This window comes from Nicotiana sylvestris, chromosome 8, assembly GCF_000393655.2.
Source record: "Nicotiana sylvestris chromosome 8, ASM39365v2, whole genome shotgun sequence".
In the NCBI taxonomy this organism is placed as follows: domain Eukaryota; kingdom Viridiplantae; phylum Streptophyta; class Magnoliopsida; order Solanales; family Solanaceae; genus Nicotiana; species Nicotiana sylvestris.
In genome coordinates this window covers 212,113,984-212,173,534 of record NC_091064.1, presented here as the reverse complement: position 1 = coordinate 212,173,534, position 59,551 = coordinate 212,113,984, and the positions used below count along the sequence as shown (strand labels likewise).

The 59,551-nt window shown below is 32.5% G+C and overlaps 3 protein-coding genes across 3 annotated transcripts; 2 read left to right on the top strand and 1 right to left on the bottom strand.

Annotated features, from left to right (window-relative positions):
* Positions 1-719: 719 nt before the first annotated feature.
* LOC104231331 (scarecrow-like protein 28) lies at positions 720-4,221 on the top strand. The gene has a single exon (XM_009784300.2). It carries the CDS (start codon positions 1,758-1,760, stop codon positions 3,783-3,785), a length of 2,028 nt encoding a protein of 675 aa, XP_009782602.1. The 5' UTR covers positions 720-1,757; the 3' UTR covers positions 3,786-4,221.
* Positions 4,222-4,359: 138 nt separating this feature from the next.
* LOC104231330 (corytuberine synthase-like) lies at positions 4,360-6,391 on the bottom strand. Its single transcript, XM_070155442.1, has 2 exons — positions 5,519-6,391; positions 4,360-5,112 (listed from the first exon to the last, which is right to left on the bottom strand). The coding sequence occupies exons 1-2, from the start codon at positions 6,308-6,310 to the stop codon at positions 4,708-4,710; spliced, it is 1,197 nt and encodes a 398-aa protein (XP_070011543.1). The 5' UTR covers positions 6,311-6,391; the 3' UTR covers positions 4,360-4,707.
* Positions 6,392-34,044: 27,653 nt separating this feature from the next.
* On the top strand, positions 34,045-37,729 carry LOC104217242 (F-box protein PP2-A12-like). The gene is made up of 3 exons (XM_009767434.2): positions 34,045-34,468; positions 35,067-35,185; positions 36,851-37,729. Exons 1-3 carry the CDS (start codon positions 34,166-34,168, stop codon positions 37,272-37,274), a joined length of 846 nt encoding a protein of 281 aa, XP_009765736.1. The 5' UTR covers positions 34,045-34,165; the 3' UTR covers positions 37,275-37,729.
* Positions 37,730-59,551: the final 21,822 nt, after the last annotated feature.

The following is a 59,551-nucleotide window of genomic DNA, read 5'->3' as shown; positions in this document are numbered from 1 at the left end:
TCTAAGTGTATTTTTCTCAAAAGTGCTTCTCAAAAAAGTGCTTTTGGAGAGAAGCTACTTTTTTCTGCTTCTCCTCAAAAGCACTTTTTTCCTTCCAAAAGCTTGGTCGAACACCTCAATTTTTGGCCAAAAATATTTTTGGCAAAAATAAAGCACTTTTAACCAAAAAGAAGTTTGGCCAAACAAGCTAATAGTCGTTTTCTAAAATCAATTTGTTTTAAAAAAAAAACTTAAATGCACATAATATGAAAGTATAAAACAAACATCACTCCGACACAAAGTACGAATCTTTTTGCAACTAGCCATTCTTTGTCCTCATCGATATGTCCATAATTAAAGCAATCTAATTAATTACCCTAAAATTAAGTACTACCCCACTGCCATGCATACAGTAATTACCTGATTAGTCAGTTAATTATTGTAATCTCCTAGAAACTTCACTTCACTTAATACAGAAAAAAAAAAAAGAGCAACGGTCAAGTGAAAAAACGGGTATTATGAGACATGCACGTGCGTGGGACGTGACTTCAACTGCACCCTCCAAAAGAGCAAAAAGAAAAAAACTAATTTGACAAAGATACACACACACTGTTCCCTATAATACCAACTCCCTCCAACGGTCATATTCCACTGACAAATGTTACAACGGTCATATTCTTCTTCTTTCCCCACCGTTAGATTCTCATCAGACGGTCAAAAACCAATGTTCTCTCTCCTCTTTCCCCAACATCATCTTTACCAAGCCATCATTTGTTTTTCCCTAGAGAAGTAAAAAACTAGAGGAGAGTTAAATTTCATTCTCAATATATAAAAAACACAGTTGTATATGGGGTTTAGCTTTTTTGGGTAGTGGGGCTTTAGGAAGTTAATTTTTTCTTCAGCTTCTCTTTATGATGACGACAGTTGATTTGTCTGTTTTCGTGCATGTTTGAAGGTCTTTGATAGAAATCTTGGGGTGGTCTTTTTGGGGGGTTGTTGGGGTACTGTTAATTTTGTTAAATTTCAACTAGGATTTCATTTTCTTGTGGGGTTGTTTGACAATCTTGTTTTGGTGATATGGGGGTGTTAAAGATTCAATTTTTAAGGTGTTGATTGGTTCAAGATTCAATTTTTAAGGTGTTGATTGGTTCAAGATTGTAGCATGGGATTGTTAGACTAACGGTGCCAAAATTTGATCACGCCCAACTCAAGTCGTAAAAGGACAATAGTATTTTTCTGCTGCATTTCAAGATGTGTCCAGAGCTCTTACATTTATGGTGTGAGTTCAGCTTCTTTCAATCCGTTGAACAATCAAATTTCTAGAGAATGAGTTTTGCTCTAGTTTGAATGTATTGGAATCCGATGATTTTTTTGGCTAGGTGTTAAAATTGTTGATAGTAGGAGAATTCTTTCCAATTCTTTGATTCTTTAAAGAAGTGTGTATTTGTTGCTGATTGATTCCATTCTTTGTTGCATATAGAAATATATTATTATACAGATTTATAAGATCATCATATAGGACACACAGATATCACATTTGTTTTGATTTTTTTTGACATCGGATTCCTATTTTTTGTTTTCTTGGAACTTCACACACTCACATATAGACATTGTTCTGTTTCTCTTTGAATCCTCTATAGAACTTTAGTGTTATCAAAATTTGTATATTTCATAGTGAAAATATATATATAGAAAGATAAAAGAGATATAGAGAAGAAAAAGGGTGGGTGAGTCGGAGTTGAAAAGAAAGAAAAAAAAATATTGGAAGGGTGTGAATTATGTTGGCTGGTTGTTCTTCTACATTGTTGTCACCTAGGCATAGATTAAGGAGTGAAGCATCTGCACAATTTCAAGCTTGTAATTTCCCTTCAATGAGCACACAAAGATTGGATTTGCCATGTAGTTTTGCTAGAAAAGACAACCCAAGGTCCCAATCTATTAGGCCAGTAGGCAGCCTTTCTGTTGATAAGCCTATTGAAACCAAGAACGGTAGTTGCTCTCTTAAGCAGAACATTCGTCTACCGCCATCCCCGACTACTGCTCAGACATCATCATATGTAGAAGGTAGGAGAGAAAGCAAAGATGAATTTTGGGAAAAGGGTAGGAGTTTGAAGAGGTATGCTGATCAGGGATGTTTTGATGATGACAACTGTATGAGTAGAGGAGCTAAGAGGAAAAAGGGTAATAGGAAATCAGTTGACTGCTCAGAAGAAGTAGAAGGCTATGGTCTGAGTTTGGGACAATTGGGTGGTGGCAATTTCTGGTTACAATCAGGTTACAACGTGTCGAGATCAGTTCAAGCTGCAGCACCATTCTCATTTTCTTGTTCAGGAGAGGAAGAAAGTGTATGTTATGTGCCTAGTGAAGTGATATCACCGCCTCCGCCTTTGTCAAACAATCCTTGGATTGATTCTGTAGTGACTGAGATTACTAATTTTGGTGATAAGAATGTTTCAACAAGTCAAGATCCGGCCAAGGAGGCCTCAGTATCAAGTGCTTCTTTGGACAGTCATGGCTTGGTTCTTAGGCTTAACGAGAATCCGGAGGAGCATGAACTAGGCAATGGTTCTAGGGCACCTAATCCAAATGACAGGAGTGAAGTTGTAGCAGCACATAATGAGCATAACAACCATCGCGAGGATGATGCAGCTGAGCTGATCAGCTTACTTGTGAGTTGTGCTGAAGCAATTGGCTCGAGGAATGTCACTGGTGTTAATCAACTGATAGCTAGGCTAGGGGAGCTTGCCTCTCCAAGAGGGTCTCCAATATGCCGGCTAACTGCTTACTTCACCGAGGCTTTAGCTTTGCGTGTTGCAAGGATTTGGCCTCACATCTTTCACATTATACCCCCTCGGGACCTTGATCGTTTAGATGATGATAGCAGTACAGCATTGAGGCTGTTGAATCAGGTTAGTCCAATTCCAAAGTTCATCCATTTCACATCAAATGAGATTCTGCTTAGAGCTTTTGAAGGGAAGGACCGGGTTCACATTATTGATTTTGACATTAAGCAAGGGCTGCAGTGGCCTAGTCTGTTTCAGAGTTTGGCTTCTAGGCCAAACCCTCCCACTCATGTTAGAATTACTGGTATAGGAGAATCAAAGCAGGATCTTGTTGAAACAGGAGATAGACTTGCCGAGTTTGCTGAGGCGTTGAATCTGGCTTTCGAGTTCCATCCAGTTGTTGACAGGTTAGAAGATGTGAGGCTATGGATGTTACATGTGAAAGAAGGAGAAAGTGTTGCAGTGAATTGTGCATTACAGATGCATAGGCTTCTATATGATAGTTCTGGTGGGATCCTGAGGGATTTTCTCGGGTTGATTAGAAGCACAAATCCCACCATTATTCTGATGGCTGAGCAAGAAGCTGAGCACAATGAGCCTAGCTTGGAAGCAAGACTTGTCAACTCACTCAGATACTATGCTGCTGTTTTTGATTCTATTGGTTTCAGCCTTCCACCAGACAGCCCTTCCAGGATTAAGATAGAGGAGTTGTTTGCTCGCGATATTAGAAATATCATTGCTTGTGAAGGACGAGATAGGACTGAAAGGCATGAATGTTTTGGGAAATGGCGGAAGCTGATGGAACAAGGGGGTTTCAGATGCACAGGGATTACAGAAAGGGAACTGCTTCAGAGTCAAATGCTGTTGAAGATGTACTCGTGTGAGGACTTCAGGGTCATAAAGCAGGGGAACGACGACGCTGCACTAACATTGAGTTGGTTAGACCAGCCTCTATGCACAGTCTCCGCGTGGTCGCCCCTTGATGCAGCTGGAAGTTCATCCTCTTATTATCAGCGAAGTTGATTGATTGGTCTTTTGTCGAAGCTCTTCGTTCATTAAACAGACAATCTTTGTTCTTTTCGTACACAGGAAAAAGGTTACCAAATTCTTTGTAGGTAGAGTCATTCTTTCATTCTTTACTGCAGATAGATTTGTCAAAATGAGTAAGAAAAGAAATTCTTTTAGATCAAATTGCATAGGTGGTCAGGTACAGGTAATCTAGTTCCTCAGGAAAAATTCTAGGCTTCATTTTGTTTGTACCTTTCATTTCATATTGGTATTTATTCTTTATTCTTCTTGTAAGCTAGTGAGGGGTATTCTTTCTTAGTTATATTCAGTCAAGTTCATCAATGTATTCTTTGTTGTAATCATTCATTATTGTTATTCATCTCATTGTAGCAAGAAGATATCAGATATTATTTTCAATGAAGTGATTGCTTTAGTAATTTCTTCAGTCTAACTATGAATTCGTTCGCCTTTATTTATGTTTTAGTATGTTTGAATCCTCTGTATCTTTTGAATAGGCCATTGTCACAACAAATCGCTTAGCATCAAAGCAAATATCTGCATATAAAATCTTGAAGATACTTTCCATTGTAAAATACTTCCACTTGAAATATATATGCACTTGGACACATGATCTTATTCTTAATGTAGACTAACTTGCCTCTGTATCACCGCGGGAGCTTATGCACAATGCAGGAGATAGCGCACATAAAAAATATTGATACTATCCCAATGATCATTTTCTAGCTTTGGGAATCAGAAGCAGTGGTTCTTTCTTTTGCAGTGTTACTCCAAACTTTTCGTTCATGTCTAGCTCGATGGAACATTTTCCATTCGGAAGTTCCCAATCAAAGAAATGAACAAGTGAAGCAAGGACTAAAGGAACGCTTTTTGCAGCCATAGGTAGGCCTGGGCATATTCTCCTTCCTGAACCAAATGGTCAGAATTCAAAGTCATTCCCTTTGAAGTCCATAATGGAACTCAGAAACCTCTGTGGTCTAAACATCTCTGGCTCTTTCCATATCGAAGGATCTCTCCCGATAGCCCATATGTTAACCAAGACTTGAGCATCTTTTGGAATTGTGTAACTCATCACTTGGCATGTCTCGATAGCACGATGCGGAAGTAGAAACGGACCTGGAGGATGCAACCTAAGTGTTTCCCTTGCACACGCTTGAATATAGGACATCTGCAGCAGTTTAGATTCTTTTGGGAAATCACTTTCGCTGAGTTCTCTCTCGAGCTCATCTTGAAGTTTCTCCATTGACTCTTCATTTTTAATCAGTTCTGCCATCGCCCACTCGATAGTTGAGGTAGTGGTGTCTGTACCAGCAGTGAATAACTCCTTCACAGGGTTAAAAAGAAACTTGTTATATACTACTTCCCAATAGAGAACTCCAAATTTATTGAATATAAGAACTTCAAAAAGAGAAAGTGCTAAAGACTAACATGATCACTATGATTTTCATATACTACTAAAAGCTACTAACTTGGTTTAGACCAGAAAATGAATCTCACGAAGTAACTTTTGAGAGAAAGTGAGAAAAGGCAGCCCCGTGCGCTAAGCTCCCGCTATGCACTGGTCCAGGGAAGGGCCAGAACACAAGGGTCTGTTGTACGCAGTCTTACCCTACATTTCTGCAAGAGGTTGTTTCCACGGGTCAGGTTGAACCCGTGACCTCTTGGTCACATGGCAGCAACTTTAACAGTTACGCCAAAGCTCTCCTTCGATAGAAAGTGAGAAAACATACCATAAATAGTTGATGTATAGCATCATTGGTAAAACCATTGTCAAGAAGAGTTTCCAAGAAATCTTGTTGGCTAGAAAAGCCACTCTCTTTACTTTTCCTTCTTTCTTCAACAATCCGTTCCCACATCTTAGAACGAATCTTTGACATTAAATCTTTAGATTTTCTGTGCAAACCTTGAAGATCAAGTTTACTCAAAATTGGATAAAAATCAGATATATTTGGAGTAGAGCCTACTTCCATTGCTTCCCTTATTAGACTTTTCATCCCACCATCTTCTGTTTCTTTCTCCAACTTAACAATATCTTGAGATATCATTACATTACTCAACATGTTCAACACAGTTGCAAAAATTAACTCTCCAAGATTGATCACTTGACCTTCTTTTGATCTCAAGAATTCCACCAATTCTATCGCCTTTTTCTCCCTCGAACAAGCTTGAGACTCCAATACTTTGCCTGAGAAAAGCTCAGTTCTACATAAAGTTCTTAAGTATCTCCATCCATTGTTACATTCAGAAGTCCAACCTATTGATGACTTGTCAAGTTCTGATTTTTTGAATGGAAAAGCATTTGGAACATGTCTACCAGATAGGATTCTATCATGTGTTTTAAGGATTTCTATAGCAACAGAAGGTGATGATCCAACAACCAAACATTGTGTTCCAAGTTTGAGAGACATAAGGGGACCATAAGTTTTTGCAAATTTTGCTAGAGTTATGTGAGGCATTTTCCCCATATGAATAATGTTTCCTAGGATTGGCCATGGTTTTGGTCCTGGTGGAAGTTGTGGCATCTTTGATGATTTGCAAAGTTTGAGGAGAAAAAAGATTGAAGGTAAGAGGAAAAGTGGAAGCAGGAAAAGAATTTCATATGACTGAGCCATGATCTCCAAATGAAGTAATGCTTCTTACTATCTACTCTCTGTGATCTTTTAATATGGATTTAAATTGTTTTTTCTTTTACTAAAGCTGGATTCTTCAAGGAGCCTTGGCATAACTGGTAAATTTGTTGTCATGTGAGCAGGAGGTTATGGGTTTGAGCCATAGAAACATCTTCTTGCAGAAATATAGAGTAAGACAGCGTACAATACACCCTTATGATCCGGCCCTTCTCCGGATCACGCGTATAGCAGAAGCTTAGTGTACCGAAAGCTTGAGTCTGTTATCAAGCTTTAGGAGTTTTGCTTTGTATGTGAATTTTATCCTTGGTAATATAATCTTAAATACCAAAAAAAAAATTATGGATTTAAATTATATACAATTACACATAAAGATTTTTACACTATCAACAGAGGCGGACCTATGTATCGAGTAAAGGGGCCACTGGACCTCATTAATATCGTCAAAAATTCTGGATAGTGTAATATAATTTGCTTTGAGCCCTTAAGATCAAAAGCCTAATGGGACATTGGTTGAACAGTCTTGGTCATGTGCTCCCGCCACCTACAAATCCTGAATTTGTCTTTATTAAATTACCGATTAATGCTTATCAATATCTTTTACATCTTTAGTGCATACAACTTCAAAAGACACTTAGAATATGTGATTAATGAGTAATCGAGCATTTAACTATGTTATAAAGAAATATGATTGATAGATTATGATTTATGACATATGAAATGTGTCTTTAATTTATTTTTTTTCTGTGCTGCTTTGATATAGTCAGCTTAATTAGTAATGAATTAGGACCAGCTTAGTGTAAAATTTTCTTGTAATTTTGTTGAAGTAACTTCATAAGCTAGTAGTTACAAGTCTTAATCTACTAGTGAAAATTGATTATTTTGGATAACTAGTATCCTTCTTGTGAGTTGATACTTGATAGTGATTGATTCTAGAAGAGGGTAAAGTAGAGGTAGAGTTAAATACTCAACGGAAGGTTACTTTGGAGCATTTCTTTTTCTATATAGGTGATTTTCAATCTATATGAAATAGTCAATTTTATTATCTACAAGCTTAAATTTATTACACATTTTACCTACTATGCAACTGCAATTTTTTTAAAATTATTTTTTAATATTTTTTTCCGTCACATTTGGAGTTTGGATTTAGGGGATTTTGGAAGATGAAGGGAGAAGGAAGACAGTGAGAATTTTTTATTTTTTATCTACCATCCAACAAATTTATTTGAAGGACTGGCATTTTTTTTTATTTTTTTTTTTTGTGTGTGTGTAACTTACTTGACTAAATAAATAAATATCTTCCAAATTAAGTACTCGTTTTTCCTTGAGCTTTCCTAATCTGGAACTTCCCTTTAAATTTTGGACAAAAGTTTCCTGAGTTATATATATTACCTAAGAGTCCAAACCAAAGTAGTAAAAAAACAAAATAATTTATGATCCCAAAACTAAAAATATGAATTCTTTCTTATGCCCAGCCACATTGACCATTTATTAGGGGATTTTTTTCCTATCTATCTATATTATATTAAAAGGAGAGTAGTATGCATTGTGCTTAAGCCAAGTGACAAACTAAAATGAAGCCACTTGGCAATTTTAAGACAATATTAATAATTAGAAACTATAAATAGAAACATAATTAATGAAAGTAGTAGTTGAATGAGAATTATTTTCTTAATTATGATAGGAAATATGTTTTTCGCCATTTGCTTGCAACGCCTTGAGTGGACATATAATTACGGCCACTAGATCCTTCATACTCTTACTAAAGTACACTTAAGACTCAACCAATCTTGAAAGTTTCGTGGACAACTGACATACCTTGAATCTAGCCTGCAATCCTTTCGCACTTTTCTTATCAAATTTCTAGTTAGAGAGAGAGCTAATCGCCGGTTGACTAATCAAAATTGATATGAATATGCATCTAAAAGTATGTGAATAAAAATAAACTGATTTGTTTAAATTTGCAGTGTGGATATTTTAAGTTTCAATAAAGCTACGCAACAAGACTGCTGAAGTTGTTTTGTTGCATAGCTCAGCTATTTTTCAATATGGAATTATAACCAAATTATAATTTTAAGAATAATAAATTATGTCTACTACTCTGATTTATTAAATACTCCTTTTATTTGAAAAATAAATAACATAAAATAGTATAATTTAGTTAGTATTTTGTGTATAATTCAATTATGGTAGGTCTCTTTTTTACCAGGAATCAATTGAATTTGTATTTTATACATTCTTTTTTATTTGCAACAATAATTATTTATTTAGTACAAGTTTTGTATCTGACCGTATTTGTATATAATATAATTATTGTAGGTATCTTTAGTTAAACTTTTGTGTATAATTCAATTATGTTATGTCTCTTTTTTTGACAAAGAATCAATTAAATTTTTTTTTTTTGTAGCTTACACATTCCTTTTGAGTTTCAATTATAATTCTTTATTTGGAAAATAAATACTGCAATAAATAGTAGTACAAACTTGATGTATCTAACCTGATTTGTTTACAATATAATTACTATAGGTATCTTTTTGACGAGGAATATCTAACTAATAATTGAAAAAAATATATGTTGGGAAATTGTATAGCTGTTCTTGATTTATATTACCACATTTGGAGTAATATTATATGACAAAGCGTATTTAAATTTCAAATGCACAACAATACACTTGTATAACTAATGCTACAAAAAGGAATGAAAGACATGTAATTTTTTTCTTCTCTTTGTTTTAATTTGCTTTGCATTGATAATTTATCTATTATATGACATACTTTAGTTTAATCATGGTGGATTTTTTATTAGACAATTAAGTTCATGTGTTTCCTCTGTGCATCCTTATTTGATGAACTGAACTAAAGAGGAAGAAAGAAGCATTATGATTCTATAAAAAGAAATTTAGCTGGCCTTATAAATTTTTATTCGTGCTTCATTAATATTGTTGAATGTAGAGAGCTGGATCTCTTTTTATTAATTAAGATCTGTAAATATGTAAATATAGTAGTTGTATATTGTGTATCTATATTTGTTAGAAATGTGATATTCTAGAAGATATTTATAGGAATATGATATTTCGAGAATATTTTTAAGAGAGATTTTAGGGGGTATGAGCTTAAATTCGTGTATATATACTCTTCTTTCTGGAAATGAGAAAGCATGTCAGATCCATCTAAAAGTTATGCAAACTCTCATGTATTACCTTTCCCGTTGAAGCAGTGGTGTTGTGTATTCTCTTTTTTTTTCCTCTTATTTATGATACTTTGAAAAAAAAATTGTAACCTTTATATGTTATTATTCTAAATGTTCATTCATTTTTTCCTTTGTTGTACTTAGATTTTTATTGATATTCTTTTTGTTTTCAAATGTTTTGCTATTTAAATGTAGCCATATATTTTTGACTAAGAAAGCTAAGGAAAGAGGTGTTAATCTCTGAGTCATTTTTCATCAGTGTATGCCTCAAAAGAACATGAATAATATGTATACCTAAAAATAATGTCGAATTGACTTGTACTTCGTCTTTATTATGGACTAATTTTCATTGCTTATCTTAAAAACTTTTATCCACTTTTCTGCTTTTGCAAATAACAAAAGTTGTTATTTATTTGGTATGTTTGGAGTATAATTGTAAGAAAAATATATATTCATGATATATAAAATAGAGTAGCGGACAACGACATTAAGCCACATGGCACTTTTAAGACAAAATTTAATAAAATTTTGGGTAAAGTTTAATAATATATATATATATATACACATACATACACACACATATTATGCCAAGTGGAAAGCTAATAAAAATCCATTTGATAATTTTAAAATAATATCTGTTAGACTATGTAATAAAATTAAACTTGAATTAACAGATAAATATTTGAATCTATAGATAAGGATTTTGAATTGAATTAAAATATAAAAATAATTATTTTTAATTAAAAGATAAACAACATTTTAAAAAACAATGAGAATAATGGTGAAAGATATTATTTAAACAAAAGTTTTCGAATTTGGACTGGAATGTAAAAAAAAAAATATTTAGAATTGAAATATAAACAATTTTATGAAAAGCATGAATAATAATGGTAAATGACATATTTTAAACAAAAAAAATCAATTAATAAACATAATGTTCTTCTAAAATCATCAATGTAATATTGCACTTATAAGTACAAAATGTTTAAGAATATCTTATAAAGCAATTAACTAATATTTATTTGATTTCTCCAAAAATAACATAATATCATTTTTTGACAAAAAAATACATGAGTATCATTTTATTTGATGCACGAATAGTGTAACTATACAAGTCATTGTTGCAATAAATGTAACTCTACCAATTTGAAACATGGAATGAAAATTTTAAGATTTTTACCTACTAAAGATAAAATATAAAATTTAATTATATTTATTTGAGTTAGATATGTACAAAAGTAATATATGTAGATATGTACAAAAGTAATAATATAATATCAATATTTATAATCCACATCTCTAATTGAAAGCTATAAGATTTCATAAAATAAGTAAGACTTATAAATCGAGTTACTGAATTAAGACTTTATCAGAAAACATGTTGAACAGAAAGTGATCATCCCAATAATAATTTTGACTCTATACCCAACAAAAAAAATACCTTCTAATATAATCGAAGATAATTTTCACATTATTATTTTTTAAATTATTAAAAGCTATGGAGAATTATTTTTCTCATATGGGACTGTCTCTAAATAAATACATATTTACAAAAGAACCACTTTATGCATGGTCTTCATTACGAGTTACAAGTAGGAAGAAATCAAAATTTTTAATGACGAATAAACAACAAATGAAGTTAGAAAAATAGTAAATAAAGCATTTTCAGATTCATTTAATTATAATGTATTCTTATTCGTTTTGAATCATGTTATATTTTTAGACTCTTTATAGTACAAACTATATAATTACTTTACCCGTCTTAATTTATGTGACACTCTTTCCTTTTTAGTCAGCCTAAAAAAGAATGTCACCTTTCTCACTTAGAAATAATATATCTGTAGAATTTATACTTTACCCTGAATTGACTTAAAGGCACACAAATATTTATGATTTTTTAAAATAAATTTCAAAAGTCTTTTCTTATTTTTAAACTCCATGTTAAGTTAAACACCACCACATAAATTGAAAATAAGGGAGTATGATATTTGAGTATCATCCAAGAACTATTCGATGATTATATGATTCATTTAATTTCACGGCAATTATAATTTTGTTAATATGGACAATCTAATATATTTAAACAAATCAGACCGTGAATGTTTGATATGATTAATATTCTTTATAACCTATTTGGTCAAGCTATCTAAATTTGAGAAGTGCTTTTCTCAAAAGTGTTTTTAAAAAAAATACTTTTTGGTCAGAAGCAATTTGTCTTTGGCTACTTAGTTTAAAAAGTACTTTTGAGTAATAATTAGTGTTTGGCCAAGCTTTTAAAAGTACTTCTAAGTATATTTTTCTCAAATGTACTTTTCAAAAAAGTACTTTTGGAGATAAGCTATTTTTTTCTGTTTCTCCTTGTGCTTCTCCTCAAAAGTATTTTGTTTCTTTCCAAAAGCTTTGGCCAAACACCTTAGTTTTAGAAAAAAGTACTTTTGTCTTAAAAGAAACTTGGCTAAACAGGCTAATAATGCACGCGCATCATGCGGGGTACTAATACTAGTATCTAAGCTTGGCTAGTATGCATTGTGGTTAAGCCAAGTGGCAAGCTAAAATAAAGCCACTTGGCAATTTTAGAACAACACTAATAATTAGAAATTATATATAGAAACATAATTAATGGAAGTAGTTTAATAAATCTTATACATAATCTAAATAGATCTTAGATAAATCTAATATATATATATATATTTATATTTTAATTTATATGTATATTTGTATTTATATCTATATCTATATCTATATCTATATCTATATCTATATCTATATCTATATCTATATCTATATCTATATCTATATATTGATCCACTCATAGATTTTCTTCTATATTAGCTAGAAATATGGAGGTGAAAAATTAATTAAAAACTGTACTAAAAAATAAAAATATATAAAGATGTAAATTGAGATAATCTATGACTATTATATTTTGGAGTAAGTTAAAATATAAATAAAACTAAAATTTACTTAAGATATTTAAAGATTTATTAAGTTTAAAATTTAAATAAATTCAAGCAGCAAAATAAGATCTTACATAAAGTATATAAATTATTTATAAGGTAAGAGAAAAATTAAATCATCAGCAAAAGATATTTTAATAGCAAGAATAATAAATTCATATTAATATTGATAAATCTTGCAAATGAATATTTTATACGTAAATATTACTACAATATTTAGATATAATGTGTTCAAATAATTAAGAAAATATTTTTTATGATTGATATTTGAATTGAGTTCAATTAGTTTAAGTTTGAAAGCATAACATAATTTTTTAAAAATATGGTTCAATTAAGAAAATAGAATAATAAAAATTATCTGAATTTGAGATGAGAAAGTTTTTTAATTTATATCTATATTATATTAGAACGAGTGTGGTAAAAATAGATATTAAATTCAAACATGATAATAAAAATTCACATGACAATGTAATAATATTCGGTATTGAATAATATAAAATGAAAAATAAAGAATAAATAGAAAAACATAAAAATTCAGATTTTTATCATAGGAAAAAGGGTAAAACTTATTTAAAGTTGAGATGAGAAAGCTTTTATATTATGATAAGAAAAGTCATAATATAAGTCCACATAACTCAAGTCTAATAGTAAAATCAACAACTAAAAATATTGAACATTAAAAATAAATTAGAGATAATGTAAGGACATTTATAAACCACAAGTTTATAAAATAAAATAAAGTAAATATACAATACTTAAAAATATTATTAAATTTTAAATAATTTAAAAATTTTAAGCAATATTTTTAAAACAAAATAAATATTTATTTTATAATTAAAAAATTATATATTTATTTTATATTATTAAATAAAAGTAGTTGATAAAGATATTAAATAAAGTTACAAGTTAAATAAAATCCACATAAAACGTAATAAGACTATATATTAGATTAAAAAAATAGCAAAATTACGTTAAATTATTAAAAATCAAAAGAAAAGACTATTTGAATTTGAGATTAGAATGTTCTTAACACTATGATGCAAATTTTCAAATTATGGATAATACCATGAAATTGAAGTCTTATTTATATAATAAAAAATAAATTTTTAAATTACAAAATAAATTTCTAATATAGGTAATTTTACAAAACTTAAATTTGTATCTTACAACTAAAAAAGAAAGAAAAATTATATAATAAAATGAGAGTGAAAATATTACTACAACATTTAGATTTAATATGTTTAAACAATTATGAATTTATTTTAATATGATTAATATCTGAATACAATGCAGTAAGTTTGGGTTTGAACGCATAGCATAATATTTTGAGAATGCGGTCCAATTTAGAAAATTAAATGATAAGAATTATTTGAATTTGAGATGAGATTTTTTATTTTTGAAAATATTACGTAAATAAATAAAATCACATTAAAAATATTATTACAATATTTAGAAATAATGTGTTCAAAAAATTAAGAATTTTTTTCTATGATTAAATAAAATTTTAAAAATATAAAATAAATTTCTAATATTGGTAATCTTACTAATGAAAATTAAAAATTGAATTGTATCTTATAGCTAAAAAGAAATAAAATTTAACTGCATCTAATACAAAATTAATTATAAGAGAACTCAATACATTTGGAACATGATAATCAAATAACTTATATATTAATATTTTATACTAATTAAAAGTTACAATTTAAAGCAAAACATGACATTATTTTGGTTATAGGTAAAACATTAATATATAACTAATTAAAATTTATTGTAGGGAAGAGAACGTAGTTAAAAAAATGGAGGTAGTGAGAGGATACTTATACTTTAAATTAATTTAAAAATAGATGAAATAAACTAATGAAATTATCTTTAAAAATATTACTGATAAATTTAAATGATTAAAATATTTTGAATAAGAGGATAAAAACATAAAAGTATATCAAATTTCAAGAATAAAACATTTATTTTTATTAAATACTAATAACAAAATAATAAGCAAGACATTAATTTAATTATAAGCTAATAAAAAATTATATTATAGTATAATAATATTAAATAATACAATAACTACAAGAAAAGAACAAGAAAAGAATTTACGCAAAAATAATGTGATGAATAAGTCATATTTGACTTCCAGATAAAAATAAAGTGATAGTAAGAATTTTATTAAAATAATATGATCTAATGTACTCGAACAAGATAGATCACAATATGACATGTTTAGTATTCATTAATATCGATAGCGGAACGAAATGCAAGTACCAAAATCAAGGGGTTAGATTGCTACAAATATATATTAAAAAGATTGGTTGCTCACTACGAGATTTGAACAATAATTTCATATCCGGCATCATAATTAAATTCTCATGTTATATAATTTTTATCTGAGAGGTTTATATTTTAAGGTTATTTGTATATGATTCAAACAACCTACATCGCAATTTGAAATGATTTGTCTGCGCATAGCGTGGGTACTAATACTAGTTATATTAAAAGGAGGATAGTATGCATTATGGTTAAGCCAAGTGGCAAGCTAAAAAGAAGCCACTTGGCAATTTAAAGACAACATTAATAATTAGAAATTATAAATGGAAACATAATTAATGGAAGTAGTTGAATTAATTTTATACATAATCTAAATAGACCTTAGATAAATCTAATCTATATAGCTATATTTATATTTATATGTATATTAGTATCTACAACTATATTTATATTTTATATCTATATATTGATCCACTCATAAATTTTCTTATATATTAACTAGAAATATGGAGGTGAAAAATTAATTAAAAATCCATAATAGAAACAAAATAAAAAATATAAAAAGACTTAAATAGAAATAACATATGACTATTTATACTTTGGAGTGAGTTAAAATATAAAATAAAGCGGCGTATTAAGAATAAGACACATAGCAAAGTAAGACAAAATCTATATCTTCTATATTATATTAAAAGGAGAGTAGTATGCATTGTGGTTAAGCCAAGTGACAAGCTAAAATGAAGCCACTTGGCAATTTTAAGTCAATATCTATAATTACAAAGTGTAAATGGAAACATAATTAATGAAAATAGTTGAATGAATCTTATATATAATCTAGATAGATCTTAGACAAATTTAATCTATTATTTGTATTTATATTTATATGTATATTTATATCCATATCTACTATATTTAGATCATATAATGATCTACTCATAGATTTTCTTCTATATTAGCTAGAAATATGGAGATAAAAAGTTAATTTAAAAACTATAGTAGAAAAAAATAAAAAATATAGAAAGATGTAAATTGAGATAACATAGGACTATTTATTCTTTGGAATAAGTTAAAATATAAAATAAAACTAAAATTTACTTAATATATTAAAGATTTATTGACATTAAAATTTTAAAAAAAAAATTCAAGCAACAAAATAAGATCTTACATAAAATATACAAATTATATGCAATGTAAAAAAAATAATTAATAAAATATAATTTAATAACAAGAATAATAAAGTTATATTAATATTGATAAATCGGTCAAATGGATATTTTATAAGTAAATATATATTTCTTATATAATTAAATAAATTTAACTTAAGAAGAACAAATCTTAACCACTCGGACAAAATATAAAAATATTTACAAAATCTAATAAGAATTAAGGCAAAACAAATTTGATCAAATTTAACTTAAAGGTATAAATCAACTAATATTGACTTCTATTTTCATTGTAAATAGATTCCAAAACTTTCTAAAAATAAGAATTTCTAATTTAGAATTACTAACCACATGATCCCTTTTCTTCCATTTCATATTTTTTTTAATTTTTAGAAATATTATGTAGAAATAAATGATAGTGGAATCATTGTTGTAAACATTTGAGATAAGATTTTGTTTATAAAAAAAATATGATAAAAAATTGAGCCACATGACAATATAATAATATCAAGTATTGAATAATATAGTAGAAAAATTGAGGAACAAATAGAGAAAAAAAATCAAAAATTTCATCATACAAAAGAAAAAGGATAAAACTTATTTAAGAAATAGTACGCATGTGGATAAGGCCATATAACTAAAGTCTATAGATAAAAAAATTTAAATAAAAAATAATATAAATAAATTAGAGATCATGTGTGGATATTTATACTAAGAATTACTTTAAAAAATAAAACAATGCAAGTATACAAACTCAAAAATATTATTAAAAAATTTAAATAAGTTACAAATTTCAAACAATAGTTTAAAAATAAAAATGAGTATTTAATTTAATATAAAAAATTATATATCTATCTATATTATATTAAAAAATAGCAGTGGATAAGAAAATTAAATAAAGTGCAAAGTTAATTAAAAATAATTACATGAAAATGTGATAATATTACATATAAGATAACATTATAGCAGAAATAAGAAAAATAATTAAAATTTAAAAAAAATATATTAAAAATAAAAAGAAAAAACTATTTAAACTTGAGATTAGAAAGTTTTTAAAGTTATGATAAGAACACTTAAAATATGAATATGACCACAAAATTGAAGTCTTGCTAGATAAAGAAAAATAAAAATTTGATACCAAATTAAATATTTAAACATATTAAATAAATATCTCATGTAGGTAATTTTATTAATAAAATTTAAAAGCTAAATTTGTATCTTAAAACTAAAAGAGAAAGAAAATTTAATTGCACGTAATACAAAAATAATTATAAGAAAATTCAATAGATTTGAAACATTATAAAGAAACTTGTGTATTAATTTTTAGTCTAATTCAAAGTAATATTTTAAATTAAGACATGATATTATTTTGAATTTGGGTCAAATATTTGTGTAAAAGCTAATTAAAATTTCTTAGTAGGGAAGAGAATGTATAAAAAGGAAAATAGAGATAGTGCAATGATTATTGTAAATTTATTTAAAAAATATATAAATTAAATTATTAAATAATAGTAAAAAAAATATTATTGATAGATTTGAATGATGAAAGAGTTCTGAGTAAGAGGATAATAGTATAAATACATTAAATTTTATAAATAAAAATTTACATTTATTGATGATTATTAATAGGGTAATAAGTAAAACATTAAGTTAATTTATAAGCTAATAAATATTCACGTTACATTATAACAATAAGTAATAAACAATGCAATAACTATAAGCAAAGAACAAAAAAAGAGAAAAATTATGTATAAAAATATAGAAGGATAAGACTTATTTGAATTTGAGATGAAAAATAAAGTGGTAGTAAGAATTCTTCCAAAATTATATTATTTAATATGCTCAAACAAGACATATCACAATGTTATATATTGAGTATTCTTTAATATTGACCGTAAAACAAAATACAAGTGCCAACATCAAGGGGTAGGGTTATTACGGTATAAAAAAAGAAAATAAGTTATCCACTATGAGATTTGAGAAATGTTTTCATGTCCTACTTCTTAATTAATATCTACTAATTATTTATAATTTTCATATAGAAGGTTTAATTTTAAGATTATTTGCACATAATTCAAATAATCCAAATCATAATTTGATATGGTTTATACCGCGCATCGCACGGGTACTAAAACTAGTATATACAATAATAGAAACTTATTCACCCATTTTCTCTAAGTTTTGTAGTTTTTAAAAATTATCTAATTTTTTTTTTATAAATTAGATATATTCTACCTTAAAAGGCTCTTATCCCATTATTAATGCATTTAATTAAAGAATTCAATTATATCCATTTTTTTCTCCCCCTCTTCTTTCTACACAGATCTTAGTGAAATTTGACTGTTATTTGAGGTTGAGTGGCAGGTCGCATTTGCCAAGCTTTTGTCCTTTCTCCTTTTTTTTTTTCTTTTCATTATCTCATCGAGTAGGCACAATAATCTTCAATCTACTCAATAAGCCTCTCTCTCTTTCTATATATATATATATATATATATATATATATATATATATATATATATATATATAACATATATTCCACAAATGGACAAACCTAATATTTAGCATATACATCATATAATGTTTTCACGTAGTGATGAATCAAAAACAATTCAAATAAACTTTCGAGGCAATTTTAATACAATTCTGGAATAATCCTTGTAAATTTCTTATATAATCCTAATACAATACTGTATTATACTTGTATTACTATTGTATCAGGTTATTTTACATATTGATGTATTATATACAATTCATATACAATTATCAGATATTTATGATACAATTCGGAAATAATTTTGAAACATTTTGAACTTCTTCTTCTTCAAGTTTCAATATGAGATTCCACCTAAACCAGCGGTAAGCTCTATAAAAATCAGCCCAAAATCACCAATAATCATAACGTTTATTTTCAGATTGAAAACCGAAGAGGGAGAATACATCACATGGAAAAAACATATAAACCAATTAAAACGGATACCATTCCGATAAAAATATTTTATTATACTTGTATTGTATAATGTGTTCATGTATTGATGCATCAGACACAATATAATACAATTTCAATACAGTCTAGAAAGAATTCTGACACAATTGCGATACAATTATCATACCATTATCATACAATCCTGGTACAATTGTAAACTTCTTCTCTTCGGGTTTCAATATGAAATTTTACCTAAAATCAACTCTAAATTTAATCAATATTCCGCAAAATTGAGATATAAACTCCAAAGTATATTCTCAATTCTTTGCAAGAACACTCAATCCAAATAAATCACAAACTCGTAAAACCCAAATATTAAATTCAAAGTTTCGAAACTTTTAAATGGTTGTCAATGGAGAACATCCCTTTGTTGCTACAAACTTAGAGATAATATTGTCACATTTGTGTGAAGAGGGGGAGATTTGAACTTATTTGTATGAAAGAGAAATAAATCTTTTGAAAATGGGATGAAAACGTAATAGAAGGGGCTTTGTATAATTGAATACAGAAGGGAGGGGATAGGGGAGACGTGGGGGGGAGGGAGGGAGGATATATTAGTTACTACATCCTAATTTTAAGGAATTCTCTCTTTATTAAGGTTTTGTATATAAGTAGTAAATATAGATAGAGTGTAATTTTTAATGAACCTAAAGAAAAGTAATTAAAAATTGCTATTAGACCCATTAGCCTTTCTACTCAATGTATGAAATAGTAATAAAGTATTAAAAAGGTCAAATATGCGATAATTTCGTGAAAATAGCACGAGCTATCCAGTTTTTCAACTGGTAATTTAAAAATAGCCAGCGTTTGTAAAGTCATTGAAAAATAGCCATTATTTTACTGCAACACAAAAAGTTCCAGCATAATATACTGGAGATTGATGCACCTGTGTATGAACTTCCATCATATTATGCTGGAACTCCAATACATGAAAAATTCCAGCATAATATACAGGAGATTGGAACATCTGTGTATGAACTTCCAGCATATTATGCTGGACCAATATATTATGCTGGAAGTCCAGTATATTATGCTGGAAGTCCAGTATATTATACTGGAACTCTAATATATTATGCTGGAATATTTTTCGGATTTTGAATAGTATTTTCATTCAGATTCATCTTTACATGAAAAATGGCTAAATTTCGATTACTTTTGAAACAACAGCTATTTTTCAATTACCACTCGAAAATCTGATTATTTTTGAATTTCACCCGATAATTTCTCCTTTATACGTAGGAGAACTGCTGTTTTGATTTCTAATAATTAAAACTTATTCTCGCTAAGTAATAGCTTGAAAAACTAACACTATGTTTGGCTAAAATCGATTTAATAAACTTTAGTGTTTCACCCGATTACTAACCTAAGCCACGAGTTAAAGTAAGTTTTAAATTTCATCGATCAAATTATAATCCTACTACCGAAATAACATTCTTGTATTAAATCTGATCAATACATACATTACCTTATTAGGTTCCATACATGCTAGTCGTTAAAAAAAACTCAAAAAACATAGTAGAAAAGAGAAGATCGATGAAATGGATTAAGAAAAATTAATAAGAAGATAAAGGAAAAATATTTAAGTTACTAATTTAGTTCTTTAATCAATCACATTAACATTGATTGTGCAAGATAATAGGCTTCGAAAAATGGAAGCTAAAACCGCACATGATTCTTAGCCCTTCTAAAACAATTTACATTACGAGCTTTTCGTTTTAATTCTTTACAAAATTTCAGTATTTTTTTCTCAATAAAACTCTCTTCTCTTGAAAAAGTGTAGCTTCTTAAATATAATTGCCTGTATGAAAGGTTGTCCAGCACCATTGACTTAGGCTGACTGCACTCAATATTGCTACTGTGATTTGTTCTTGAGATGATTGTTTTTATGAATTCAACGTCGGATTCTGGCCATTTATACGTGTTTACGTATGTTGCTCTTACAGGTGCTCTGGCGATTTCGTCAACGCAAATTTGCCCCACTTGAGGAAATACACTGAGGTTGTTGTTGTTGTAAGTTGATATGCTGGAGAAAGCCATCTTAGATTATCGTTTTGTTAATTTGTGTTAACGTTTGTGTATTGGATGGGATCAGGTAGCATCATCACCCTATAGTATTTATAATAGTACAAATTCAGCTTTGGCTAGAAACCCTATTCCCATATTATTTTGTACTACTAAACCTATTTAAACATGAATTAAAGAGAGTAACAAATTAAATATTATCAAATCCTAAGCAATTTTGGATTACTAAGTTTGGTTTAATTCTAACAAGTATTTGTGCTTCACTCGCTTCTAAATATTTTCTTTTACAATTTATGTCGTCATTTAGCAAGTTTGTTAGTAAGAATAAGAAGAAGAAAATAGAAAGAAACAAAAGCATTTTGGATTATGCTCATCGTGCCAAAAACATAAAGAATCAAGCAATCTCGAAACCTATCTCTTTGATTTTGAGTTCAACCCTCCTTGATTGTAAGAGCAATTTGTGGCTATGGCCGCAAAGTAATTACAGGCTGTGGTTATAGACTGGAAATGGCCACAGCCGCAAAGGCATTAGACACTGCTGTTAAGTGTAATAAAGGCCACTTCTGCAATTAATAATAAGAAGGGGCTGGATTTGCAAGATAGGCCCGTCAGTGGCGGCCTCTTATGCGTTGGGCTTCAAGTCCATAATTCAAGCCCAGACCAATAGTAGAGTTATAATAGCCCAATTCTCATTCCTTCCCTAATAAGCCCATAATAATGAAATACTCTCTTAGCTAATAACTTTAGGAATTTTTATCTCTTATAACAAAGGCTGACACCTTATTTGTTTTAAATAAATATCATTTAAAAAAATTATAATCTATAGATACCCTTTAAGGTTTATAGCAAAATATTTAATTCTGGTTACCTCCTAGCCCTAAGCCACTAAATATGCTATTCAGTTACACTATTTTATTTCTCTCTCTACTTTGATATGCCCTGAAAACACGATTCTCTTCCCCCATGCCCTGAAAACACGATTCTCAATCTTAAAATTCCTCTCACCCACACTATTTTCTTTTCATTCTGATCAATTCTTGCACTGAATTGATGCGGTAACCTTTGCTAATGAAGTACCCAAAATAGTTGTTTTTAGTGATAATGTTAGTACAATTCATCTAGCAATTTCTTCCATTAAAGTGTCTCTATGGCATTCGGATTAGAAAATGTTCCAGGTTTGGCTTAATTTTTGTTTTGGAAGATAATTTGTGTTTGTATTTGGTTTTAGAAGAATGGAAAAAGAAGAAGAGATGCCAGCCCTAGGTTGTTGTGTAGACGCTGTTGTTGTTTCCCCTCCTCTTGGCTATGCCTTCTCGCGGGATAGCTCTCTTCCTGCGCCGAAGTTCTTTACCTTCGGCGTACCTCCGACAAATTCGCTAGAAATTAGGGTTTGTTCTTGAACAATGACGACGGAGTTTGGGGCTGAGCAACTTGATTTTCTATTAATATATTTCAATGTATTTTCATGTATTTCTTTATATTCATTGTCTTTTTTTTCATTGTAATTTAATGTATCTCGCTGTATTCCATGTATTTCATTTTATTCATTATCTTTTTTTTTCATTGTATTTCAATGTATCCCGTTGTATTCTAGGTATTTCATTGTATTCACTCTCTCGCTATATGCGATGAATGTATTCATATGTTTTTTTTAATTAATATAATTTATGCATTATATAATTCTGAAGATTGCTATGTTTTTGGGGTATTTTTCGGTTGAGAATCTTTTTTATAGCTGAAAATACAAATTTCGTGTGTTATAATTGAATTTGTTGAGTTATATTAGGAGTCTATTATGTTAATTGATTCACTTTCCGTTTTAAAAACAGTGTAATCCCCTATTTCACGCCGTGAATACAGTCGAATACAATAATCTGTCCAGCTATAATCCCATGTTTCACTCCTTGAATGCAGTCGAATACACTCGAATACAACAACTGATTAGCTGGACTTCCCTGATTCACGCCTATTTTTGTTACTGTATTCATGAATACAATAGCTTAAATACATCAAATACATCTTATAACCACAGAAAAAGGTATCTATAATACGTAATATAGCAAATGATATCTATAGATGACTAATTACTACTAAAAGATAGTGCTTTATGAAAATTTCCCCTAACTTTACATTTAGAAAGAACACTGGTGAACATTGATAAATAAATTCGATAACCTAAATACCTTTTTCAATAGCTTTAATAATAAATCATATTGATTATTCCACTTCAATTCCTTCATAATAAACCCATGAAATAAACTCTTTGGCTTTAACTAAGTAACTAATTTGCATTAGCCAAAAAATTTGAAAGAAGAAAAGGGAAAAATAGAAACGTTAGTGAACTTTTAGGCACAATTTACAATATTTGTCTAAATCATGGACTCGCTTGCGTAGCGTGATTTGTGACGTTAAATAATTAACTTTAATAATTTCTAGCTTTAGATAATCCTTAATTTGGTAATCCTTTTATCATAATTGTGAATTCGCTTGCATAGCATAATTATGGCATTTGATAAAATTCCAAGTTAACCTTACATTAAAGCGTAATAATTTTTCAAAAGTTTAAGGCTTGATGATTAATTGTTTATTATGATTGCGGATTCGCTTGCATGATGCGATTATGATAAACTAATAATTTTTATCTCGATCAAGAATTCATTTGCTTAACGTGACTATGACAACTTAATATTAGTCAGAACTTCCTTTAACTTTCAGTAATCAAGCAGTAATAGCATATATAAGCAAAATACAATCCCAACAAAATATAAAAATATTTAAAATTGATATAAAGCCAAATATAATTAATCAAGTGATCGTGCTAGAATTACGAGACTCAGGGGAGGGGGAAGGGTGGGGGCTCGCACCTTTCTGTCAGTCAATAAAATTCCTTATCCGTTCCTCTGTTTTTGCAAATCAATGAAAATAGAGGCAACCCTTCCTTTGACTAGAGATTTAAATAAAAGGTGACTCGAAATATCATAACTTAATTTCGAATGGCGACTCTTAAAAACACTAAAAATAATTCCTTCTCAAATCCGTCAATTTAGTTGGAAAAACTTTCTTTTGAAAAAAAGAGGTGCGACATTGATCACTCTAAATAAGTATACATTATATATATATATATATATATATATATATATATATATATATATATATATATATATATATTTAAAACTTCAATATCTTATCTTATTCTTAATAATATTTACTGATGGCTGTAACGATATCATTCCATAAAAGGTGACTCGAAATATCATAACTTAATTTCGGATGGCGACTCTTAAAAACACTAAAAATAATTCCTTCTCAAATCCGTCAATTTAATTGGAAAAACTTTCTTTTGAAAAAAAGAGGTGTGACATTGATCACTCTAAATAAGTATACATTATATATATATATATATATATTTAAAACTTCAATATCTTATCTTATTCTTAATAATATTTACTGATGACTGTAACGATATCATAATATATTTAAGATCGTATAAATGCTAAGAGTAACTTTGATACCTTTCTAAAAACCTTTCTTTCTTTCTTAGTTTCTTTATCGAATCAAACACATCGTACAAAATGAAATGAAAGGATTACGTCATTAAATTTACTGTAAAAAAAAAAAAAAAGCAAAACAGATTAAACAAATGAAGAAAGAGCCAATAATACCTTTTTTTGGGACCATCAAATTGGAGGTCCATTCCTTTTGTATTTTTTCTCCTATTATTTAGCATGTAGAGGAACGACGTGGTTAATGGTTATAAACAAATTAATATCAGAAAATAATAAATAAAATGTGGTAGTAAAAAGAACACGTTTTTCACTTCCTAAATGATTCCATCAGCTGTCAACAGCGACCTTTATTTTTATTCTCTTGCTTAGGGAAAAAAAATGTAGAAAGAAAACAAAGAGATTCTCATTCTCTACGAAGAAAACAAATAATATAACAGTTAATTGTTTTTATCATTTATAAGATTTTTAATCTGATCTTATCTTTAAACATAAATGGATGTAACGTGTTCGAATTACACATTAAAAGAATAATAAGTTATCTATATGTATCAAAAAAAGAATAATATTTGTAACGTGACCGATAGATTGTGATGGAATTGTAAGTATTTATTTCAATTTTTAAGTAAAAGTCTTAGGTTCGAGACATGGGTGTAGAATCGCCTTACGTAAGAAACGTTTTACCTCTAATATAGAACTTTCCAGCGTGAATCCATATTTTGTCGAATCTCAATACAAGTACCGGATGTGAATTAAAGAAAAGCATGTTTAACCAATCTCGCCATTTTTCTGTTTTTAAATTGATTCTGTATTTAATTTAGGCACAATGTTTCTATAATATTTTTTTTTTATTTCAATAAAATTATGTACGACTTATCTATCTAAAGTTTGATCGGAACATCTTCTTGTATAAGTAGTTAAGAATTTTTAACGAATGTGGATACCTACCCTATCATGTATATATTGCAATATTATTTAGTTCACGTACTTATACATTATCAACCGACAACAATATAATGAGTCTAGAACTTTAGAGTATGAATAATTTGTGCTCTTATCACATAATTAATTATCAGATTAATTAGTTGTTCTACCTAATTATGATTTTGTGGGGTCTTAATTGTAACCACAATTTGGGGTCATGCATGCTATTACTTGGGCATATATATTAGTTAGGATTCAGAAGATATTAAGTGATGTGACAAATTAAATGCATGGTCCTTAGACCTTTTAAAGCAACATCGATATATATATATATATATTGATTCATATCTTCCCAACCTTATTATTTATGGTCCTTAGATAAAAGATTATGCAACTTGCTAATTTTGCTTTTTTATTGAGTGGCTAATGTTCGTTATCTTGCCTACTGGGGCGGAACTAGCATTCGAATTACGAGTTCAGCTGAACCCATTAGTTTTGGTCCAAATCATATTTGTCTTAAAAAATTATTTGAACACACACACACACGCGCGCGCGCGCACACACGCACACACACACACACACACACACACACATATATATATATATATATATATATATATATATATATATATATATATATATATATATATATATATATATATATATATAAAAATTATTAATTTAGAACCCAACAACTTATAAGAACTAAAATTTCGAACCCCATAAATTTCAAATTCTGGTTCACCTCTGCTTGCCTACTTGATTAATTTCTTTGTCACCCACTCTTTATTTCATAATTTTTCATTTACTTGTAAAAATATAGCGATTTAGTTAATGCACAGTCTAGCTAGCTTACACACAAGTAATTTGTAAAATGAGTATGATTTGAAATATTTGAATTGTAGATTGATTGTTTTAAGTAAGTATGTGTTTATCAAATTAGTCAATTATTTAACTTCAAACTTGAAAAAGAAAAAGTGAAGTTTGAAAAACAAGTTTTAGAAGCAATATTTTCGGGTTTTCACTAACAAATTTTCAAAACTTTTTTCTTTCAAACTTCAATTTCGAATAGTTTAATTTATCATCAATTCAATGTATATGACCCTTAGAACCTTATATTGATGCAAGTCATACATCTTACGACATAGCTCTTCAAATTGCTCCCATATATTTTGAACCCGTCATCTGGTTTATGTTTTTTTATGTAACACACACTATATGCATACCACTTGAATCCTATATACATATACTACCAAATAACCAAAGGAATAACAAAAGTATAACATTGGCTAGACTAAAGGCGGACCTACCCTTGGGTAAGGGTCATTGGCCCCGGTAACTTCAGAATAAATATATGTATATAAGTGTATATATCTTAAGTAACATATATATATATATATTAGACAGTTGTATTGGTTGATTTTGGGGGTCACAGCTTTATTTTTAATGCGCTACCTGAGTTCGATTTCGACTCTACCATTTTCTCAAATTTTTATTTGACAATAATGCCTATTTCATCCGTGTTTGTAGAGTCTCAAACAAACTGTCATCACATGATCAGAAGCCTAATACATCAATTATGTACACGAAAAGAGATGGCAATTTCCTCACTCATATTTTAGTAATCTAGCTCCTATTTCATCCGTGTTGTTCTTAGAAAGTAACGGGTAAACAATACATATCTTATCCAAATCTTACTAGTATGTAGTATGACATAATAAATGTTGGCACTAATCCGTTGATACATGCAGTGATGGGAGGTACCAAGTATTCATTAAAATAGTTGAGGTATGAGTTAATTATAGAACTCGAACACTATTATCATTAAAAGAAAAGAAAATTGAAAAAGAAAAAGCTGGCGCGAAAACGTAAAAATAACACGGTATAGCCAATTTTCGGACTGGTCATTCAAAAATAGTCAGCGTTTACAAAGTCAATGAAAAATAGCCACTATTTTGCTGCAACAGAGACCGGTCCAGCATAATATACTGGAGTTCGGTGCACATGTGTATGAACTCTAGCATATTATGTTGGACCGGTACACTTTACTGACTTCAGTATAATATACTGGAGACTAGAGCACCGGTGCTCCAAACTCCAGTATATTATATTGGACAATTATACTTGCTGGAACTCTAATATATTATGCTGGAGTTCTAGTGTACTTATGTTGGAACTCCATCATATTATGCTGGAGTTCTAGCATACTTATCCTGGAACTCCAGTATAATATACTGGCGTATTTTTCGATTTTTGAACAGTGTTTTCGCTCAGATTTATCTTTACATGAAAAATGGCTAAATTTCGATTACTTTTGAAACTGGGCTATTTTTGAACGACCAGTAATGTTGTATTATTGTTCCCTTGCCGGGATTTTATTGTGATTTCATTTATTTCCTTGCCCTTTTTTCTTGTGATTATTGTTTGGGTGAGGAAGAGTGTTAAAGCACGAAGGGTGATGTCGTGTATGATTTTGTAAGGAAGGGTGTAAAGCACGAAGGGTGATGCCGTGCCGCACGATGTACAATTCCGTGTCGATTATATTGATTTTATGGTGAGGATGAGAGTAAAAGCACGAAGGGTGATGCCGTGCAGTTTATATTGATTCTTATGGTGAGGACGAGAGTAAAAGCACGAAGGGTGTTGCCGTGCACTTGTCCTTGATTTTCCTGATTATTGCTGATAATTGAGTTATGTTGTCCTTTACGTTTATTTACTGAATTTCTGTTGTTACTTGATTTTATTTCGATGTTATAGATTCTCTTACCCTATTTGCCTTGTGATTGTTGCTTGGGTAAGGAAGAGTGTAAAGCACGAAGGGTGATGCCGTGTATTGTTTTGGTGAGAGAGTGTTAAAGCACGAAGGGTGATGCCGTGTATTGTTTGGTGAGAGAGTGTTAAAGCACGAAGGGTGATGTCGTGCACTTGTCTTTGATTTTCTGATTTTTATTGATAACTGAGTTACGGTTTCTCTACATTTAATTATTGGTTTCCTGTTGATACTTGTTGTACCCCGCAGCATGATTCTCTCTTCCTATTTTCAATTGAACTGTGGTGATCCTCATATTTATTTGTTGTTCTTCTGTTATTATTCGATGTCCCCGTAGCATGTTACCCCATACTTAACTGTACATTACTGTTCTTCTTTTTCGCTGTATATGATTTAACTGCACAGGTTTATTTGGTAATCTGGTCCTAGCCTCGTCACTACTTCGCCGAGGTTAGGCTAGACACTTACCAACACATGGGGTCGGTTGTGCTGATACTACACTCTGCACTCTTTTGTGCAGATCCCAGTACTTAGGTTTCAGACCACAGTGAGATTGCTGTTTCTTGTTTATCAGGCGACCCGAGGTAGTCCTGCAGGCGTCTGTAGGCCTTGGCGTCTTCTTCTATCTACTATTCATGTTTCTTTCATGTATTTTCAGAGACAGTGTTGTATTTATTTATTTCAGACCTTTATTTGTAGTACTCCTAGACAATCTGTGAAGTTGTGACACCAGTCTTGGGTAGATTTGTTATGCATTGGTATTAGCAATATTATTAAAACTTTACAATGCAGTCTTCCGCGTATTCAATTATGTTGTTATCTAATTGTTGGCTCTTAACTGTTATCAGATTGAAAATGGAAACAAGGTAAATAGTTCAGTTAGTTGGTTTGCCTAACTTTTACTAGTAGGCGTCATCACGACTCCCGAGGGTGGAAAATTCGGATCGTGACAGACTCCTTTTTGTCTCATAAATTCGTGGATCCCAATTTTACACTTGTCCACATAAATCTGGGTCCACAAAACTATAAGACAAAAAAAATACCTCATATAACTAGTGTCAGTTGTATGAGACACAAAATAAAATTTCCATCTTATCATTATCAATTCCACGCACACTTGACCTTGAGCTACGTGGTGCAAACCAGCAGGATGAGTTGTCAAATGGTTTTCTGACTCATACACACGTAGAGGGTGCTAGATACAGACCTCTATAATTGATTTGCCACTTATTACTTCCAAATTTTAAAATATTAAACATTGAATAAATAAATACATAGCATACTCCCACCACAAACCACCTAAATATTTTAATTTTTTAATGCAACCTATTACCTAGTATGTTATTTTAATTTTTCTTGTTAGACTTTTACACGTAAACCAAAGACTGATTTGTATAGCCTATATTTCAGTTTATAAATAAATATACATAGTAGTTTTCAACAGGATCACGGTTTCATACTAGCTGAATGTGAAGCCGAAAGTACAAAAAAAGAAAGAATGATAATGTTTGATCAAAAAGTATTAAGCCTTTTTATTAAACTAAATAAATGAGATAATAGAGGATAAATTCTTAGCTAAACATAATATTTTCTTCGGTTCAAAATAAGTAATTTTTTTGCCTTTATTTTGTGGTTCAAAATAAGTGATTTTTTTAAATTTCAAGAATGAATTAATTATTTTTTTCCTATATTGCCCTTGTAGTAAAATAGTGTTGGAATATGTGTTAGGAGTGTTTATGTGAAGAGATAATAAAGATTAATATGGTCAATTTTATTGTTAATTATTGTTAAAAGGTTAATTTCTTAACCTGTGTGAAAACAGCTAAAAAATCACTTATTTTGGACCGGAGGGAGTAAATCCTAGATCTGAAATTGGCTGATACAAGTAATATATAATTGCATTTAAACCAATTTAAAGCAAAAGGATATTTAATGGTACTGTTATGAGTGTTTGGGAGGTAATGATAAGCAATAAATATATTAAATGACAATAAATGTAAATAGAGAGAATGATTCACCCAAATATTGAATGAGGTGGATGATTCTCTCTCTGACAATGATGTAAGACAAACAAACGTGGGAACCTAGGGAGCTTTCTCGGATTTGATGCGAGAAAGTGGGATGAACAACAAATCGAACCCTTATGTAAAGATAATGTTTGTATTTTACTTCAGAGTCAACTTTTTCATGAGAGAACTTATCATATGGAATAGTACATACCCCCCTCTTCTCTCTCCCTTCCCCTTATATAAGACATATCCCTTACCTAACTTAAAGTACAAGTACTGAGAATATTCGGTGGAATTCCCCAAAAGCACTTTACTATGAAACTAGCCGTTATGGCCGGCCAGAATTCCCGACCTCTGCTCCGATTAATCAACTTGCTCGTTGATTTCTTTAATCTTGTGCAAGACCTCGGCCTAATCGTTTATCGATAATCTAATCTCGTACTAGATTTCTAGTCATATTTTGACCCATACAAGTAAAACAACTCATATTGTGGAATATATTATTTAATTAAATTAAAAGCTTGTTCGGTATGCGAACGGATTATGCAAAATGATTGGTTTATGTTTGTATCTTTTGGTTAATAAAAGTGGCAAATGTGACCGACCATAATCTGTTATTTTTTTTTTTTTTTTTTTTGGGTTTTTTAAAGCAAAGAATTTGGTAATGCAATTTTTTGACGTGTGATACACAAGATATCTGATGGAAAGTGTGCTAATACGATTAGTTATATCATTAGTGTAAAACTTTTGTTTTCATGATTTCTAATAAGCATTTTGGTACCTTAATTTGTAGCCTTGACATATAGAGTGTTTGACTCAAAAGATATTGAAACCTTTTGAACAAATCAGTCAAAGAAAATAAAGGGTAAATCTTAGTTAAGGATAATTAACTTTAGATCCGAGATGAATAATATGAATAGAAAAATATAGCCAAGTAACCGTTCACAGTTATTATGACCAGATTTAATAGCATAAAAAAAGATGCATTAAGTAACATTAAGTGACAATAAAATGTAAATAAAGGAAAAGATTCACCCAATCTTGAGTGAGACGGATCTTCTTTTATTTGATAAAGATGAATGATAGACAAATACAAGAACCTTAGGACCCTTGTTGGATCTGATGAAGGTATAGGATCACAGATCCTCCCATCTATTTAGAGAGATGTGTTTACATATTTTTTAGAGAGAGAGAGAGAGTGAAAGAGTGAGAGAGCCCCCTTTTTTGGGAGGTCTTCCCCTCCTATTTATAAGGGGTATCCATAGAAAATCCTAAAAAAGGTACAATTTAGAGGGAATATTCGGTAGAATATTTTTTTTGAGTATTCCAAAGCAAACTAGTTGTTTCATTACTGTCTGACCTCGGCCTTATTGATGAGTGTCCGATCTCGGCTTTAATTATGATCGTCCGATCTCGGCTTTAATTATGATTGTCCGACCTCGGTCAATTGATGACTGTCCGACCTCGGCCTATCCGACCTCGGCCTATCCGACCTTGACCTTATGTTTTCGCGTGCCGAATTTATCTGATCTAATTTTGACCCATACATAGAGAATATTTATGTTCGTACAATTTACATACTTTATTGGAAAAGAATATTTGAAATACAACGTATCCGTTCAGTCTTGCTTTTTAACAGCGTAAGATGAAATAGAAGAAAAAATGAAGTGTAAAAGAAAAATAAAAAAGGAAAGAAATTTCCATGTACAAAATTAGAAAAAAGGAAGTGTAAAAGAAGAAGAAAAATAGGAAAGAAATTTGTAGTCCAAAGTTTATTCATTAGTGGTGTGAAGTTTAAAATAATTTAATGAATTACTCTCCTTTTCATGTTTTTTTTTCCTGTTTTTCACCCGGTATTTAATATTTTTATTGAAGTCAAATTATATTCGAATTCACGTCGTGTATGGCCCATTTATGGAGGAAGTGCTCCCTAACTAGATTTTATCCATATGCATAACATTCTAATGTATAATAGTATAAAGATTAACATGCAATTTACTAATGCAAGCAGCAGATTAATGTAAAACTTTTTCTAAATCTACCATGGTTGCTATATAACCGAATTGAAACCCCAATTTGAAATGGTAAAATCAATCTTCGCTAATAATGAGCAGAGAGTAAAGATTGACTTATTTCATTAATTATTTATTACTGGTAATTAATTGGTTGTATATTTACCATAGCCGTCCAAATCTGATGTTCATCTAAATTATCCAAAATAGTATGCGCTTTCATTTAGATCATGCAATAAAGATATACCTTATCCACACAAAAATTGTCATATTACCGTGTCTTCCAGAAAATTCTATTCCTTCTCAACTTAATTATTATTATTCGAGTCAATAAAATAAAGACTACTAGATTTATCCTTAATCACCTAAAGGATAAAAGAATAAGAAGAGGAGGATAAACAAGATTACGCAGGCTAGGTACGTAACAAATAAAAAAAGAAAGAAGAGAAAACTTAATTAAGAATAAATGCAGGCTAGGTATAGAACAAAATAAAACTTAAGATGAGAAACTAATTCTATCTAATCTAAAATCATCTTCATTTTTTAAAAAAAAAAAAAAGAATTGTCTATATTCTGTCGTTTTCCAAAATACAAAAAAAGTCATTATTTTTTTCTTTCAAATTCACTGTTTAATTAGTAGAGTGTCAATTAAATAATATATTTAATAAAAACATAACTAATAATAATACAAAAATGTTTATAATTAATTAAAGCTATCAAATATCTACTTTAAAATATGAATTTAAATTTGTTCTTCTTGCCAATATAGTCAAATTTTATCATAATTATCCAGTCAACCTTTGCATTAATTATCCATTTCATTTTTTCAATCTAATCCAACTACTATTACTAATAATCTATACCTCCCATCATCCTATACATACCAAACTCCCTAGTCCTCTACCACCCCCCACCCCCACCCCCCCCCCACCCCAAAAAAACGTACGCAGAATCCAACAGACTAGGAGGGGAGCCCGTTTGGACTAAGAAAATTTTTCCTTTTTTTTCAAAAAAATTTCACTTTTTTCCGAAATTAACGCATGTTCATAAAAATTTCAATTTTCCCTCGAAAATGCATTTTGGAAATTTTTGAAAAACTCCAAAAAGTTATTTTTTAAAATTTTCACTCAAATCACTCACAAAACTTAAAAAACAACCCAAAATTATATTCATGTCCCAACACAACTCTAAATTTCAAATATCATTTTCACTTAAAAAAAAATTCACCTTTTTTTGGAATTTTAAAATTCTTATGTCCAAACGCCCGCTTAATTTTACCTATCTATAATCATCTTCATTTTTTATTTTCAAAAAGAATTGTCTGTAATATTGTCTTTTTTCAAAAATACAAAAAACAGTCATTATTTTTCTCCAAGTTCACTCTTGCTATTTTTATTAGTAAAGTGCCAATAACATGATGGATTTAATAAAAGCATAACTAATAACTATACAGATACGTTTATAATTAATTAAGCTACTAAATGTGTACTTTAAAATATGAATTTAATTTTGTTCTTCTTGCCAATGTAGTCAAATTTTGTCATAATTATCCAATCAACCTTTGCATTAATTATACATTTCATTTTTTCAATCTAATCCAACCTCTATTACTACTAATCCATACCTCCCACCATCCTATACATACCAAACTCCCCCCACCTCCCCCCCACCTCCCCCCCCCCACTTCCCCCCAAAACCAAAAACCCCTACGCAAAATCCAACAGACACATATATAGGAGGGAAAGAAAAAACACAACAAAAGTACACCAACATATATATATGTAAAAGTCACCGTCCATTCCACATATATACATATTCCCTTCAACTCCAGCTGTCTGTAGCTTTCCACTTTCTGTTTCTCTCTTTAATACCCACAATCACAATTTCTTGTTTTTGTTTTATAAACCAGTTGCCAAGAATTGAACTTTCTGTAATTTTAAGCCAAACCCAACATGGGTTCTGCTTTTTCTTTCTTGATTTCATCAACTGAGCCAATTAATCCTAGTCTTGGTGATTTGCCAGAGAGTTGTGTGGCTTCAGTTCTTGTATATATGGACCCTCTTGAGATCTGTAAATTGTCTAAGCTTAACAGGGCTTTCAGGGGAGCTTCTTCTGCTGATTTTGTGTGGGAATCTAAGTTGCCCCTTAATTATGCCTCTATTATTCAAAGGGTCCAAAATTTTCCTAACAATTTGTGTAAAAGAGACATCTATGCTAGGCTTTGTCGACCCAATTCATTTGATGGTGGTACAAAGGTCCAATCTTTATCCCTCTTTTGCTAAATCTTCATTTTAAAGATGTTAATTGTGTGCCCAATTTTTTCATTAACTGGGAAATTAGTTGTACTAATGAGGTGGTGTTATTTTAGTAGTTTTATTTATGAAAATTTGAGATGTAATCTAAAGGCACATAATTTGTATACCCTATTTATGAAGAATTTTATTGGCAAAGATCACTTTTAGTACTTTGTCGAAATTATTTACATATGGTAGCCGCAAAAGTAGCCACACAAGTATATAAAATTTGTATAATTTTTTGTATATAACATACAAAAATGCATTTATATATACCCCAAAAATATATCCTTTTTTCCGCTATTGTTTTGAGAGCGTGGCATTTTTTTGAATTTCATTAGCTTTTTCCTTGTGTTCCTCTGGATTTTTCCTGAAAAGAAAAATTACTATCATTTCTGTACTAGTTTGGTATTGAGGCGTTGTTGTTAAGGTGGTAGTATTAGATTTGAGCAGTAACTTAAAGGCTAGTTATAGTATTAAATACTTGAGAAGTAATGTAAAGGCTAATAATTTGTTTGAGGGTGGAAAATGAGTTTGATGGTTTTTGGGATTTATGCAGAGAGTTTGGTTAGATAAGAGTACTGGAAGAGTTTGTATGTCTATATCTTCAAGTGGCTTGGCGATAACGGGCATTGATGATAGGAGATATTGGAGTCGGATTGAAACTGATGAATCAAGGTGAGGTTTTGAGATTGCTTTGCTTGATGTATAGTTATGGTAGAATGAATGTTTGTATTTGTGTGGTTATTGATTTATGTGTTTCTAGACTTGCCGAGCAACTCCAAGTGAAATAAAAAAAAAAGGATCCTTGTAGGGAACCTTTTTGTGATTGAATCCTCCCAATAAAAGGTTTTTGTTACATGAATTTTCTTGTCTAGCTTGTGATATTCTTTCTTAAGAAGTTTCAAGCGTGTGAATTGCAGTTGTTTAATGTAGTCTTATCTTTTTAAATTCTCATTTCTATGATGTAATTAGTCTGTTAGATGCCAGGATGACATTTCATCCTCCTATTCTGTAGGAGTTTTCATTCTAGAAAATTACCAAAATTAGTTGAAGAAGCATGGATAAGTGTGTCTTTACCCTGTAGATTATTTTTGTTTCTTTACTTGTTCTGAATAATCCTTGGGACATTTAGTGCTTGATATATTTGAGGGGGCAGTCGTGTTGTCTTTCTTAATAGTATTATCCTTGCAATCTAATTGTGAGTTAGGAGTTTCCAAATTGTCATCATTGTTGAACATTTCTTCTTAGCTCATTATTTACTGATGCAGGTGAGACTTTTGTTTAACAAAAAAAGAATTCAAATTTCCTCACTGCTCGTTAATCCAAATGGTTTACCTAGCAATTCCAATCAGGACCACTCTTTAACATTAGTATGCGGGCTTTGAGGTGGTGGGGTTGCGGGAGGAGAGCAGAGACCAAATTATACCTGTTTCCTCATAAAACCTTATAGAAGCCCATTTATCGTTCTAGATTGCTATTCCCTCTGTTTCAATTTAGATGATGTAGTTTGACTTGACACAAAGTTTAAGGAAAAAAAAAAGACTTTTGAAACATATGGTTCTAAAAGCTTAAAAGGCAAAAGCTTTGTGGGGCCATGACATTTGTCTTGCTATAAAAGCTTTCATTAAGGGTAAAGTTGATGAAATGAAAAGTTTAAAGTAGAATTGTTGCCAAATATAGAAATGTGTCATTCTTTTCGGAACAGACTAATAAGGAAAATGCGTCATTTAAATTGAAACGGGGGAGAATGATTTAAGGTTCCTCGTATTGCCCCATAATTAACCAAAAAGAAGAGGTTGTATTTGGAATGCACATAAATGATTGAGCTTTAGGGGATAACTGTGAAGTGGGTGAGCACCATGAGATTTCTGGTTCAAATCTCAGTGGAGGCAAAAACACTAGGTGATTTCTTCCTATCTGTCCAAGCCTTGATGGACAAAGTTACGTGATATTTGTTGCTGGTGGGAGGTGGCAGGTATCCGTGGAATTAGTCGAGGCGAGCGCAAGCTGGCCCGGACACCATAGTTATAAAAAAAAAAAAAAGATTGAGCTTTAGGGAAATTTCACGCTCTAGCTCTACATGGGGTCATGGCCTTTTTGAGATGTCTTGGTGCCTGAATGACTGCTTCGAGGATCTCTGTAGCTCATTCTTGAAAGTAAAAGCAAAGGAAAATGAATAATTATCTGCATTTCTTACTCATGTTCTTGTTCTAATACTGGCTAATCACTGGTATGCTTGTACTGCGCCTGTATGTTCTCATTCTATCGCTATAATCTTGAAAAGCTAGTACATGCTCAGACTGAATATTTATTGATTTCTTTTCCTGTCTGTCCATGCAGATTCAAGTCCGTTGCATATCTCCAACAAATCTGGTGGTTCGAAGTTGACGGAGAAGTTGACTTCCCACTCCCTGTTGGGTCCTATAGCATATTCTTTAGACTGCAATTAGGACGTGCCTCTCGGAGATTTGGACGTAGGATCTGCAACTCCGAGCACGTCCACGGGTGGGATAAAAAGCCTGTGCGCTTTCAGCTCTCAACATCAGAGGGTCAACAAGCTACAACCCAATGTTACTTGAATGAACCTGGAACGTGGAAGTACCACCATGTAGGTGACTTTGTTGTTACAGGTTCGGTTACACCCATGAAAGTTAAATATTCTATGACTCAGATCGATTGCACACACACTAAAGGTGGACTTTGTGTAGATTCTGTAGTGATATGTCCAGTAGAATTTGCAGAGAGGTTGAAGCAACGTTTTTGATTTGCTGATGTCTCTAGAGGAAGTGTTTAAGAGTTTAGTTATAGTACTATCCATAGTTCTGGAGTTTTTAGTTTTGAGTGATAATCATCTGAGACTGAGGCAATTTCTGTATATGTCAACGACGGGCTTTTTATCCGTTTAGTGTAGTGAGTTCTTAGGTCAAGTTGTCTCCGTGTGACCTATAGGTTACGAGTTCAAGCCGTAGCCACTAATGCATGCATTAGGGTAGGCTGTCTACATCATACCCTTTGGAGTGCGGCCCTTCTTCCCACCCTGCATAATGCAGGATGCTTTATGTACCGGACTGTTCTTTAGTGCAGTGAGTTCTTAGGATCTGTTACATTAGTTACTTACTTTTCTCTATCTCCAGTTCTAGTTAATGTCAAGAACCAACAATTGCATCTTGCTACACTGAAATGTAGTGCGGTGTATATATAATTTTTTCCTTTTTCTTTTGTCCTTTTACTGCTTGATGCTTCTGTCTTATATTATGTTTATGCGCTTTGCTCTATGTCTCAAGATAATTGGTAATCTGGATTAGTGGATCAATATAAATTTATTCGCAAGCTCGTTCTCTGCCTAAATGAGATCCTATTTTCCAGAACATATTCAGTTGCTTAAGAAGTGAACTGAAAATCCCTTCTCTTTTGTACTCAATGCAAACTTATTATTTTTGTTGTTGTAAATGAAATAAATCCTTAGCGGAGGGTCTATTGGAAACAATCTCTCTATATCCAGAAGGTAGGGGTAAAGTTTGCGTACACACTACCCTCCCCAGACCCCACGGTGTGGGATAATATTGGGTATGTTGTTGTTGTTGCAAACTTATTATTTTAACATCTTAGAGTTGCCTCCATTTGACCTATCGGTTACCTGTTCGAATCATGGAATTATCCAATGTTTGTGTCAGGATAGACTGTTTACATTATACCCTTTGGGGTGCGGTTCTTTTCCGGATCCTGCATGAAAGGCCATGTTATATTATTTGAGGTGCGATTCTTTCCTGGACCTTGCATGAATGACATATGTGAATGTGAGATACTTTGTGTATCGAATTATCCTTTTTTGTTACGCAAAAAGGTAAAAGTTGTTCTAGAACAATGATATGATGCCTTTTCATGGTGAAATTGTCGGCGTGGACACAACTTGACTTTCTTTTCTCTTTCTGGAACCACATAGGTTTCAAAATTGGATCTCTGGGTGGGAATATTAATAAACACCAAAAGATATTTAACAAGAAGGGGAACTTATAGCCTAACCTCTTGTTTCCTACTTTAAGAATGGATAACCCCATCCCTATACACACGTTGCCTATTTTTCTATCACTATGAAAGCATATAAATTAAGAGGACCACTCCTAACACATATACCATTGTAACTTGTATGAAATTGAAATATGACCACAATAGTTATGGTGGCATGGGATATGATTCCTTTAGAAAAAAATCCTGCTAGAGAGCGAATATCCTTTAGTGGGCCTTAAACTGCGTAATATTCCCGGGGATATATATAGGAAGGTGTGGAGGTCGACGATTAAGATTGTGGGTTATTAGGTAGTCACGCGTTTTCTTTCTCCATATCAGTAATATTAGTAGTATGCTCGTTTTATCTCATTCTTAGATTTCTATTACTATTTGTTGTTGTTTGCTTCAGTTATCTTTTTTTTTTTTTGCTGTTGTTACTGATTTTTTTTTTCTTCATGGCTTCTCCACTACCATACCTCCTTTTCCTATTGTTGGATTATGCTATCAGAAACGGTCTTTCTACCTTCACAAGGTAGGAGTAACGTTTGCATACACACTATCTTTCTCAGACTCCGCTTGTGAGATTTCACGGAGTGTATTGTTGTTGAATTAGTAGTCGGTGTCACATCGTGTTGGATATTAAAAAAATTAAAATGGGAGGATTCCTTCATTACGCCGTGAAATCTTTAAAAAATAGCCACAAAAAATTGTTGGCATATGTATAGCTTCAAGCAAAGGCCTTGAGAATGTGGACTATCAGATCAGAAAATGGGCCCAATGAAGTACCAAGTTTGAGCGTTAACGGGCTATCAAAGCACTAGTGCAAATATCGTAAAAATAGCACATGCTAGCCAGTTTTTGGGCTGGTCATTCAAAAATAGCTAGCGTTTGTAAAGTCATTGAAAAATAGTCACTATTTTGCTGCAATACGGAAGTTCCAACATAATATACTGGAGATCGGTGCACTTGTATATGAACTTCCAGTATATTATGCTAGAATTCCAACACGCGGAAAGTTCGAGCATAATATACTGGAGATTGGAGCACCTGTGTATGAACTTCCAGCATATTATGATGGACCTGTGTTCGAATTTTGAACATTATTTTTGTTCAGATTTATCTTTACATTAAAAGTGGCTAAATTTCAATTACGTTATACTGGAGATTGGAGCACCTGTGTATGAACTTCCAGCATATTATGATGGACCTGTGTTCGAATTTTGAACATTATTTTTGTTCAGATTTATCTTTACATTAAAAGTGGCTAAATTTCAATTACGTTATACTGGAGATTGGAGCACCTGTGTATGAACTTCCAGCATATTATGATGGACCTGTATTCGAATTTTGAACATTATTTTTGTTCAGATTTATCTTTACATTAAAAGTGGCTAAATTTCAATTACGTTTGAAACTGTGACTATTTTTGAATGACCACTTGTAAATCTGGCTATTTTTGAATTTCTCCCCAAATTTCAGAAATATTCACTTTTGTGGTTCCCTGGCTTTCTAAGGGAAAGAATAAGGAAGGGGCATTCGGTTCACGAACTAGTTATCCAGGAATCAAAATATAGAGATTGTTTATGCGATGAATAGTAACACAGGAATTGTATGCCGTATGCGGTTAACAATAAAGTTGAGTTTATTATGCAAGAATTGCTTACTATAAAGGATTTTTGGTCTTTAGTATTTGTATTCATATATTGCTAATACCCAACTCTTGTTCCATTTTCCTACATAAAAATAATATACAGTAATTTCAATAACTTATGCAGGTATTAGTAATGTGGAATTTAATGAAGTCAATCAAATGATGTATCGAATCTGTAAATGATACTACATTGTCTTCTACTTTGGGAACTCAAATGAAAATCTTGAGTCAAGAGAGTTGATATTATTAGAAATACTCAAATACACTAGTTCTATTTTAAGTTGTTAAGGGTAAAATATGCTATGCTAAGTGGCCGCTTAAGAGAGTGACACGTGGAACCTAATGCGGAGGAGTTAGAACCGAAGGCAATTATTCTGTTTGTCACCGGAAAGAATGACGCTCGTAAAGATGCAATAAATATCTTTCGCCCGATGACATTTAATGGAGAATATTCCACAGTATTTAGTGTGTTGCCCGTTACAGAGAACTTGTCATTTATGCTCACCATTATACCTTCATCAATGACCCTCATAATTGATATTAAAAAAAAGGCATGATCCTAGGACCTGTTGAGTTTCTTTTTAATATAAAAAGGTACTAAAAAGAGGGTGCATGGGAAATGAAGGGAAATGAAAATTTTGAGTAAATTTTTTTAAGTTTCCCTCTCCTTTTAATGAGACATTGTCCCTCATTGGTAGAGGAAAAGGAGTTTGGTGGGTTTATATACAAATGCACTTCATGTAGCTCTTAAAGAGTTAGGAAGAAGGCAAGCCCCGCGCCGTCGTCGTCGCTCGATCGGCGTCGGCGTCGGCGTCGGCGTCGGTCAAATGATTGATTGATTAATTTTTTGGACTAAATTTATTTGTTTTCTTTCCTCTCAGAATTTCCATTCGACTTCTGAGTTTTCCTCCCTTGTTCTGCATTGTTTTAAAACTACAAACAAATCATCTGTAAATGTGATTTGCTGCAGAACTTTGTATTCGCTGAAACATGGGGTTTGAAGTACCGCTACACCAGTGTGTAATTCGTTCTATCTTGGAAGGAAATAATCCATAACCTTGGGTACTAGGAGGGGATTAAATTCCTTAAGGAAATACTGTGAATTCAGTGGGCTCAAATTAATTTATGTTTTACTTATATTTACGTTTATAAGCTAACGTTCTAATTTCCAGAATCATTATTTACAAATACAGGCATAATAACAACAAGCTTAAGGAATTTAATAATTTTAATTTCTGTATTTGTGTTATTCTTATTATGATGGAAACTTAAAAACTTCGTGGTTTTGTGTACTCCCATTTGGAGAGTAAAGCCTTCGTGGCATTTTGTTGGAGATTAAAATCTACATGATTTTTTACTCCAGTTTTAAACGTTTATTAAATGTGTGTTTGTGTCATTTTTTTTCAGAAAAAAAAATGGCGAATAACGAAAATCGAGCTATTCCGATGATGACTGCCAACGCATCGACAAGTCGAACTATGGCGTTGGCACCGGCAGAGAAACCCGAAAAATTTTCTCGGATGGATTTCAAGCGCTGGCAGCAGAAGATGTTCTTCTACTTGACTACGTTATGTCTACAGAAGTTCATCAAGGAAGATGTTCCTGATCTTCCAGATGAAACTCCAGAGAATGAAAGCTTTCTCGTGATTGAGGCTTGGAAGCATTCTGACTTCTTGTGCAGGAATTATATTCTTAGCGGACTGGAGAATAATCTGTATAATGTCTACAGTGGCGTGGAGACGTCAAAAAAATTGTGGAATGCGCTTGAAAGAAATACAAAACTGAAGATGCCGGGATGAAAAAATTCGTCGTTGCAAAATTTTTGGACTACAAAATGGTAGATAGCAAGTCTGTTATTACCCAAGTTCAGGAATTGCAAGTAATTATTCATGATCTACTTGTTGAAGGTCTTGTCATCAATGAAGCATTCCAAGTAGCAGCAATAATTGAGAAGTTGCCTCCATTGTGGAAGGACTTCAAAAATTATTTGAAACACAAACGAAAGGAAATGTCCCTTGAAGATCTCATTGTTCGATTGAGAATCGAAGAGGACAATAAAGCTACTGAAAGGAGAGGCCGTGGAAATTCAACAATAATGGGAGCAAATATTGTTGAAGATAACAAAAAGAGAAAGAAGGCTTCTGGTCCGAAATACAACCCAAGCAAGAAGCGGTTCAGTAGAAACTGCTACAACTGTGGGAAGACCGGACGCAATTCTACAGAGTACCGTGCTCGGAAGAAAGACAAGCAAAGGGGTCAAGCAAACATGGTAGAAAAGCATGATGATGTTGATGACTTGTGCGCCATACTTTCTGAATGCAACCTGGTAGGAAACCCAAAGGAGTGGTGAATTGATTCTGGAGCCACTCGCCATGTTTGTGCTGTGGGGGAAGCATTTTCTACATATGCTTCTGCTGGACCCGAAGAGACGCTCTCTATGGGAATTGCTGCTACAACAAAAATTGAAGGATACGGTAAGATATTTCTCAAGATGACTTCTTGAAGGTGTTGGTTTATGTTTAGTCAACAATGACATGCCAATTGGAAGAGTTGGTGGAAAGAGTTGGTGTGGATGCTAGGAGGAAGCTTCCTCCTTTGATGTCACCCATGACATCAAGAGGAGGTAGTTTGATGTCACCAATGACATCAAGAGGAGGTCTTTACCTCTATAAATAGATGCACTCCTTCATTTGTAGAAACCATCCCAAAAATAATACAACACATTGTAGTGAGTAGAGAGTTAAGAGAGAAATTCTCTTAAGTGTAATTGGGAACTCTCCCCTTCCTTTGTTAATATTAAAAAGGCAACTGTTCTCTGGTGGACGTAGGATTATTTTGATCCGAACCACGTTAAATCTTGTGTTCTTTCTTTTACGTTTCCGCTAACAATTGGTATCAGAGCGACAGGATTCTTTAACGATCCAAGGAGAAAGAACAAGCAAATATGAGTTCCATGAAGTTTGAAATTGATAGATTCAATGGACGCAACAACTTCAATATCTGGAAGATCCAGATGATGGCGTTACTGCGGAGGGAAGGTTCAATCCATGCTATTGACGGAAAGTATCCTACGGATATATCAGCTCCCGACAAGGAGAAGATTGAAGGGGATGCATTGAGTGCAATCCAACTATCCCTTGCACCTAACGTGCTTTGTGAAGTGAGTACGGGTACCGAAGAGACGGCCAAACAGTTATGGGAAAAGCTAGAAGGGCTATACCAAGACCGATCAGTGACAACAAGGATGTTGTTACAACGGCGTCTTCACACATTTAAGATGGGGTCAGGTACTTCGTTACAAGATCATTTAGATGCGTTCAATAAACTTGTCATGGACTTACAGATTGCAGGAATTAAAAAGGAGGAGGAGATGCTTGTATGTTGTCACACCTCCTTTTTCCGTACCCGCGAGGGTACAAGGGAGTTTTTTCCAATTAAAGGACAATCGAAACGGGATTCGTTTATTTATTTCAGAGTCTCCACTTGGGAGATTTAGGGTGTCCCAAGTCACCAATTTTAATCCCGAATCGAGGAAAAGAATGACTCCATATTACAGTCTGCGCACCAGAAATCCGGATAAGGAATTCTGTTAACCCGGGAGAAGGTGTTAGGCATTCCCGAGTTCCGTGGTTCTAGCACGGTCGCTCAACTGTTATATTCGGCTTGATTATCTGATTTTATACAAATATGAACTTATGTGCAAAATTTTATCTTTTTACCGCTTTCTTACTTATTGTTATTATTTTACGAGAATTGCAACGTCGTGGAAACATATCTCGAACCACGTTACATCAATGCACCCGTAGTTGTTTGGCATATCTCGACTCGGTTGAGATTTGGATTTGGGTCACATAAATGTGCACCCGAGTTAAGGAAAATAAATTATTAAAGGCGCGCCTAAAGCAACTAGCGTCTTGTTATTTTGGGGAAGGCCGTAAAATTCGCTAAACGGCCTGTCCTCGAATTCTAAGTATTTTAATATATACATTTAGAGGGCCCCGCAGCTTGTGCATTTTTTGTTTGTCGAGGCTCGTCTCATTCATTATTAAAAAGAATTTGCAATGTCATGGAAATACATCTCAGACCACGTCACAATCAATGTACCCGTGATTAGAGACACATTTCGATTTCGTTGAGATTTGGATTTGGGTCACATAAATGTGCACCCGAATTTAAGGAGATAACATTATTAAATACGCGCCTAAAGCGACTAGCGCAGAGTTATTTTGAGAAAAGGCCGTGAAGTTCGCTAAGCGGCCGATCCCGAGTTCTAAGTAATTAACACATACATTTGTGAGGGCCCCGCAATCTATATATTTTACTAGGCGATGCTCATCTCATTTATTTTAAATGGACAAATCCTAAAGCGACTACATCTTTTCTATTAAAATTAGTCTCTAAAATAAATAAAGAAAATCCTAATTAATTACGAGTTTTTTTTTATTTAAGAAAGCATGGCATACTAATTGCTATATTAATACAAATATTGATGAACAAGAATTTTACTAAAAAAAATTCGAAATTATAAATAAAATAAAAATTTGACAACTAATATTCAAAAGAATCAAATATAGTTAGATTGAAGCTCGCATTGTTATATATAAAAAAAACTATTGGAATTAATTATTCACAACCATTTGAAACTGGATTTAACCATAATTACTAAAGCTTAATAGAAAGTTTATTAGACTTAAACGTTCTTCTAATTTTGTTTGAACTCAAATCATGCCTTAATACCTAATTCACGAAATTTAGTTCAAATTCATGCCTTAGCTAAATTTAAGTACTTGTTCACAATTAACCTACTGTTGATAATCTTAGAACCTTCATAGCTAGTGAATTAACCCGTTTTGCCAAGCCGATTCATTAAAGACTAACTTATGTTATTTTCTCTTATTCCAATTATTATTCAATAATACATAAAATAGCCTAAATACAATCAATAAAAGGAACAGAGAAAAAGCGAAATTAAAACTTCAAAATTCGATTCTTCATATGTATTCATGCTTCCACATTTTTAGCTTGCAATAACTAGTATTACATTCGTGTACCTGGTATTGGAAAACAAGAGAAGATGAAGCTGAGAAGCAGCAACAGTAGTAACAATGTAGCACAACAACGACAGTCCAGCAACACAGGAATAGACCAGTAACAGTAGGAATAGTAGTAAACCCAGGAGACTATAAACGACTCCAAGTATAGAGAAGAAGTAAAAGGCAGGAAGGTTCTGACTATTTCAGATCTTAAGCGAGGCAATGAAACAGTAACTATTCTTTTCAACTTCAAAACTCTCCAAAATGAATTCTGTCCCTGTATATTCAGTGTATCCAGAATGTATATCGGGTGTATACTTTTCACTCCGCCCCCTCTTTTTTTCTTCTCTCTATCTAGTTTTTCTTCTTTTTTTTTCCACACATTCTTCCTAAATTTTCTCTTCTATTTATAGCAAAATTTTCGAAATTTTCAGATTTGTTTTTTTATTATTTTATTATTTTTTTAATTAAAAGAAATCTCACTTACAAATTGCTTTTATTTTTTTAGAAAAAGAAATCCCACCTTTATTTACTTTTATTTTTAAAATTCCAACTTTAATTACTTTATCTTATTTAAAATCCCACTTTTTATTTTTTTAAAAGAGAATCTCACTTTATTTAACTTTTCTTTAAAAAACAAACCACTATCTTTTCTTTTTCTTTTAAAAATGCTACTTTCAATTACTTTAAATTTTTTAAATTTTCAGATACCTTTATATTTATTTTTTAATTCCAACCTTATTTTACTTTTAAATTTTTTAAAACTTTTTACTTTTTTTAAATTTTCTACATTCTTTTACTTTTTTTTATTTTTTTATTTTTTATTTTTTTTTTTTTAAAAATCATTTCCGAAATTACTATATATATATATATATTTTAAAATAAAAATAATAAATAAAATAAAATATTTTTGGATTTTTTTTATATATACAAAAAATAAAACTATTAATAGTGATAATTCACTTTTTATTTTTTATTTTTTTGGTTTTGTTTTGTGTTGGACAAAAATGAAGAAGGGGTGTTGGGTTAATGGAGCGGACCGGATCGACCCGGTTTGAAACGGACCGGGTCATGGGGAAAGTTGGGCAATTATTTGGGCCTGTGGTTTGAAATTGAAGAAGTGGCCCAATCCGATTTTTCTTTGTATTTTTGTTCTCTTTTCTTCTTTTATTTTTCTAAAACTAAATTATAAAAGTACTTAAATTATTATTAAGAACTAAATTAAGTTATAAAAGCGCAAATTAACTTCCAATAACAATTAACGCACAATTAAGTAATAATTAAGCATAAAATTGTTCATTTGGACATTAAATGCTAAAAATGCAAAAGATGCCTATTTTTGTATTTTTTATTAATTTAACAAATAAACATGCATAGACAAACATACAAATAGTTACACAAAATATCACAAAAATTGCACACCAAGAAAAATTATTTTATTTTTGAATTTTTTGGGAGTAATTCTCATATAGGGCAAAAATCACGTGCTTACAGCTGCCCCTCTTTGCCCGAAGACACGAAGGGTTTTCGTGCAAAGATAAAGCGAGCGATTTTTGCCCATCCGAGTACTCCGTGTGAAGCATTTTTTGAAAAAGATTTGACCGAACCTTTGCTTCAAAGGTTTCCTACATATCCTGGGCTAAACAGGAATCAGGTCAATGTAGTTCGGGAAGTTTTTGGTAGCTGGGACTACCGTGAGACTGCAATGTTACTGCTGATGCATGCTGTTATCACTGCTTACCGATCTCCTTGTTACACCGTGTTTAAAAGAAAACAAGAAGCTAGGCTAGACTAAAATTTGTTCTTGTTGCCTTGCTTTCTTGTCGGCTTGTGTTTCCTCCGGTGCTTTTCTTCAGATGCTTTTCTTCCTTTTGACACATGCACTTGAGTTTGTGCTGGGACCTCTTGTTGCATCCTTTTGCTTCCCGGTGCTGGGGATTTTTATTGTTTCCTGCTGGGGATTCCTGTTGTAACCCTCTGTTTTATTGTCCTCTGACTTGATCTTGAAATGTGTGCCTCTGTTGTATGGGCGGGCTCCCAACTTCAATACTTGAAAATTAATGACTGGAATGTATGCCTCTGTTATCTGGGCGGACTCCCAACTTCACTACTTGAAAAGTAAAGACTGGAATGAATTCTTCTGTTATTATGGGCGGGCGCCTGGCTTCATCATCTTGAATTTAACAACCTCTATTCTCCAGGTGGGATCCTACAACCAAAACAAACAAAACAAACGAGAATTTCCTAACCCAGTTTGCACTGGGAAGATTTGTGAGTCGTTAGCAAAATTGTAACCTATTTATACTACTGATGCAATGATGAGAGTAAACTAAAGACTAGGCTAGGATGTGCATCTCCTACGAGTAAAACCAAAACTCTTGCTAGCAAATGTGTCTGCTAAAAAAACCTCAATGACTCAAACTAGAAAGTGCTTCTTCTATAGTTGAATCGGAATGAGCTAAACTAGGAAGTGCGTCTCCTAAGGGTGAAAACTTCAAAGAACTAGACTAGGAATTGTGTTTCTTATGGTCGAACTCAAAATGAATCAAACTACGAAGTGCATCTCCTAAGGGTGAAATCTCAATTCCGGAAGTGCGTCTCCTGAAATAAAGTATAACCTGAAAAAGCCAAACTAGGAAGTGCATCTCCTAAAGTAAAAGTATAACCTGAAAAAGCCAAACTAGGAAGTGCGTCTCCTAAAGTAAACTTAATTCAGGAAGTGCGTTTCCTATGCACGAAATTAAACTTAGGAAGTGCGTCTCCTAGGGGTTAAATAGTCTTAGGAAGTGCGTCTCCTATGGGTGAAACCTTAATGATTTTGAACTAGGAAGTGCGTCTCCTATGAATGAAAATAATTTAGGAAATGCGTCTCCTATGCGTGAAATCTTAATTTAGGAAGTGCGTCTCCTATGGGATAAAAGTAAACTTAGGAAGTGCGTCTCCTATGGGCAAAACTAAACTTTAAGGAAGTGCGTCTCCTATTGGGTACAATAAACTTAGGAAGTGCGTCTCCTGTGGGTACAATAAACTTAGGAAGTGCGTCTCCTATTGGTAGAACTGAACTTGGGAAGTGCGTCTCCTATGGTAAAACTGAACTTAGGGAGTGCGTCTCCTATTGGTAGAACTGAACTTAGGAAGTGCGTCTCCTATGGTAAAACTGAACTTAGGAAGTGCGTCTCCTATGGTAAAACTGAACTTTAGGAAGTGCGTCTCCTATGGTAAAACTGAACTTAGGAAGTGCGTCTCCTATTGGGTACAATAAACTTAGGAAGTGCGTCTCCTATTGGGAAAAACTAAACTTAGGAAGTGCATCTCCTATTGGTAAAACTTACTTAGGAAGTGCATCTCCTATGGGTACAACTATACTTAGGAAGTGCGTCTCCTGTTGGTGAAATAATCTTAGGAAGTGCGTCTCCTATTGGTAAAACTTGGCTTAGGAAGTGCGTCTCCTACTGGTGAAACTATTCTTAGGAAGTGCGTCTCCTATAGGTGAAACTATTCTTAGGAAGTGCGTCTCCTCTTGGTGAAACTTATCTTAGGACTAACTTAGGATGTGCGTCTCCTCTTGGTGAAACTATTCTTAGGAAGTGCGTCTCCTCTTGGTGAAACTATTCTTAGGAAGTGCGTCTCCTTAGGATGTGCGTCTCCTATTGGTGAAACTTAGCTTAGGAAGTGCGTCTCCTATTGGTGAAACTATTCTTAGGAAGTGCGTCTCCTATTGATGAAACTATTCTTAGGATGTGCGTCTCCTATTGGTGAAACTGACTTAGGATGTGCGTCTCCTCTTGGTGAAACTTACTTAGGAAGTGCGTCTCCTCTTGGTGAAACTTAACTTAGGATGTGCGTCTCCTGTTGGTGAAACTAACTTAGGATGTGCGTCTCCTGTTGGTGAAACTAACTTAGGATGTGCGTCTCCTCTTGGTGAAACTATTTTTAGGAAGTGCGTCTCCTTAGGACGTGCGTCTCCTATTGGTGAAATTTTTCTTAGGAAGTGCGTCTCCTCTTGGTGAAACTAACTTAGGATGTGCGTCTCCTATTGGTGAAATTGACTTAGGAAGTGCGTCTCCTAATGGTGAAACTTATATTAGGATGTGCGTCTCCTATTGGTGAAACTAAACTTAGGAAGTGCGTCTCCTATTGGTAAAAATAAACTTTAGGAGGAAATACATCTCCTATGGGTAAAGACAAACTTAGGAGGAAATGTCTCTCCTATGGGTGAAACTAAACAAACTTAGGAGGAAATGCATCTCCTATGGGTAAAAATAAACTTTAGGAGGAAATACATCTCCTATGGGTAAAAAACAAACTTAGGAGGAAATGCATCTCCTATGGGTGAAACTAAAACAAACTTAGGAGGAAATGCATCTCCTATGGGTAAAAATAAACTTAGGAGGAAATGCATCTCCTATGGGTAAAAAACAAACTTAGGAGGAAATGCATCTCCTATGGGTGAAACTAAAACAAACTTAGGAGGAAATGCATCTCCTATGGGTAAAGACGTGGAATGTATTCCCTTGTTATACAGGTGGGCGCCTAAAATATGAAATGGACAGACAAAAAAGTATTCCTCTCGTTATTCAGGTGGGCGCATGTCTAAACTAAGACATAAAAGTATTCCTCTCATTATTCAGGTGGGCGCCTGTTGGTAAAGACATGAAATGTATTCCCTTGTTATGCAGGTAGGCGCCTAATAGTAAAGACATGAAAAATGATATGCCCGCATTATACTGGTGGGTGACCTAGAACAGAAATGAAAATACAGAAATGTATTCCTCTCGTTATTCAGGTGGGCGTCTGTTGGTAAAGACATGAAATGTATTCCTTTGTTATGCAGGTGGGCGCCTAATAGTAAAAACATGAAAAATGATATGCCCGCATTATACTGGTGGGTGACCTAGAACAGAAATGAAAAGACAGAAAGGTATTCCTCTCGTTATTCAGGTGGGCGCTTGTCTTCATCAATAACTTTGAAAATAACATCCTATTTGAGGGCGGATGAACCCAAACTATCCTATTTGAGGGCGGATGAACCCGACATATCCTATTTGAGGGCGGATGAACCCGGCATATCCTATTTGAGGGCGGATGAACCCGACATATCCTGTTCGAGGGCGGATGAACCCGACATATCCTGTTCGAGGGCGGATGAACCCGACATATCCTTAAAACTTGAAAATGTCTTACCTCAATACTTGCTGGGGATTATTTACTTACATGCTGGGGGATAAGTGTTATGAGCTGGGGATAACGCTGTTGAGGATAACACTGCTGGGGGATTTGCATTCCTTCAAAATTGGTGATCCCCTCTTCTGAAACCTGTTGGGAGCAACACTAGCCCTTTGCCTTTCCAAACACAAGTTCCAATCTTTTTGTTCGGTCTGCTGAGGATTCAGCTTCCTTTATTAAACTTGGGGATAACACTGGTTCAAAGATCAGCTCCCTTGAGACTGGTTTTATCTTTCTTCTCCCCTAAATGGGCACCTACCTTCAAGAAAATTTTCACAATGAGAAAATTTTCTGCCCCGGTTTGATGATTTTCTTTATGGCATGTCTTTCCGCCATCAATAACGTTCATTTTCCCTGTTTCTAAATCAAAGAAAATTTTGTTAGTTTAAAAACATGGTAAGCGGTCATGCCACTCTTGTTGTGGATGGTTTCCTCTTTCTCCTTTCCCAGTTTTGTGTTCCATTATGCTATCAAAACTTGCTGGGGATGATATTAATTGCTGATACTGGCCCATCCCTTTTATCAATCTCATCTTGATAGGGATACCCTTCTTGACACGGGTTTTGCGCATGTTCCTTGTACCACTTGGGTGTACTAGTTGATGGCCTATTTTGAAGTCATTTCCCACTGGTTCTGACCAAACAGACTCTACTAGGGAAGTTTTCTATGAAAGGAAAAAGATAAAAAGAAACAAAATAAAAGACAAAGGAAACGATGACTCTTTTACAAAAGAAACTATAAATAAAAATCTATCAAACGCAGATACCGACTCTAATGGCCATGACATGCGTATGTGGCCTATCCTCTACCGTCAATCATCTTTCAAGATCTTCAATTGGCGATTCCCCATCTGATTCTTAATCTTATTTGACTTGTAGTGCCTGAAGGGTTTTCACTATCAAGCCTCTCTCATTTTGGTTTTCTCTCAGCTTTCATCGCCTTATGGTGCCTGTGAAGGTTTTCACCAATAAGACTCTCTCATTTGTATCACTTTCCAGCTGGGGATTTGGAGTGTTGCCGGTATGACTCTTTTTGTTGGAGATTAGAGTCCTTTCTGATGTGGAACAGAATGTTATGTTCGCCGGTAAGACTCTTCATTTGTCTGACTTGGCATTTTTTGAAAACTGATCAGAAGGTCTTTCTTTGGACCGTAATGTAGGTTTTGGATAGGCTAGAAAGAAAGGGTATAAATGGCTCAAAAAATACATTAATTTTGGGTTATTAGTTACAACCTTCGGAATTAGATTTATTTACAACAAACGCAACTTTTGCCCCAGTTTCTTGCTTGGGGATATTTTAATTGATTTTTTTTTCATTTTTCAAAACTATGACCGAGCCGTGAAGCGCCTACGTATCCTCTTTGAGGAATCAGGTCAAACGTAGTTCCCAATTCCTCTTTTTCATTTGACTTTCTTTTTTTTTCGTTATCATTTTTCTTTTCTCATTTTTCTTTTGTCGTTTTGTTGATTTTTTTTTAGTTGCTACTGATTCCGAACGAGGGGTATGAAAGAAAATAAATAAGGCTCAAAAGGGGTAACGAAGGATAAAGTGTATAGGTAGCAGAACAAAATGCCTTCGTCATTCCAGTCTTCAAAACATGCCAAGTGCAAACAACACGATTAAACAATAAATTTATAGTCTCTACCGATGGTGCTGGCCTTGACAATCATGTTGAACATTTCGCTTTTTCATTTGTCATTTCTAAAGCACCGTTGGGCGACACTCTCATTATCATGGCCGACCCTCATGCCAATTTGGCGAATCTTGCTTTTAACTGTTTTCTTTGTGCTTAACTTGCTCCAGTTCCACATGACTCGAGCTCTGAATGATCTCAAACCGTCCTTATTTTCTTTAAATGGTCTGATCGCCTTTCCAGGGTTTTATGATTAACTTTAAAGATTAGGCCCAAACTGTGTGCGCATGTCATGTCACTAGAATCGGCGTTGAATAAAATGACAAAGGACTAAACAAAAGATGGCTGGAAATAATAAAAGACCGGATTTTGTATTAGACTACCGGTGGAATGGTTTGAACAACAAGACAAGCGAAACAAACCAGAATAAAATCCTAAAACAACCTGGACAAACTTAAACAAACCGCTATGACAAAACGGAAAGATAAGCGGAAAGATATTGACACAAAACAAAAATCCGAATTACAATCCTAATAATCCGAACAAACAGAAATGACAACAAAATAAGCCAACACAAGGAACGGAGCGTTCTCCCACTTTATCAAACTTGGCATCTTAGCCACTGAGCTTTGCATTAGTATTGTCAAGACCATTGCCAACTTCAATATCATTACCCTTAGTCAACAAGTTCCCAATAGGACTGGAATGCTTCTATCATCAGGCCTGATCCCCGCAGAGTGTGCATCATGAGGTGCAAGTAAAGGATTCCGGGTGTCATTGTCCGGCTTACCACAAACCAACCACCTTAACTTATTTGCAAAACAAACAGGTTAGAATGGACTCAGTCGGTCCTCATTATTGACAACATCTTTTTTTTTCTTTCTTTCTTTTTCATTCTTTTTTTTCTTTTCATTTTTTCATTTTTTTTTCATTTCGTTTTTTTTTCATTCTTTTTTTTTCATTCTCTTTTTTTTTCGGTTTTTTTTCATTTTTTCCATTTTTTTTCTTTCTTTTTTTGTTGTGGTCGAATCTTATGGAGATTGCCTACGTATCATGACCCCGCATGAATCAGACCTTGCGTAGTTCGGACCAATAAAAGATAAACAATACTAAACACATTTTTTTTAATTTAAATTTAAAACAAACTGGGTTTCAAGGATTTAAAGATGACCCACAAACTTGAGAATCAAACAACCCGCATATTCTAGTCAAAAGATTTATAAACTTCAAAACAAATGGTCAACTTCCTTCCTCCGTTTGCTAATTTTAACCAAATGGTTATTTTTGCAAATGTGGCCCCTTCCAATTCTCACATGAATTTTGAGGCCGGGGAGGATTATTTTATGACACTTTTACCAACTTGTCCATTCTTTTACGAAAACAACCTTTCGACAACTGAAAGATACTCTAAGGCTGTTTCGGCAAGAACGGTTTAAGACGCGGCCGAAGCTGGCTCGGCTTATTATGACAAAATTCAAACGATATTCACCTGACCGCCGACTCTTTGTTTTTTTTTTTCAAATTATAATAAAAACCTGGTGTTGCAAACACGGTCCTTCAGCGCCTCTGGGACGAAGATTTTTAAGGTTGTGTGGGTCCATATCTCAAAATGACCCAAAAGTGGCAGTTTATGCCAAGTCAGCCTTCCGGCGTCCCTTTCGGGAACATTCGGCTATTTATGACAAAACAACATCACCTGACTTATTTATAACTCTTTTTTATCGTTTTTCAAATTAGAAAAGTCAATATTGCAAACACGGCCTTTCAACGTCTCGGGGACGAAGATTTTTAGGCTATAGGGGTCAACTGGACCAAGTCTTAAAAATGACCCAAAATGGCTGTTTATGCAAAGTCAGCCTTCCGGCGTCCCTTTCGGGAACATTCGGCTATGTCTTGATAAAACAGCGTCACCCGACTTCTTTATGAAATTTGACATATATATTTTTGCTATTTTTTTTTGTAAAAGGGGAAGTTGGACATCACCCGACTTATTTATGAAAAAATCTTGACATGTTTTTTTTTGTTTTTTTTTATATTTGTTTTTGGCTTTTTAGCAAAAGGTGGGGTTGGACCCGATGAGGGTTGCCTACGTATCTCACATCCGGTGAGAATCAAACCCGCGTAGTTCGGGCTGATCATGAATAAGTAAATGAACTAACATTTTTTTTAATTGAAATTTGTGAAAGAACTGCTTCAAAAGAAGAAAGGAAGTATTTTTTTTGATTGATTTTCTTTTGAAAGAAAGACTTGTAAAAATTCCTTTTCTTTTGATTTGAACTTTGAGAATTTCAAAAGTAAAAGGAAGATATTTGTTTTTCTGAATTTTCATTTGTTTTTATTCTAAAGAAAAAAGAAAATATTTTTGGAATTTTACTTTTAATAAAAGAAATGCTTCTAAAAAGTATTTTTTGAATTTTGAATTTTCTTTTCAATTTGAAAGAAGAATTATTTATTTTTTTTTATTTTTTTTTTTAAAAAGAAAGCATTTTTATTATTTTTGTTTTATCAACAATGGAAAATAAAGATATTTATATTATTTTTGCAAGACATATCTTTTTGGAATTTTACTTTGAATTTTCTTGGCAAGACAAATACCCTTTGCAGCAAATAAAGATATATATATCTTTCGGAAATAAAAAAAACTTTTCGGATTTATATATATATATATATATATATTTGCGACAAATAATGAAAGACTCTTTTTCATTTTTATTTTCATGGCAAGACAAATTATTTTCCTTTTCTATTTTTTTGAAAAACAAGACAGAACAACGACTCTTTTTTCTATTTTTCCTTTGCTTTTAATAAAACAAACTAATAAGACATTCTTATTTTCTGAAAATTTCGGCAGAGTTTTGACAGTATTGGGGTATTGGTTTTTTTCAAAAATAAACAATCAATTCCCTAACCGCTATTTTTCGATTTCACAATATTCATAATATTCAAACACCGGTCAGCGAGACAAAATAAATGCACGGAAAACAAATAGGATGCATCAGGATGGTCTTTTCATATCAGGTTGCTAGTCCTAGACGGACCCAACCCCTGTGTTGAGTCCCCTAAGTCAAATGCAACGTGATGCAAATAAGCGTTCCTACTAGGGATCCGGCATGAAGTCACGTTATTCTATGTTCAAAACCTGGGTCGGTGTTCTAGACAGTGTACCCGAGCGGACAACTCGAGTTGAGGAAGGAGCTCCTTTCCGGGAACCAAAAGGCCAGCCGGCTTAGAAACTTTCCGAGCCTCTTTTATTTAGGGTATGACACTAACAGAATAGGGAGTCTCAACCAGTGAGCACATCCCCGGAGGTAAGAAGAGAAAGGTTTCGGCACAATTTATATACAGTTCAGATAATATCAAAGCGGTAAAAGCAGCATTTAGCACATTAGGCTCAAAACATGTAAAAATCAGATAAAGCCAAATATAACAATTTATCTAAGCTCGAATTCTTAACCCTGAACCAGTGGTTCTGGGTTTTGTCCCCAGCAGAGTCGCCAGAGCTGTCACACCTCCTTTTTCCGTACCCGCGAGGGTACAAGGGAGTTTTTTCCAATTAAAGGACAATCGAAACGGGATTCGTTTATTTATTTCAGAGTCGCCACTTGGGAGATTTAGGGTGTCCCAAGTCACCAATTTTAATCCCGAATCGAGGAAAAGAATGACTCCATATTACAGTCTGCGCACCAGAAATCCGGATAAGGAATTCTGTTAACCCGGGAGAAGGTGTTAGGCATTCCCGAGTTCCGTGGTTCTAGCACGGTCGCTCAACTGTTATATTCGGCTTGATTATCTGATTTTATACAAATATGAACTTATGTGCAAAATTTTATCTTTTTACCGCTTTCTTACTTATTGTTATTATTTTACGAGAATTGCAACGTCGTGGAAACATATCTCGAACCACGTTACATCAATGCACCCGTAGTTGTTTGGCATATCTCGACTCGGTTGAGATTTGGATTTGGGTCACATAAATGTGCACCCGAGTTAAGGAAAATAAATTATTAAAGGCGCGCCTAAAGCAACTAGCGTCTTGTTATTTTGGGGAAGGCCGTAAAATTCGCTAAACGGCCTGTCCTCGAATTCTAAGTATTTTAATATATACATTTAGAGGGCCCCGCAGCTTGTGCATTTTTTGTTTGTCGAGGCTCGTCTCATTCATTATTAAAAAGAATTTGCAATGTCATGGAAATACATCTCAGACCACGTCACAATCAATGTACCCGTGATTAGAGACACATTTCGATTTCGTTGAGATTTGGATTTGGGTCACATAAATGTGCACCCGAATTTAAGGAGATAACATTATTAAATACGCGCCTAAAGCGACTAGCGCAGGGTTATTTTGAGAAAAGGCCGTGAAGTTCGCTAAGCGGCCGATCCCGAGTTCTAAGTAATTAACACATACATTTGTGAGGGCCCCGCAATCTATATATTTTACTAGGCGAGGCTCATCTCATTTATTTTAAATGGACAAATCCTAAAGCGACTACATCTTTTCTATTAAAATTAGTCTCTAAAATAAATAAAGAAAATCCTAATTAATTACGAGTTTTTTTTTATTTAAGAAAGCATGGCATACTAATTGCTATATTAATACAAATATTGATGAACAAGAATTTTACTAAAAAAATTCGAAATTATAAATAAAATAAAAATTTGACAACTAATATTCAAAAGAATCAAATATAGTTAGATTGAAGCTCGCATTGTTATATATAAAAAAAACTATTGGAATTAATTATTCACAACCATTTGAAACTGGATTTAACCATAATTACTAAAGCTTAATAGAAAGTTTATTAGACTTAAACGTTCTTCTAATTTTGTTTGAACTCAAATCATGCCTTAATACCTAATTCACGAAATTTAGTTCAAATTCATGCCTTAGCTAAATTTAAGTACTTGTTCACAATTAACCTACTGTTGATAATCTTAGAACCTTCATAGCTAGTGAATTAACCCGTTTTGCCAAGCCGATTCATTAAAGACTAACTTATGTTATTTTCTCTTATTCCAATTATTATTCAATAATACATAAAATAGCCTAAATACAATCAATAAAAGGAACAGAGAAAAAGCGAAATTAAAACTTCAAAATTCGATTCTTCATATGTATTCATGCTTCCACATTTTTAGCTTGCAATAACTAGTATTACATTCGTGTACCTGGTATTGGAAAACAAGAGAAGATGAAGCTGAGAAGCAGCAACAGTAGTAACAATGTAGCACAACAACGACAGTCCAGCAACACAGGAATAGACCAGTAACAGTAGGAATAGTAGAAAACCCAGGAGACTATAAACGACTCCAAGTATAGAGAAGAAGTAAAAGGCAGGAAGGTTCTGACTATTTCAGATCTTAAGCGAGGCAATGAAACAGTAACTATTCTTTTCAACTTCAAAACTCTCCAAAATGAATTCTGTCCCTGTATATTCAGTGTATCCAGAATGTATATCGGGTGTATACTTCTCACTCCGCCCCCTCTTTTTTTCTTCTCCCTATCTAGTTTTTCCTCTTTTTTTCCACCCCTTCTTCCTAAATTTTCTCTTCTATTTATAGCAAAATTTTCGAAATTTTCAGATTTGTTTTTTATTATTTTATTATTTTTTTAATTAAAAGAAATCTCACTTACAAATTGCTTTTATTTTTTTAGAAAAAGAAATCCCACCTTTATTTACTTTTATTTTTAAAATTCCAACTTTAATTACTTTATCTTATTTAAAATCCCACTTTTTATTTTTTTAAAAGAGAATCTCACTTTATTTAACTTTTCTTTAAAAAACAAACCACTATCTTTTCTTTTTCTTTTAAAAATGCTACTTTCAATTACTTTAAATTTTTTAAATTTTCAGATACCTTTATATTTATTTTTTAATTCCAACCTTATTTTACTTTTAAATTTTTTAAAACTTTTTACTTTTTTTAAATTTTCTACATTCTTTTACTTTTTTTTATTTTTTTATTTTTTATTTTTTTAAAATCATTTCCGAAATTACTATATATATATATTTTTTAAAATAAAAATAATAAATAAAATAAAATATTTTCGGATTTTTTTTTATATATATAAAAAACAAAAAATAAAACTATTAATAGTGATAATTCACTTTTTATTTTTTTATTTTTTTGGTTTTGTTTTGTGTTGGACAAAAATGAAGAAGGGGTGTTGGGTTAATGGAGCGGACCGGATCGACCCGGTTTGAAACGGACCGGGTCATGGGGAAAGTTGGGCAATTATTTGGGCCTGTGGTTTGAAATTGAAGAAGTGGCCCAATCCGATTTTTCTTTGTATTTTTGTTCTCTTTTCTTCTTTTATTTTTCTAAAACTAAATTATAAAAGTACTTAAATTATTATTAAGAACTAAATTAAGTTATAAAAGCGCAAATTAACTTCCAATAACAATTAATGCACAATTAAGTAATAATTAAGCATAAAATTGTTCATTTGGACATTAAATGCTAAAAATGCAAAAGATGCCTATTTTTGTATTTTTTATTAATTTAACAAATAAACATGCATAGACAAACATACAAATAGTTACACAAAATATCACAAAAATTGCACACCAAGAAAAATTATTTTATTTTTGAATTTTTTGGGAGTAATTCTCATATAGGGCAAAAATCACGTGCTTACAGCTGCCCCTCTTTGCCCGAAGACACGAAGGGTTTTCGTGCAAAGATAAAGCGAGCGATTTTTGCCCATCCGAGTACTCCGTGTGAAGCATTTTTTGAAAAAGATTTGACCGAACCTTTGCTTCAAAGGTTTCCTACATATCCTGGGCTAAACAGGAATCAGGTCAATGTAGTTCGGGAAGTTTTTGGTAGCTGGGACTACCGCAAGAAGGGGCACTTTGAACGAGACTGCCCAATGTCAAAGTCCAAGGAAAAGGCGAGTGCATCCACAGTTGAACAGGTACATGATTTTGATAATGATTATGTACTAACAACATCGTGTAATAATAATAGTAGTTATGGAAACAAATGGGTGTTAGACTCTGCTTGCACTCTGCATATGACGTTCCGAAAAGACTGGTTTAGCAGCTATGAGAAAAGTGGAGGAACCGTAGTAATGGGCAATAATGCAACTTGTGCAATAGTTGGCATTGGCTCAGTTCGGGTTCGCTGCCATGATGGAGTCGTGAGGACTATTACACAAGTCCGTCATGTTCCTGATCTGAAGAAGAATTTGATCTCCCTGAGTACTCTGGATGAACAAGGCTACAGGTACATGAGCGAAGCAGGAACTATAAAGGTGACTAAAGGTTCTTTAGTCATGCTGAAAGGCAAGCTGGAGAACGGCCTTTACACATTGGCCGGAAGCACCATTGTTGGCTCTGCAAATGCATCTACAGTGCAGTTATCTAATGATGACAAGGCAAGACTATGGCACATGAGACTGGGTCATATGAGCGCACGTGGACTGGAGATGTTGAGCAATCGTAACCTTTTGGAAGGTGAGAAGATCAACACACTTGACTTCTGTG

What these genes read in the sequence shown, in the direction of transcription:
- LOC104217242 (XM_009767434.2), top strand. Translation starts at nt 34,166, where the DNA reads ATGGGTTCTGCTTTTTCTTTCTTGATTTCATCAACTGAGCCAATTAAT. An exon ending in CATTTGATGGTGGTACAAAG is followed by an intron (nt 34,469 to 35,066) that starts GTCCAATCTTTA and finishes GGATTTATGCAG; the next exon opens with AGAGTTTGGTTAGATAAGAG. An exon ending in ATTGAAACTGATGAATCAAG is followed by an intron (nt 35,186 to 36,850) that starts GTGAGGTTTTGA and finishes CTGTCCATGCAG; the next exon opens with ATTCAAGTCCGTTGCATATC.
- LOC104231331 (XM_009784300.2), top strand. Translation starts at nt 1,758, where the DNA reads ATGTTGGCTGGTTGTTCTTCTACATTGTTGTCACCTAGGCATAGATTA.
- LOC104231330 (XM_070155442.1), bottom strand. Translation starts at nt 6,310, where the DNA reads ATGCCACAACTTCCACCAGGACCAAAACCATGGCCAATCCTAGGAAAC. An exon ending in CTATACATCAACTATTTATG is followed by an intron (nt 5,113 to 5,518) that starts GTATGTTTTCTC and finishes AACCCTGTGAAG; the next exon opens with GAGTTATTCACTGCTGGTAC.